At 47.7% G+C, this 63,560-nt stretch overlaps 2 protein-coding genes across 3 annotated transcripts; both read left to right on the top strand.

Annotated features, from left to right (window-relative positions):
• The first annotated feature begins 2,814 nt into the window (after nucleotides 1–2,814).
• COMMD7 (COMM domain containing 7) lies at nucleotides 2,815–38,834 on the top strand. 2 transcript variants are annotated; one of them, XM_053574432.1, is made up of 9 exons: nucleotides 2,815–3,041; nucleotides 19,721–19,774; nucleotides 19,870–19,972; nucleotides 34,937–34,993; nucleotides 35,077–35,114; nucleotides 35,683–35,773; nucleotides 36,112–36,161; nucleotides 37,446–37,494; nucleotides 38,042–38,834. In XM_053574432.1, exons 1-9 carry the CDS (start codon nucleotides 2,958–2,960, stop codon nucleotides 38,116–38,118), a joined length of 603 nt encoding a protein of 200 aa, XP_053430407.1. In that variant the 5' UTR covers nucleotides 2,815–2,957; the 3' UTR covers nucleotides 38,119–38,834. The 2 variants fall into 2 exon arrangements, with proteins under 2 accessions (XP_053430407.1, XP_053430408.1); XM_053574433.1 differs by lacking the exon at nucleotides 19,721–19,774 and having other exon boundaries at nucleotides 2,821–3,041.
• Nucleotides 28,181–29,346, top strand: LOC128573906 (proteasome subunit alpha type-6-like). Its single transcript, XM_053574431.1, has one exon. It carries the CDS (start codon nucleotides 28,457–28,459, stop codon nucleotides 29,174–29,176), a length of 720 nt encoding a protein of 239 aa, XP_053430406.1. The 5' UTR covers nucleotides 28,181–28,456; the 3' UTR covers nucleotides 29,177–29,346.
• Nucleotides 38,835–63,560: the final 24,726 nt, after the last annotated feature.

Here is a 63,560-nt window from a genome sequence, read left to right as displayed (position 1 = left end):
CTTTATGGCCCTCGGTAGAGTGCGTGGCCTCACACAGCTCACAGCAACCTCCAACTCCTGGGCTTAAGCGATTCTCTTGCCTCAGCCTCCCGAGTAGCTGGGACTACAGGCGCCCGCCACATTGCCTGGCTATTTTTTGGTTGCAGTTTGGCCGGGGCCGGGTTTGAACCCGCCACCCTCGGTATATGGGGCCGGCGCCTTACCAACTGAGCCACAGGCGCCGCCCCCATCAGTTAGTAATTTCACCCACACATGTCTGCCTCCCTGGGTGAACTCTGACTTCTTAGAGGCCAGGCACTGAATTGGAATTTTTCACTGTGGGGTCTCCATCACCTATCACAGTATCTGCCTCCCACAGCAGACACCCAATATTTGTTGAACGAATGCATGTATAATGAGCCAAGGAGAAGGGCTTGGTTCACTATAGAAGAAATGTGGTCCATACTCTTCTAGAAGGGATTTTTAGGCAAGGGTAGAGGAGAGGAAAAAGTCAGGTGGGGAAGCCAACCAACTCCTCCCATACCCCCTTCTTTATCCTCCAGCAGGTTGGACTTAGGGTTTTGTGAAGCTGCAGGTGTCCTCAAACTTTTTAAATAGGGGGCCAGTTCACTGTCCCTCAGACCATTGGAGGGCCGGACTATAGTTTAAAGAAAATAAAAACTATGAACAAATTCCTATGCACACCGCACATATCTTATTTTGAAATAAAAAAACAAAATGGGAACAAATACAGTCACCCTGCCTCATGTGGCCCCCAGGGCCGCAGTTTGAGGACCCCTGCAGGGGGTCAGTTCTGAGATTCTGGGGAACAGGGGAACCTCCCTCCATTTTCTCACCTGTTCAATGGGAATCAGGGTAATGCTCACCTGGTGACCGCAGTGGGGGGTGGTCCCTAAGAAAACAGAATATGGAGGCTGGGAGCTGTGGCTCATGCCTGTATTCCCAGCACTCTGGGAAGTGAGGCAGGCAGATCACCTAAGCTAGAGCGAGACCCCATCTCTAAAAATAGCCCGCCATTGTGAGAGTTGGGAGGCGCCTGTAGTCCCAGCTACTTGGGAGGCTGAGGCAAGAGAATCATCTGAGCCCAAGAGTCTGAGGTTGCTGTGAGCTATGATGCCAGGACATTCTGTACCAGGGATAACAAAGTGAGACTCTATCTCAAAAATAAATAAATAAATAAATACTGGGCGGCACCTGTGGCTCAGGGCGTAGGGCGTAGGGCGCAGGCCCCATATACCAAGGGTGGCGGGTTCGAACCTGCCCTGGCCAAACTGCAACAACAACAAAAAAAATAGCCAGGCCTTGTGGTGGCTGCCTGTAGTCCCAGCTACTCCAGAGGCTGAGGCAAGAGAATTGGAGTTGGAGGTTGCTGTGAGTTGTGATGCCACAGCACTCTACCGAGGGCGATAAAATGAGTCTGTGTCTCTAAAAAACAAACAAATAAATAAATAAATAAACCAATAAATAAGTAAATAAAAGAAAAATAGGCGGGGCCCATAGTCAGTGGTTACAGTGTTGGCCACCTACACCGAGGCTGGTGGGTTCAAAACTGGCCCGGGCCAGGTAAACAACAATGACAACTGCAACCAAAAAATAGCCCGGTGCCTGTAGTCCCAGCTACATGGGAGGCTGAGGCAAGAGAATTGCTTAAGCCCAAGAGTTTAAGGTTGCTGTGAGCTGTGATGCCACAGCACTCTACCGAGGGTGACATAGTAAGACTCAGTCTCAAAAAAAAAAAGCTGCTGATGATGATGACTGGGCGCCTGTGGTTCAAGTGGCTAAGGCGCCAGCCACATACACCTGAGCTGGCGGTTCGAATCCAGCAGGGCCTGCCAAACAACAATGATGGCTTAACCGAAAAGTAGCCAGGGGTTGTGGCAAGCGCTTGTAGTCCCAGCTACTTGGGAAGAAGAGGCAGAAGAATTGCTTGAGCCCAGGAGTTGGAGGTTGCTGTGAGCTGTGATCTCAGAGCACTCTACCCAGGGCAATGGCTTGAGGCTTTGTCTTAAAGAAGAAGAAGAAAAAAAAAGCTAGTGATGACAAGAAAAATCTTCAAATAGCCCAAGCCCAAGTGGTCAGCTGCTCCCCAAGGGGACTCTACCTGGGGGGACAGCTGGAGACTCTGTCTCAAAAAAAAAAAGACAAGAAAAAAGAGTGTGGGAGTTAAAGAGGTTAAGGGGCTGATCACTGTACCAATAACTTCCCTCACCACCGCCCTGCCCCACACAGTCACAACTTTGGCACTATTCTGAGTAACGTTTCACGGGTCAGTTTCCTCCACGCCAGAGGTTCGCAAAAAGTGGCGCCTGGAAACTTGTGGGGAATGCAAATTCTCAGGCTCCACCCCAGGTCTTTCTAATCAGATAGTCGGGGAGCTGGGCTCAGCAACTGGCATTATACCAGGTGATCTTGATGCCAGACAAATTTGGGACTTAGTGTCCTGTCCCGCTGTCAGCCCTCCAAGGGGCACTGTGGCTAGCCTTGCTCCTTCTTTTCTGTCCCCAGTGCCTAGCATCTAGTAGGCGTGTAATAAATATTTGCTGAATGCATAACAACGAAGATGACAATAATGGTAGCTAGTCATTGATTGATGACCTTCTGCGTGCCAGGCTCTGCTCTAAACGGTGTTGAAGGATTAACTCCTTTAAGCAGCAGGTATCATTTTTACAGCTGCGAAACTGAGGCTCAGGAGGCCAAGCGCCGAGCCCAGGGGTCACCCACAGGGAGATGGCACTGTCCCTCATTCCCCCCACGAAGCCCCGCGGCCGCGCGTGTCTGCGGCCCCGCGAGGGCGCCCCCACCCGGCACACCGGGCGGACGGGGACAACGCGGTGGCGGCGGCAGGGCGGCCGTTGGCGAAAGTGCGGCTGCGGACGCGCGGAGAGGCGGGCGGCGGCGGATGAGGAAGCAGAGACGGGCGGCAGCGCTCCTGGGATTGCGGGGCAGGGAAGGGCAACATGGGCCGCCTGCACTGCACTCAGGACCCGGTGCCCGAGGCCGTGGGTGGCGACATGCAGCAGCTGAACCAGCTGGGCGCGCAGGTGGGCCCGAGGGGCGCAAGGGCGCCGAGGCTCGGGTGATTGCGGGAGGTCGCGCGCGAGGGTAGGCCCGGGGTTGTCCTGGGGGCTGCGGAGAGTTGGGGGGACTAGACCAGGGGAAATCTGTTGTGCATTTGGGGTGTGGGGTATACGCGGGGACGGGCTGAGGGGAATTGGGGAGCTGAGGAATCTCAGGAGGCCTAAGGAGTTTGTGGGGACTTAGAAATGAGACTAGGGGATTTCTGGAGGAGGCCTGGGACCGAGGAGAGCTTCTGGGTCTTAGAAGAGTGAGTGCATGGGGTCGTTCCCAGGCGAAGGCGTTCGGGGGCGGGGGGGGGCGGACTTAAAGAATACACTAAAGGAGCTGGGAGCCTGAGGGAGTTTGGGGGAAGCGGCGCACTCCAAACGGAGGCGTTTGATAGGCCAAGGGAGCTTGGGGGGACCGAGAAAGGTCTGCACTTCGCGGCTCTAGTAAGGAGATCTGATGCGCGTGTCAGTTAGACCAGAGAGGGGCTCTATGGGCCTGAGGACCAAGTCTGGAGCAAGGCCCCAAGCTTAGGACAGTTCCTGGAAGTCCCCGTGGAGAAAAATCATATACATTGTGCACAGTGGAGGCCTCCATCCTTGATGGCAGTGCAGATGGCAGAGCCTTTTTCACCTACCCAGGCTGCAGGTGCCAGCCAAGTTAACCTGGGAGGTGTCTTGATCCTGTGCTACACTTGGAATGCCCCTTTCATACCTCCAAGGCAGGCTAAAAAAAAAAAAAAAAAAAAAATAGGTTAGGGCGGCGCCTTTGGCTCAGCAGGTAGGGTGCCGGCCCCATATGCTGAGGGTGGCGGGTTCAAACCCAGCCCTGGCCAAACTGCAACAAAAAAATAGCCGGGCGTTGTGGCGGGCGCCTGTAGTCCCAGCTACTTGGGAGGCTGAGTCAAGAGAATCGCCTTAGCCCAAGGATTTGGAGGTTGCTGTGAGCTGTGTGATGCCAGGGCACTCTACTGAGGGCAATAAGGTGAGACTCTGTCTCTACAAAAAAAAAAAAAAAAAGGAAAAAAAAAATAGGTTAATGTAACACTTCTCATAACCACTACAAAGATGCATGTTTCCCCCACTAGGTTGTGATAACTTCTCAGGAGATGGGGCTGCTCTCTTTCATCTCAGTATCCCCCACAACTTCCTGCACATGTAGTAGGCTTGTTTGTGGAATAAAAATCAAACTTATAACGGTGATTATGCTAGACGTATTCTAAGTTTGAGTTATCCAGTAGAAATAACCATGTCTGTGTCTTCTAGTAATCACGTTTAAAATTTTAAAAGATACATGTTATTGAACTGATTTTTTTTTTTGCAGTTTTTGACTGGGGCTGGGTTTGAACTCGCCACCTCTCGCAGATAGGGCCGGCACCCTTTCCTTTGAGCCACAGGCGCCACCCTGAACTGACTTTTTAAAAAAGAAAACAATAAGAAAATTTAAAAAGAAAAGAAAGAAATGGGAAATTAATTTTAATATATAGTATGTGATGCTTAATGACAGGGATATACTCTGAGAACTGCATTGTTAGATGATTTTGGTATATGCATCATAGATGGCACTTACAAAAACTTAGTACACACCTACTCCTAGGCTAGCCTGTACAGCATGTTAACTATACTGAATACTATAGGCCATTCTAACACAATGGTTAAGTATTTGTGGATTTAAACATACCAAAACATAGAAAAGGTACAGTAAAAATATAGTATAAAAGATTAAAAAATGAGGCCAGACCTGGTGGCTCATGCCTATAATCTCAGCACTTGGGACGCCTAGGTGGGTTGATTGCCTGAGTTCACAGGTTCAACACCAGCCTGAGCCAGAGCGAGACCCTGCCTCTGAAAATAGCCAGGCGTTGTGGCGGGTCCCTATAGTCCCAGCTACCTGGGAAGCTGAGGCAAGAGAATTGCTTGAACCCAAGAGTTTGAGGTTGCTCTGAGCTATGATGATATGGCACTCTACTGAGGGTAAAAAAAATAAAAAAGATTAAAACATGGGTACAGCTATATAGGGTACTTATTATGAATGGAGCTTGCAAGACTGGAAGTTGGTCTGGGAGAGTCAGTGAGTGTAAAAGGCCTAGGTAGGATATTGGATATTACTGCATGCTACTATAGACTTACATATAAGAACACTGCACACCTAGGCTACCCTAAATTTCTTTCTTTTTTTTTGGAGACCAAGTCTCACTATGTCACCCTCCATAGAGTGCTGTAGTGTCACAGCTCACAGCAGCCTCAAACTCTTGGACTTAAGTGATTCTCTTGCCTCAGCCTCCCAAGTAGTTGGGACTACAGGCGCCCGCCACAACACCTGGCTATTTTTTTGTTGCAGTTGTCATTGTTGTTTGGCAGGCCAGGGCTGGGTTCGAACCCGCTAGCCCCAGTGTATGTGACTGGTGCCCTAGCTGCTGAAAAAATATTTTTCTAGCCAGGGATGGTAGTGCATCCTATAGTCCCAGTTACTTGGGAGGATGAGACAGGAGGATTACTTTTTTTTTTTTGTAGAGACAGAGGCTCACTGTATGGCCCTCGGTAGAGTGCCATGGCCTCACACAGCTTACAGCAACCTCCAACTCCTGGGCTTAAGCGATTCTCTTGCCTCAGCCTCCCGAGTAGCTGGGACTACAGGCGCCTGCCATGACGCCCAGCTATTTTTTGGTTGCAGTTCAGCCGTGGCCGGGTTTGAACCCGCCACCCTCGGTATATGGGGCCGGCGCCTTACCGACTGAGCCACAGGCGCTGCCCTGAGACAGGAGGATTACTTGAACCTAGCCTAGGAGTTAGAGGCTGTACTGCACTATGATTTTGTCTATGAATAGTCCCTGCACTCCAGCCTGGAGAACATAGTGAGACTGTCTTCTATAAATAAATAAATAATATTTTTCTATCTTCAATAATACATTAACCTCAGCCTTACTGTAACTTTTTACTCCATACACTTTAATTTTTTTTTAACTTTTTGGGTCTTTTGCAATAACACTTAGCTTGAAACATTAACAAACAGAATGTACAGCTGCACAAAAACACTTTTCTCTATTTGTAAATGTTTTACTTTTTTTTGTTTGCTTCTTTGTTTTTTAAGACAGAATCTCACTTTGTTGCTCTCAGTAGAGTGCTGTGATGTCATAGCTCACAGCAACCTCAAACTCTTGGGCTCAAGCGATCCTCTTGTCTCAGCCTCCTGAGTAGCTGGGACTACAGTTGCCCACCACAACACCCAGCTGTTTTTTGTTTTTTTTTTTTTTTTTTTTTGCAGTTTTTGGCCAGGGCTGGGTTTGAACCCACCACCTCTGGCATATGGGGCCGGTGTCCTACTCCTTTGAGCCACAGGCACTGTCCCCAGCAGTTTTTTTTAGAGACGGGGTCTCACTCTTCCTCAGGCTAGTCTCGAACCTGTGAGTTCAGGGCAATGCTCCTGCCTTGGCTTCCCAGAGTGCTGGGATTACAGCCATGAGTCACCAAGCCCGACTTGTTTGCTTGTTAAATTTTTTTTTGGTTAAAAGCTAAGACAACAGGCTCGGCGCCTGTGGCTCAAGCGGCTAAGGCGCTAGCCACACACACCTGAGCTGGTGGGTACAAATCCAGCCAGGTCCGCCAAACAACAATGACAGCTACAACCAAAAAATAGCCAGGCGTTGTGGCGGGCACCTGTAGTCCCAGCTGCTTGGGAGGCTGAGGCAAGAGAATCACTTGAGCCCAGGAGTTGGAGGTTGCCGTGAGCTGTAATGCCACGGCACTCTACCCAGGGCGATAGCTTGAGGCTCTGTCTAAAAAAAAAAAAAAAAAAAAGAGGGCAGCGCCTGTGGCTCAGTGAATAGGGCGCCAGCCCCATATGCCAAGGGTGGCGGGTTCAGGCCCAGCCCCGGCCAAACTGCAACAAAAAAATAGCTGGGTGCTGTGGCGGGCACCTGTAGTCCCAGCTACTCGGGAGGCTGAGGCAAGAGAATCGCTTAAGCCCAGGAGCTGGAGGTTTCTGTGAGTTATGTGATGCCATGGCACTCTACCAAGGGCCATAAAGTGAGACTCTATCTCTACAAAAAAAAAGAAAAGAAAAAAACTAAGACAACACTGGGCAGCGCCTGTGGCTCAGTGAGTAGGGTGCGGGCCCCATATACCGAGGGTGGTGGGTTCAAACCCATCCCCAGCCAAACTGCAACAAAAAAATAGCCGGGTGTTATGGCAGGCACCTGTAGTCCCAGCTACTCGGGAGGCTGAGGCAAAAGAATCGCCTAAACCCAGGAGATGGAGGTTGGTGTGAGCTGTGATGTTATGGCACTCAACCGAAGGTGATAAAGTGAGACTCTGTCTCTTAAAAAAAAAAAAAAGAAACTAAGACAAGACAAGGGCGGCATCTGTAGCTCAAGGAGTAGGGTGCCGGCCCCATATATTGGGGGGAGGCAGGTTCAAGCCCGGCCCCAGCCAAAACTGCAAAAAAAGAAAAAGAAAAAAACAACACACACATTAGCCTAGGCCTACACAGGGTGAGAATCATTAATATCACGTGGTCTTCCACCTCAGCAAACTATCCTACTGGAAGGTCTTCAGGGGCAACCTAGTGCATGAAGCTGTCATCTCCTATAATAACAACACCTTCTCCTGGAATGCCTTCTGAAGGGCCAGCCTGAGGCTGTTTTTAACTTTTTTTTTTTTTTAAACAGTATGGGGCAGCGCCTGTGTAGAGCACTGGTCCCATATGCCGGAGGTGGTGGATTCAAACCCAGCCCTGGCTAAAAACTGCAAAAAAAAAAAAAAAAAGAAAGAAACAGTGTCACTATGTCACCCTTGGTAGAGTGCTGTGGCATCACAACTCAAGCAACCTCTAACCCTTGTGCTTAAGCAATTCTCTTGCCTCAGCCTCCCAAGTAGCTGAGACTACAGGTGCCTGCCACAACGCTGGCTATTTTTTGTTGCAGTTTGGCCGGGGCCAGGTTCGAACCCCCCACCCTCGGTATATGGGGCCAGTGCCCTACTCACTGAGCCACAGGTGCCGCCTTTGGCTATTTTTTGTTGTTGTTGTTGTTGCAGTTGTCATTGTTGTTCAGCAGGTCCAGGTTGGGTTCAAACCTACCTGCCTGCCTCGGATGGTGTTCCTGGCCGGCACCCTCCCCACTGAGCTATAGGCGCTGAGCCATTCACTTTTTTTTTTTTTTAATAGCTAGGAGTACATTCTAAAGTAATGATAAAAGTATGGTATTGTACTTTATATACATAAACCAGTAAGGTAGTTCTTTTATTATCATTATCAAGTATTATGTACTGTACATAATTGTATGTACTCTCTAACAGCTCAGTAGGTTTATTTACACAAGCATCACTATACACACAGCAATGCTTCTGGTGCAACATTTGGATGATAGGAATTTTTTAGCTCCATTATAATTTTTTTTTTTTTTTTTTGAGACAGTGTCTCTGTTGCCCTCAGTAGGGTGCCATGGCATCATAGTTCACAGCAATCTGAAACTCTTGGGCTCAAATGATCCTCTTGTCTCAGCCTCCTGAGTAGCTGGGACTACAGGTGCCCACCACAACACCTGGCTGTTTTTATTTATTTATTTATTTTTGTAGGGACAGAGTCTCACTTTATCACCCTTGGTAGAGTGCCATGGCATCACACAGCTCACAGCAACCTCCAACTCCTGGGCTTAGGCGATTCTCTTGCCTCAGCCTCCCAAGTAGCTGGGACTAAAGGCACCTGCTACAACACCCAGCTATTTTTTTGTTGCAGTTTGGCCTGGGCTGGACCCGAAGCCACTACCCTGGGCATATGGGGCTGTCATCCCACCCACTGAGCCACAGGTGCCACCCAACACCTGGCTGTTTTTAGAGGCAGGCTTTCACTGTGGCTCAGGTTGATCTTGAACCTGTGAGCTCAGGCAATCCACCTGCTTCGGCCTCCCAGAGTGCTGGGATTACAGGCCTGAGCCACTTTGCCTGGCCTGCTCCATTATAATCTAATGGAACTACTGTCTTATAATGTGGTCCATTGCTTACTGAAAAGTCACTATGCAACACGTGGTTGTAGTTTTCTGAATCCACAATATTTCAATATCTAATCCCTATAAAAATACTAATGAGGGGATCAGGTGGGGTAATTTATGGCAGTAATCCTAGTACTCTGGGAGGCGGAGACTGCTGGATTGCTTGAGGTCAGGAATTCCAAACCAGTCTGAGCAATAGTGAGACCCCATCTCTAAAAAGAGCCCAGCATTGTGGCAGGTGTCTATAGTCCCAGTTTCTCGGGAGGCTGAGGGAAGAGGATCACTTGAGCCTAGGAGTTTGAGTTTGCTGTGAGGTATGACACATGGCATTCCACCCAGGGTGACAGAGTGAAACACTGTCTCCAAAAACAAAAAATGAATGAGGGCCAGGTGTGGTCACTCATACCTGTAATCTTAGCACTTTGAGAGGCTGAAGCAGGAGGATCACTTGAGGCCAGTAATTTGAAACCAGCCTAGGCAACATTGCATGCATTGCATGACACTATCCTTTTTTTTTGAGACAGAGTCTCACTTTGTCACCCTCAATAGAGTGCCATGGCATCACAGTTTACAGCAACCTCAAACTCTTGAGCTCAAGTGATCCTCTTGTCTCAGCCTCCTCAGTAGCTGGGACTACAGGTGCCTACCACAACACACAGCTATTTTTAGACACAAGGTCTCGAGCTGGCTCAGGCTGGTCTCGAACTCATGGGCTCAGGCAATCCACCTAACTCCGTCTCCCAGAGTGCTAGAAGGAAGACCCTACCTTTTCAAAAAATAGAAAAATTAGCTAGATATGATAGTACCTGTAGTCCTACCTACTTGGGAGACTGAGGTGAGAAGATCATTTGAGCCCAAGAGTTTGAGGCTGCAGTGAGCTGTGACGATGCCACTGTACTCCAGCCTAGGCAATAGAGCAAGACCCTGTCTCTAAAAAGTAAAATCTTAAAATAACCATTTTTAGAATGAAAGCATAAATTAAGAAAAGTATATAGCCAGGCATTATGGTGGGTGCCTGAGCTGGATGCCGTTGCACGTACTTTTAGTCCCAGCTAATTGGGATGCTGAGACAGGAGGATTGCTTGAGTTCAAGAGTTCTGGGCTGTAGTGTGCTACGCTGATTGGGTGTCTGCACTAAGTTCAGCATTAATGTGGAGACCTCCCGGGAACCAGGGTGGGGGCACCAGGTTGCCTAAGGAGGAGTGAACCAGCCCAGGTTGGAAACAGAGCAGGTCAAAACTCCGGTGCTGATCACTTCACTGCAGCCTGGGCAACATAGTGAGACCCTGTCTCTAAAAATAAATAAATAAATAAAAGAAAACAAGAAAAGTATATATAAGAATATATCACCTTCCCCTTGACAGCTATCTAGAAATGAAAGCAACACACAGAGTTAGAGGTGGCTCGGGCCTATAATCCTAGGACTCTGGGAGGCCAAGGTGGGTAGTTTGCCTGAACTCAGGAGTTCAAGACCAGCCAGAGCAAACTGGGTGCCTATAGTTTCAGCTACTTGGGAGGCTAAGGCAAGAGGATCACTTGGGCCCAAGAGTTGGGTTCCTGTGAGGTATAACCCCATGGCACTCGTACCAAGGGTGACAATGTGAGACTCTGTCTCAAAAAAAAATCAAACAGTGTACAAAGGTATAATAGTAAAATAAAATGTTCTGTTATGGCCAGAAATGATTTTCATAGTTTGTCTATAGAGGAGGAAAAAAAAAAAAAAAGCTTTCCTTTCCCAGCATATATATGGATATCCTTCAACATTTTTTTATCATTTATTGTTTGCAGAATAAAAGGGAAGGGGCTCGGTGCCTGTAGCACAGTGATTATGGCACCAGTCACATATACCGAGGTGGCAGGTTCAAGCCCGACCCAGGCCAGCTAAACAACAAGGACAATTGCAACAACAAAAAAAATAGCCGGGTGTTGTGGTGGGTACCTATGGTCCCAGCTACTTAGGAGGCTGAGGCAAGAGAATAACTTGAACCCAAGAGTTGGAGGTTGCTGTGAACTGTAACGCCATGGCACGCTACCAAGTGAGACTCTGTCTCAAAAAAATAAAATTAAAATAAAAAAAAAAAGAATAAAAGAGAAGTTGTTTTTTTTTTTTTTTTTTAATTGAGACAGAGTCTCACTTTGTCGCCCTTGGTAGCGTGCTATGGTATCAGAGCTCACAGCAACCTCCAACTCTTGGGCTCAAGCGTTCTCTTGCCTCAGCCTCCTGAGTAGCTGGGACTACAGGTGCCTGCCACAATGCCTGGGTATTCTTTTTTGTCTTTTTTTTTGGAAGCAGGGTCTTGCCCTGTTGCCCAGGTTGTAGTGCAGTGGCATCATCATAACTCATTCAACCTCAAATTCCTGGGCTCAGTTGATCCTCCTGCCTCAGGCTTTGAAGTAGTTGACTACATGCATATATCACCACCCCTGATGTTAAAACATTTTTAGTTTTTTTTTTCCAAAACAGAATACTTCTGTAACTGTTTTCTTTTCTTTTTTTTTTTTTTTGTAGAGACAGAGTTTCACTTTATGGCCCTAGGTAGAGTACCATGGCATCATACAGCTCACAGCAACCTCCAACTCCTGGGCTTACGCAATTCTCTTGCCTCAGCCTCCCAAGTAGCTGGGACTACAGGCGCCCGCCACAATGCCCAGCTATTTTTTGATTGCAGTTCAGCCGGGGCCGGGTTTGAACCCGCCACCCTCGGTATATGGGGCCGGCACCTTACCAGCTGAGCCACAGGTGCCGCCCACTGTTTTCTTTTTTTTCCTTTTCAAGACAGAGCCTCAAGCTGTTGCCCTGGATAGAGTGCTGTAGCATCACAGTTCACAGCAACCTCCAGCTTCTGGGCTTAAGTGATTCTCTTGCCACAGCATCCCAAGCAGCTGGGAGGGACTACAGGCGCCTGCCACAATGCCCGGTCATTTTTTGGTTGTAGTTGTCGTTGTTGTTAGGCGGGCCTGAGCTGAATTCGAACCCACCAGCTCTGGTGTATGTGGCTGACGCCTTAGCTGCTTGAACTGCAGGCACCAAGCCTGTAACTGTTTTCTTGTTTTGTTTTGTTTTTAATTTTCAAAATTTTTTTTTTTTTTTTTTTTGTAGAGACAGAGTCTCACTTTATCACCCTTGGTAGAGTGCCGTGGCGTCACACAGCTCACAGCAACCTCCAACTCCTAGGCTTAGGCGATTCTCTTGCCTCAGCCTCCCAAGTAGCTGGGATTACAGGCGCCCGCCACAACGCCCGGCTATTTTTTTGTTGCAGTTTGGCCGGGGCCGGGTTTGAACCCACCACCCTCAGCATGTGGGGCCGGCGCCCTACCCGCTGAGCCACAGGCGCCGCCCTAATTTTCAAAATTTTTATAAGTTTTTAAAATTTTTGAATTATGGGGCTATAAGTATTTTTGGTTACATGGATTGCTTTTATGGTGCTTTTTTTTTAGAGACAAAGTCTCACTCTGTTACCCTCCAGCTCTTGGGCTTAGGTGATTCTCTTGCCTCAGCCTCCCAAGTAGCTGGGACTACAGGCACCTGCCACAATGCCCGGCTATTTTTGTTGTTGTTGTAGTTCCTCCAGAGGCCGGATTTAAACCTGCCACCCTCAGTATGTGAGGCTAGCGCCCTACTCACTGAGCTATAGGCGCTGCCCTGCTTTTATAATGCTTGAGTCATGCCTATAAGTGTGCCTACTACCCAGACAGTGTTCATTGTACACATTAAGTAGGGCTTTGCCTATAATTATTTTTTTCTTTTCTCTCTCCTCTCAATCTCTCTCATTCTCTCTCACTCTCCCTCCTGAGTCCTCTCTCTCTCTCTCTTACTCTTTTGCCTGGGCTAGAGTGCTGTCCCATAAACCTGGCTCACAGCAACTTCAAACCCCTGGGTTCAAGAGGTCTTCCTACTTCCTCAGCCTCCTGAGTAGCTGGGACTACAGGTGCCCGCCACAATGCCTGGCTATTTTTTTGTTGCAGTTCAGCTGGCGCCGGGTTTGAACCTGCCACCCTCAGTATATGGGGCTGGCGCCCTACTCACTGAGCCACAGGTGCCACCCCCTTCATTTGTTTTTAAACTTAATATATGGTGCATGTGTTCTGAATTCTGCACAAATAGATCTACTGCATCCTTTAATTAATTAATTTTTTTTTTTTTTGAGAGACAGAGTTTTACTTTGTCACCCTCGGTAGAGTGCTATGGTGTCACAGCTCACAGCAACCTCTAACTCTTGGGCTTAAGTGATTCCCTCCCAAGTAGCTGGGACTACAGGTACCCGCTACAACACCTGGCTATTTTATTGTTGTTGTTACAATTGTTATTGTTGTTTAGCAGGCCCCGGCCGGGTTCAAACCCTACTGTTTCCACAGCGCCTGTGGCTCAGTGAGTTGGATGCCAGCCCCATATACCGAGCGTGGTGGGTTCAAACCCCGCCCTGGCCAAACTGCAACAAAAAAATAGCCGGGCGTTGTGGGCGCCTGTGGTCCCAGCTATTCGGGAGGCTGAGGCAAGAGAATCACCTAAGCCCAAGAACTGGAGGTTGCAGTGAGCTGTGACACTACATCACTCTACTAAGGGCAATAAAGTGAGACTTTGTCTCTAAAAAAAACACACCTGCCTCTTGTATGTGGCTGGCGCCCTAACCACTGAGCTATGGCACCAAGCCTCTATTGCATTCTTTTTGATAGGTAGCTGCATGATATATTTTTACAAATGGATTTACTATAATTTGTTTATAAATTCAGCCAATTTCCTATTAATAGGGCAGCACTTGTGGCTCAGTGGGTAGGGCACTGGCCCCATATACTGAGGGTGTGGGGTTCGAACCCCGCCCCGGCCAAACTGCAACAAAAAAAAATAGCTGGGCGTTATGGCAGGCATCTATAGGCACTCTACCAAGGGTGATAAAGTGATACTCTGTCTCTTTAAAAAAGAAAAAAAATTTCCTATTAATAGACACTTAAATTGCTTTTAGCTTCTTGCTTTTATGAACAGGGCTTTCAAGGAACAGCTTTATATAAGTGTGTTGAAAAGTATACTTCTGGGCATCGCCTGTGGCTCAGTGAGTAGGGCGCCGGCCCCATATGCCGAGGGTGGCGGGTTCAAACCCAGCCCCGGCCAAACTGCAACAACAACAACAAAAAAATAGCCAGGCGTGTGGCGGGCGCCTGTAGTCCCAGCTGCTTGGGAGGCTGAGGCAAGAGAATTGCGTAAGCCCAGGAGTTGGAGGTTGCTGTGAGCCATGTGACGCCACGGCACTCTACCTGAGGGTGGTACAGTGAGACCCTGTCTCGAAAAAAAGAAAAGTATACTTCTGCAATGGGATTACTAGGTCAAGACCTAGGATCATTTCATCAGATGTGAATTGCAAAATTGCCCTTTAGAAAGGTCGCCCTAGTATGGCTGTTCATGGACTGTGTGGGAACCTATCTGCTTCCTGGTGCTTCTACCAAACTGGTGTCCTAATAAAATTTACATATTTGTAGATCTGATAAGTGAAAAAAGGTATCTTCTTATTTACTGATTTGCATTTCTCTAGTCCAGAATGACTTGACCATTTCTTCTTTTGTTTACTGGTGAGAATAGTTAGAATTTTTAATATGCATGGATAGATTGATAGTCTTGAGCATTCAGGGAGGAGCACCTATGCAGGTGCCTTCTGGTCTCTTGCTATGCACGTATAGTATTTTAAGTACTGTGAAGATACAAAGCCTGAGTGAAGAGCTTCTCTTTGGATGGTGCCTGTGGCTTGATGGGCAGGGCGCCAGCCCCATATACTGAGGGTGGCAGGTTCAAATCCGGCCCCGGCCAAACTGCAACAACAACAATAACAAAAAATAGCTGGGCCTTGTGGCAAGGGAATCGCCTAAGCCCAGGAGTTGGAGGTTGCTGTGTGACCCCAAGGCACTCTATGGAGGGCAATAAAGTGAGACTCTGTCTCTACAAAAAAAGAAAAAAAGAGAGAGAGCTTCTCTGCTAAAACAAGTTTGTATTCCTTATCAGGGTTGAAAACTCTAGGTACCTTCAGGCAAGGTTTCAAAACCTTTCTTTCTTTCTTTGGAGATAGGGTCTCACTCTGTTGCCCAGGCTGAATTATACTTGAATTATCCTCAGCCTCCCCAGTAGCTAGCATTATTATTGGGAGTGCCATGGTATCTTCAGCAGGGCTTTGAAAGATAAGGAGGGTTTGGAAAAGTGGAGATAGGGTTGAGGGGCAGTAACAGCCAACAGACCAGATTAGCTAGAGCGGGGCAGGGGCGAGACTGGACAAAAAAGTTAGAATTGTGTCAGAATGCTAGGCCGAGGCCTGGAAATGAAAAAGCAATTAGAGGTCTTTTCAGCTGCTGGGTGTTTTAGAAGGCCCAAGATGGCATAGGAAATACACTTGGCTAGATATCTGACAGTTCCACAGATCTGCAGGAAAGGAAAAGAATTAAATTTTTATTTATTTATTTTTCTTATTGAGACAGAGCCTTACATTGTCGCCCTTGGTAGAGTGCCATGGTGTCATAGCTCATAGCAATCTCCAACTCTTGGGCTCAAGTGATTCTCTTGCCTCAGCCTCCCTAGTAACTGGAACTACAGGCGCCCACCACAATACCTAGCTATTTTTTTTTTGTTTACCAGGCCCAGGCCAGGTTCGAATCCACCAGTCCCAGAGCATGTGGCCGGTGCCCTAACCACTGAGCTATGGGCGCGTAGCCAAAATTAAACAAATAAAGGAAAACTCAAAAACCATTTGGAAGGCCGGATATGATGGCTTACACCTATAATCCTAGCTCTCTGGGAGGTAGAGGCAGAAGGATTGCTTATGCTCAGGAGTTCAAGACCAGCCTGCGCAACAGCAAGACCCCATCTCTACTAAACAGAAAAACTGAGGCACAAGGCTCTCTCTTTTTTTTTCTTTTCAAGAGAGAGTCTCAAGCTGTTGCCATGGGTAGAATGCCATGATGTCATAGCTCACAGCAACCTCCAACTCTTGAGCTCAAATGAGCCTCTTGCCTCAGTTTTATCTTTTTTTTTTTTTTTTGTAGAGACAGAGATTCACTTTATGGCCCTCGGTAGAGTGCCATGGCATCACACAGCTCACAGCAACCTCCAACTCCTGTGCTTAAGTGATTCTCTTGCCTCAGCCTCCCAAGTAGCTGGGACTACAGGTGCCTACCACAACACCCGGCTATTTTTTTGTTGCAGTTCGGCCGCGGCCAGGTTTGAACCCGCCACTCTCAGTATATGGGGCCGGCACCTTACCGACTGAGCCACAGGTGCCGCCCTAGTTTTTTCTATTTTTAGTAGAGACAGGGTCTCACTTTTGCTCAGGGTGGTCTCGACCTCATGAGCTCAAGCTGTCCACCCACCTGAGCCTCCCAGAATGCTAGGATTAGAGGCACGAGCCACCGCGGTGGGCCCAGACTTTATTTCTTACAAATTCCTTTGTTTCATCTTCTTCTTTTTTTTTTTTTTTTTTTTGAGATAGAGTCTCAAGCTGTCACCCTGGGTAGAGTACCATGGCATCACAGCTCACAGCAACCGCCAACTCGTGGGCTCAAGCCATCCTCTTGCCTCAGTTTTTCTATTTTTACTAGAGACAGGGTCTCGCTTTTGCTCAGGCTGGTCTCAAACTTGTAAGCTCAAGCTATCCACCCGCCTCAGCCTCCCAGAGTGCTAGGATTACAGGCGTGAGCCACTGTGCCCAGCCTGTGTCATCTTCTTGTGGGGCACCAGCCTGGTGGGGCCCCACTCTTATGACCTCATTTACCCTTTATCACCTACTTGGCACTGTCTCCACATACTGTCACATTGGGAGTTAGGGCTTCTGTCTCAAAAACAGAAAGAAAGGAAGGAAGGAAGGAAAGGACATAGAAAATAATAAGAGCCTGTTCTAATATAGAGCATAATACAGGCTTTTTTTTTTTTAGAGACAGGGTCTCACTTTGTTGCCCTCAGTAGAGTGATGTGGAGTCACACCTCACAGCAACCTCCAGCTCTTGGGCTTAGGCGATTCTCTTGCCTCAGCCTCCCGAGTAGCTGGGACTATAGGCGCCTGCCACAACGCCCAGCTATTTTTTGTTGCAGTTTGGCCGGGTCTGGGTTTGAACCTGCCACCCTCGGTATATGGGGCCAGCGCCCTACTCACTGAGCCACAGGTGCCTCTCATAAAGTCTTAATATTTACTATTTTTTTGCCTGGGTGTGGTGTCTAATCCTAGCACTTTGGGAGACTGAGGTGGATAGATTGCCTGAGCTCAGGAGTTTGAGGCCAGCCTAAGTAAAGCAAGACCCTTGTCTCTACTAAAAATAGAGAAACTGGGCTCCACGCCTGTGGCTCAAACAGCTAAGGCGCCAGCCACATACAGGTTTGAATCCAGCCTGGACCCGCCAAACAACAATGATGGCTGCAACCAAAAATAGTCTGGCATTGTGATCGGCGCCTAAAGTCCCAGCTACTTGGGAGGCAGAGGCAGGAGAATCACTTGAGCCCGGGAGTTTGAGGTTGCTGTGACCTGTGATGCCATGGCACTCTATCCAGGGTGACAGCTTGAGGCTCCATCTCAAAAAAAAAAATAATAATAATAGTAGAGAAACTAGCCGGGTGTTGTGGCTAGATATTCAAGAGGCTGAGGCAAGAGGATTGCTTGACCTCAAGAGTTTGAGGTTGCTATGAACTATGATGCTATAACGCTCAACCTCAGAGTGACCAAATGAGATTCTGTCTCAAAAAAAAGGTGAGGGGGGAGCCACCGGCCCCATATACCGAGGGTGGCGGGTTCAAACCCAGCCCTGGCCAAATTGCAACAAAAAAATAGCCAGGCGTTGTGGTGGGCGCCTGTAGTCCCAGCTAATTGGGAGGCTGAGGCAAGAGAACGCCTAAGCCCAGGAGTTGGAGGTTACTATGAGCGGTGTGATGCCACGGCACTCTACCGAGGGTGATAAAATGAGACTCTGCCTCTACCAAAAAAATAGGTTCAGGCAGCGCCTGTGGCTCAAAGGGGTAGGGCGCTGGCCCCATATGCCAGAGGTGGTGGGTTCAAACCCAGCCCCGGCCAAAAACTGAAAAAAAAAAAAATAGGCTCAGTGCCCATAGCGCAGTGGTTAGGATGCCAGCCACATATACCAAGGCAGGTAGGTTCGAACCTGGCCTGGGACTGCTAAACAGCAATGACAACTGCAACAAAAAAATAGCTGGGCATAGTGGAGTCTGAGGCAACAGAATTGCTTAGGCCCAAGAGTTTGAGCTTGCTGTGAGCTGTGATGCCATGGCACTCTACCAAGTGCGACATAGTGAGACTCTGTCTCAAAAATAAAAACAACTTTTTTTTTTGAATACAAGTAGCATAATTTTTTATTGCGAGCATGGGAGGTTGGTGACCAGAATATATGGATATGTAAAATAAAAGAAAATAAAAATCATCCACAGTTTCACCAGACAGAAGTAACTTCTCTGAATGTTCTGGTGATTTCCTCTTTCAGACCTTTTTTCTGTGTGTGTGTGTATTTATATCGTAAAGATATATGTGTGTATCTGCTTGGATTTGCTCACAATCTCACAATGTATGTCTCCCAACTATCCTGATAAAATATTTGTGTTTTTCAGGCAATATAGTCACACAGGCCTGGGTACCTAGTAGCTCACACCTGTAGTCCTAGCACTCTGGGAGGCCGGGGCAAGTGAATTTTTTGGGGTCAGGAGCTCGATACAAGCAAGAGGGAGACCCCATCTCTACTAAAAATAGAAAAACCAGCCGGGTATTGTAGTGGTACCTGTAGTCCCAGCTACTCAGAAGCAGAGGCAAGAGGATTGCTTAAGCCCAAGAGTTTGAGGTTGCTGTGAGCTATGACACCATGGAACTCAACCCAGGATGACAGAATCAGACTCTGTCAAAAAATATATATATAGGGTGGCGCCTGTGGCTCAGTGAGTAGGGCGCCAGCCCCATATGCCGAGGGTGGCGGGTTCAAACCCAGCCCCGGCCAAATTGCAACCAAAAAATAGCCGGGCGTTGTGGCGGGTGCCTGTAGTCCCAGCTGCTCGGGAGGCTGAGGCAAGAGAATCGCGTAAGCCCAAGAGTTAGAGGTTGCTGTGAGCCGTGTGACGCCACGGCACTCTACCCAAGGGCGGTACAGTGAGACTCTGTCTCTACAAAAAAAAAAAAAAAAAAAAATATATATATATATATAGGCTAGGTGCCTGCAGCTTAAGCAACTAAAGTGCCAGCTACATACACCAGAGATGGTGGGTTCGAATCTAGCTGGGGGATGCCAAACAACAATGACAATTACAATCAAAAAATACCCAGGCGTTGTGGCGGACGCCTGTAGTCCCAGCTACTTGGGAGGCTAAGGCAAGAAAATCGCTTCAGCCCAGGAGTTGGAGGTTGCTGTGAGCTGTGATGCCATAGTATTCTACCCAGGGTGACAGCTTGAGGCTCTGTCTCAAAAAAAAAAAAAGATATATATATATATATATATATACACACATATACATACACACATACACTTATAGTAGTAACACAGATATATTGATCCTGGAGATGAGTATTGTGAACATTGTAACTTTCAGATGGTCAGCACATGCCAACACCTGTCTATTGCTATTTTCTCTCAAGGGTCTGCACTGGGGTGGGAGGTGGCACACTGACCCAGGAGTAGACATTTTACTGATATTCTGTGTTATTTTCTTAACAGCAATTCTCAGCTCTGACAGAAGTACTTTTCCACTTCCTAACTGAGCCAAAAGAGGTAAAGCATTTCATGATGAGAGTTCTGTAGCATGAGTCTGTTGTCCTGAGATGCTTACAAAGTGAAGGCTGGTTTGTGCTGTTCCCTCTCGGCAGGTAGAAAGGTTTCTGGCTCGGCTCTCTGAATTTGCCACCACCAATCAGATCAGTCTTGGCCCTCTCAGAAGCATTGTGAAGAGCCTCCTCCTCGTTCCAAATGGTAAGTAACCTCTCTTGGCAACTATGGCCAGAGACATTGACTGGAGCATTTTTTTTTTTTTTTTATTGTTAGGGTGGAGCATTTTTATTTTTTGAGACAGAGTTTCACTATGTTGCCCTCGGTAGAGTCAGCCTCCCAAGTAGCTGGGACTACAGGTGCCCGTCACAACACCCAGCTATTTTTGTTGCAGTTGTCATTGTTATTTAGCTGGCCCGGGCCAGGTTCAAACCTGCCACTGTCAGTGTATATGGCTGGTGCCATAAGCACTGTGCTTATGGGCACCGAGCCGACTGGAGCATTTTTTAGTCCATAGAAGCAGCACAGGGCACTGAGCCAGAGCATCCAGTAATCAGCCAGATGTGGGTGAGACTCACAGTCTAAGGAGGGAATGCAGGAAAACTCAGTATAGTGAAATAGAGGTGTCTTGTGGAGCAACATAACTCAAAGTTGAGTCCGTGTCTTGGGTTCAGTCCTCATACTGTTCTCTTGTCTTCTCTGCTATGAGTACAGAAATTGAGAGCAGGCTGGGCTTGGCGATCATGCCTGTAATCCCAGCATATGGGAGGCCAAGGCAGGTAGATTGCCTGAGCTCACAGGTTCATGACTAGCCTGAGCAAGAGCAAGACCTCATTTCTAAAAAAGGTGGCGTCGTGGTGAGCATCTATAGTCCCAGCTACTTGGGAGGCTGAGGCAAGAGAATCGCTTAAGCCCAAGAGTTTGAGATTCCTGTGAGCTGTGATACCACAGCACTCTACTGAGGGTGACAGAGTGAGACTATGTCTCAAGAGAAAAAAAAAGGCTGGGCACAGTGGCTCATGTCTGTAATGCTAGTACTTTGGGAGGCCGAAGTGGATGGATTGCTTCAACTCAGGAGTTTGAGACCAGCCTGAGCAAAAGCAAGATCCTGTCTTTACTAAAAATAGAAAAACTGAAGCAAGAGGATCACTTGAGCCCAAGAGTTGGAGGTTGCTGTGAGCTATAATGACAAAGCACTCTACCCATGGTAACAGCTTGATAAAAGGAAGGAAGGAAGAAGGGAGGGAGGGACGCATGACTTGGGGCCCAAGGCAGGTAGATTACCTGAGCTCACAGGTTCTAGAGGGAGCTAGCCAGACCAAGACCCTGTTTCTAAAAATAGCCAGGCATTGTGGCAGGTGCCTATAGTCCCAGCTACTTGGGAGGCTGAGGCAAGAGAATCACTTAAGCCTGAGAGTTTGAGGTTGCTGTGAGCTATGATGCCATGGCACTCTACCAAGGATGACAAAGTGAGGCTCTGTCTCAAAAATAAATAAATAATAAAAAAAAGTGTTGCTCTTCTTTCCTAAGCCACAGTTACAAGTAAAGGAATTGACATAGAACAGTTATTCAGTACATGCTGAGTGAGTTGAACTGAATTTGGAAGATGCTGTGACCCTTCCAGGGGATACTGAGTTTATGTAAGTTCATATATATACATATTGTTGTTTTTAACTTTTCTTTTTTGGGGGGGGTGGCCGTTTTTGGTTGGGGCCGGGTTTGAACCCACTACCTCTGGTATATGGGGGCCAGTGCCCTACTCCTTGAGCCACAGGCGTCGCCTTTTTTTTTTTTTTTTGAGACAGAGTCTCACTATAGTCCCCTGAGAAGAGTGCATGGCGTCACAGCTCATAGAAACTCTAAACTCTTGGGCTCAAGCGATCCTCCTGGCTCAGCCTCCTGAGTAGCTGGGACTATAGGCACCTGCCACAATGCTCAGCTAGTTTTTTTCCTATTTCAGTAGAGACAGCATCTTGCTCTTGCTTAGGCTGGTCTTGAACTCCTTAGCTCAAGCAATCCACTCAGCTTAGCCTCCTAGAGTGCTAGGATTATAGTCATGAACCGCTGCACCCAGCCAATATAGCAGGTCATTTTCTGTAGATGCTGAGAACATTCAGGAACTCATAGCATACCTATCAAGAGATGGGCTTCACACGCTCATTCAGATTTGATTCTTGGTCACATTGCTTAATGTAACTGTTTGGCTCTGGACTAATCAGCCTTTTGAAGCCTCAGTTTTCTTTTTTTCTGTAGAGACAGAGTCTCACTGTACCGCCCTCAGTAGAGTGCCATGGCGTCACACGGCTCACAGCAACCTCTAACTCTTGGGCTTACGCGATTCTCTTGCCTCAGCCTCCCGAGCAGCTAGGACTACAGGCGCCCGCCACAACGCCCGGCTATTTTTTTTGTTTGCAGTTTGGCTGGGGCTGGGTTTGAACCCGCCACCCTTGGCATATGGGGCCAGCGCCCTACTCACTGAGCCACAGGTGCTGCCAGCCTCAGTTTTCTTATCTTAATATACGTAGAGTACTTGATACAGTGTTTATCAAATTGTAGCCTTTAGTTACTGAGTTGGTTTAGTTATTAGCTAGCATTTAGTCCTGTGCCTTGATATAAAATTATGAGATAAAACTTTACTTCATCGAAGGGTGAGAGTCTGATTGCTTCCCTGGATTAGTCAATATCCCAGAGCTTTTCAGGCTCTAGAACAAAGCTCTCTGATTTGTTGCGCCCCCCAACTTGCTCTCAAGCACCTCTGCTGATTTTGCTCTTTTTTGTTCTCATGGCTGTCTGACTTTGCCTTTCCTGCAGGGCTTTCCTTCCTCCATTCTCCTTTCTTCTAGAGTCTCTCCTAAGCATCTGAGATTGTAGTTTGGAAGTCTTTTGGCCCCTTCGCACCCCTTGGGTCATGTGTCCTTTCTAGTCACAAAGCCTGCCATCCCAGAACAATTTCTTAGCCCTTCACACCTAGTTAGGGCAGTAATATCTCTACCCCATTCTCCCATCCAGACCCTAGCTTGCCCTGGAGCACATTTCCTACAGCACAACTGGGATTTGCTGCTCCTCCCGACTATTTACTGTGCATAATGCAGTCTGTAGGCTTAGTTTGGCCTCCCAGGCCTTTCTCAATCTAGTCTGCGGTGTAATAGCCTTTGGGCCTCACCCCCTTTTTCTTTCCTTATCCTGGTCATGCCCAGGCAGCAAACCTCATTGTGCAACTGCAGCTTGTTAGAGCTAAAGGGGCCTCAAGAACCCAGCAGATCAGTCTTTCCCAAGTTGGTGCACCCATCGATAATAGGACAGAGGTCAGAGTCAGAAAATACTGTCTTCCTACCCCTAGCCTTAGAGCCTTGGAGATTCACTTTGATTAATCTCAGGCTGTGAAAAGTCCTGCAATAAAGAAACCTGCTTGTCTAGGCACAGTGGCTCACACCTGTGATCCTAGTACTCTGGGAGGCTGAGGCGAGAGGGTAGCTTGAGCTGAGGAGTCCAAGACCAGTCTGAGCAAGAGCAAGAGACTTGTCTCTATTAGAAATAGAAAAATTAGCCACGGGCGGCGCCTGTGGCTCAGTGAGTAGGGCGCCGGCCCCATATGCCGAGGGTGGCAGGTTCAAACCCAGCCCCAGTCAAACTGCAACAAAAAAGTAGCCGGGCGTTGTGGCAGGCGCCTGTAGTCCCAGCTACTCGGGAGGCTGAGGCAAGAGAATCGCTTAAGCCCAGGAGTTGGAGGTTGCTGTGAGCTGTGTGAGGCCACGGCACTCTACCGAGGGCCATAAAGTGAGACTCTGTCTCTACAAAAAATAAAAATAAATAAATAAATAAAAACAAAAACCTGCTTAACCAGTGTCTGTGAAACACTGGAACCGTTCCCTTTCATTTTTCTGACAGGGGAAGAGCAAGTAAAAGCTTTGTAAAGTGCTGATTGTTTTTTTGTCTTTATTATTTTTTTAATGTTATTTTTTCACTATTTAGTAATTTTGTATGTAATTCTTTTTTTTGTTTGTTTAGGCAGAGTCTCAATCTTCCACCTAGGCTAAAGTGCTATGGCTTCAGCCTAGCTCACAGCAACCTCAAACTCCTGGGTTCAAGCCATCCTTCTGCCTTAGCCTCCCAAGTAGCTGGGACTACAAGTACCCATTTATTTTGGGTACCCAAGTACCCATTCTATTTTGGATTTTTTGTTTATTTATTTATTTATTTATTTTTTGTGGTTTTGGCCAGGGCTAGGGTTGAACCCGCCACCTCCGGCATATGGGACCGGCGCCCTACTCCTTGAGCCACAGGCGCCACCCTATTTATTTTTTATTTATCTATTTTTTGAGACAGAGTCTTACTTTGTCACCCTCGGTAGAATACCATGACAACACAGCTCATAGAAACCTCAAACTCCTGGGCTTAACCTCAAACTCTAGCCTCAGCCTCCAAAGTAGCTGGGACTACAGGCACCTACCACAATGCCTGGCTATTTTTATAGACAGGGTCTCACTCTAGCTCAGGCTGGTCTCGAACTTGTGAGGTCAGGCAATCCATCTGCCTTGGAGTACAAGATTACAGGTGTGAGCCACCGTATCCTGCCTTAATTTTTCTTTTTTTTTTTTTTTTTGTAGAGACAGAGTCTCACTTTATGGCCCTCGGTAGAGTGCCATGGCATCACACAGCTCACAGCAACCTCCAACTCCTGGGCTTAAGCGATTCTCTTGCCTCAGCCTCCCGAGTAGCTGGGACTACAGGCGCCCGCCACAACGCCCAGCTATTTTTTTTTTTTGGTTGCAGTTCAGCCGGGGCCGGGTTTGAACCCGCCACCCTCGGTATATGGGGCCGGCGCCTTACCGACTGAGCCACAGGCGCCGCCCTGCCTTAATTTTTCTATTTTTAGTAGAGATGGTCTCACTTTGCTTGGGCTGGTCCCAAACTCATGACCCCAACCCATCCTCCCCCCTCGGGCTCCCAGAATGTTAAGGTCACAGGTGTGAACCACTGGTCCTAGTCTAGTATGTAATCTTAAAAATGCCCCACTTGACCAGGCGCCGTGGCACACGTCTGTAATCCTAGTACTCGGGGAGGCCAAGATGGGTGGATCGTCTGAGCTCATGAGTTCAAGACCAGCCTGAGCAAAGCGAGACCTCATCACTAAAAATAGCCAGGCATTGTTGCTGGCACCTATAGTCCCAGCTGTTTGGAAGGCTGACTCAAGCATTTGAGCTCAAGAATTTGAGGTTGCTGTGAACTGTGACACTACGGCACTCTACCGAGGGCAACAAAATGAGACTGCGTCTCAAAAAAATAAATAGGGCAGCACCTGTGGCTCAAGGAGTAGGGCGCTGGCCCCATATATGGGAGCTGGTGGGTCCAAACCCGGCCCTGGCCAAAAACTGCAAAAAAAAAAAAATAATAAAAAATAAATAAATAATAATAATAAAAATAAACAAATAGGGCGGCGCCTGTGGCTCAAGGAGTAGGGTGCCGGTCCCATATGCCGGAGGTGGCGGGTTCAAACCCAGCCCCGGCCAAAGAAAAAAAAAAACCACACAAAAAAAAAAAAAACAATAAAATAAATAAATAAATAAACAAATAAATAAAAATGCCCTTCTTCAACAATTATCAACCCATGGCCAAATAATTTATTTCATCTGAACATTACCCTTGTCTCCTCACTGCTGTCCAAAATGGGAGTGGAGAAGAAACTGGTTGTGATCAATTAGTTGTAAAAACCACTGTACTTAGACCAGCCGAAACTGGATTATTTAAAACCCCATTTCAGACATAGCATTTCATTCCTAAATACCTACTTTTGTATCTCTAGAAGATAAAGGATTTTCCCCCTTATCAAACTGTAAAGCCATTATCATATCTACAAGGAAAATATGCAATCAGTGTTCATATTTCCCATTGTCTTATAAATTCTGTTTGTTTGCAGTTGATTGTTCTCATCAGGAACTGGCTAGATAGGGGCCCCAGACAGCATTTGATTGACCCATTGCCCTTCTGGGCTTATTTGCTGACTGACTCATCTGAGACCTGAGACCTAACAGTACCTGAGAGCTAAAAGTAGCTCATCCTTTCTTACAAGAGCAGAGGAAGAGAGTCCAGGTAGAGTGCTCACTTCACTAGGTGGCAGCTGCACTGCCACCAAAGTTACGATTGTTGTCGTCATTACGTGTTACCTCCTGGAGAAGGGTACACATAGTGGCAGCACAGCCACTGTTTAAGCCTGTTTTTATTTTATTTAATTTTTTATTTTATTTATACATCTATTTTTTAGAGACAGAATTTCACTTTGTCGCCCTTGGTGTCACAGCTCACAGCAACCTCCAACTGCTGGGCTTAGGCAATTCTCTTGCCTCAGCCTCTCGAGTAGCTGGGACACAGGCTCCAGCCACAATGCCCGGATATTTTTTGTTGCAGTTTGGCCGGGACTGGGTTTGAACCCGCCACCCTCGGTATATGGGGTTGGCACCCTACTCACTGAGCTACAGACGCCACCTCTGTTTTTATTTTAATATTTAGCAAGATATTTGGTCCTTCTGGTAAAAATACTGATTTTTCTGTGGCTCATGCCTGTAATCCTAGCACACTGGGAGGCCAAGGCAGGTGGATTGCCTGAGCTCACAGGTTCGACACCAACCTGAGCAAGTTGAGACCCTGCCTCTAAAAACACCCTGCCTCTTGCCTGTATTCCTAGCACTCTGGGAGGCTAAGGTGGATGGATTGCCTGAGCTCACGGGTTTGAGACCAGCCTGAGCAGGAGCGAGACCCCTGTCTCTAAAAATAGCTGGGTGTTGTGGTGGGCGCCTATAGTCCTAGCTACTTGGGAGGCTGAGGCAAGAAAATCATTTGAGCCCAAGAGTTAGAGGTTGCTATGAGCTGTGATACCACGGCACTCTACCAAGGGTGACAATTTGAGACTCTGTATAAAAAAGAAAAAAAAATTACTGTGGTGCCTGTGGCTCAGTGAGTAGGGCACCAGCTTCATATACTGAGGGTGATGGGTACGAACATAGCCATGGCCAAACTGCAACAACAACAAAAAAAAATACCTGGGCGTTGTGGCGGGCATCTGTGGTCCCAGCTACTCGAGAGACTGAGGCAAGAGAATCGCCTAAGCCCAAGAGCTGGAGGTTGCTGTGAGCTGTGATGCCACAACACTCTACCAAGGGCAGTAAAGTGAGACTCTGTCTCTAAAAAAAAAAAGAAAAAAATAATAAAAAATCAAATAGCCGGGCGTTGTGTCGGGCACCTGTAGTCCCAGCTACTCGGGAGGCTGAGGCAAGAGAATCCCTTGAGCCCAGGAGTTGGAGGTTGCTGTGAGCTATGTGAGGCCACGGCACTCTACCGAGGGCCATAAAGTGAAACTCTGTCTCTACAAAAATAAAAAATAAAAAGTTTCTTAGGCTCGGTGCCTGTAGCTCAGCAGCTAAGGGTGCCAGCCACATACACAGGAGCTGGCAGGTTCTAACCAGCCCGGGCCTGCCAAACAGTAATGACAACTGCAACCAAAAAGTAGCCGGGCATTGTGACACCACGGTACTCTACTGAGGGCAACAAAGTGAGACTCTGTTTCAAAAAAAGGCTTTTTAGTGTAATTGAAATATAGCAAACTTTGAAAGAATTAAAAAAAAAAGTAAAGGAGCTTGAGGAGTAGAGTGGGCTCTGTGGTTCATACCCATGATCCTAGCACTGCGGGAAGCTGAGGCTGAAGGATCTTTTGAGTACTCTAGCCTGGGAAGCAGATACAGAGTCTGCCTCAAAAAAAGAAAAATGAGCTTAAGACAAGCATGACATCAGCACTCTGAGAAGCCGACATGCGCAGATTGCCTGAGCTCAGAGGTTGGAGACCAGCCTGAGCAAGAGCAAGACCCCCATCTCTAAAAAATAGCCTGACATTGTGGTGGGTCTCAGCAACTGGGAGGTGGAGACAAGAGAATCACAGGAGTTTGAGGTTGCTGTGAGCTATGACACTATGGCTCTCCAGTGACACTCCAGGGCAACTGAGTGAGAGACTGTCTCCTGGGCGGCGACTGTAGCTCAAGGAGTAGGGCCCTGGCCCCATATACTGGAGGTGGTGGGATCAAACCCGGCCCCGGCCAAAAACTGCAACCAAAAAAAAGAAAAAAAAGAGAGAGAGACCGTCTCCAAAAAAGTAAATAAGTAAAAGAAAATCATGATGCAAATATATTTTCTAATTCTTGTTCTTTGGCCCCTGCAACTTGGTAACCTTCATTGTCGGTAGCCTTTGAGGCATTGTCTGGTCTTGTTTCACCAGATAGCCTATCAGAATGACTGGGAGTAGAAAGAAGTCAGGTTGGGAGCCCTCTGTCCTTTTTTTGTTGGTTTTTGTTTTTTGAACAGAGTCTCAAGCTGTCGCCCTGGGTAGAATGTCATGGCATCACAGCTCACAGCAATCTCAAGTAATTCACCAACTCAGCCTCTCAGAGTGCTAGGATTACAGGTGTAAGCCACCGCACCCAGCTTATAAACAACTTGGCTTCTGCCATTTGCTGACTGTTGTGGCCCTGGTAAATTCAATTCAACAGTTTTTAGGTTGTTTTTAGTGACCTTTTGCTTTTTTGTTATTGGATACAGTCTCGCTGTATTGTCCAGGCTAGAGTGCAGTGGCATCAACCTAGCTCACAGCAACCTTAAACTTCTGGGCTAAGATACTGTGCTTGAAGTAGGAGGTGCACCAAAATGTCCCATGGTTCCAGCGCCGGTTTTGACCGCCATATTACCATTTTTTCACCCAAAGGTCAGCTCTACCAAGTAGAATATGCTTTTAAAGCTATTAACCAAAGTGGCCTTACATCAGTAGCTGTCAGAGGGAAAGATTGTGCAGTAATTGTCACAGAGAAGAAAGTACCTGCTAAATTATTGGATTCCAGCACAGTGACTCACTTATTCAAGATAACCGAAAACATTGGCTGTGTGATGACAGGAATGACAGCTGACAGCAGATCCCAGGTACAGAGGGCACACTATGAGGCAGCTAATTGGAAATACAAGTATGGCTATGAGATTCCCATGGACATGCTGTGTAAAAGAATTGCTGACACTTCTCAGGTCTACACACAGAATGCTGAAATGAGGCCTCTTGGTTGTTGTATGATTTTAATTGGTATAGATGAAGAACAAGGCCCTCAGGTGTACAAGTGTGATCCTGCGGGTTACTACTGTGGGTTTAAAGCCACTGCAGCAGGAGTTAAACAAACTGAGTCAACCAACTTCCTTGAAAAAAAAGTGAACAAGAAATTTGATTGGACATTTGAACAGACAGTGGAAACTGCGATTACATGCCTGTCTACTATTCTGTCAATTGATTTCAAACCTTCAGAAATAGAAGTTGGAGTAGTTACAGTTGAAAATCCTAAATTCAGGATTCTTACAGAAGCAGAGATTGATGCTCACCTCTAGCAGAGAGAGACTAAGCATTATTAGTTTACCAAATCTGTGATGCCACCTGTCTACGTGTTTGGAACCAATAGACCAACATTGTGGAGGCCCTTGGACTGAGAAAGGAACCTCTCCCAATCCTCCTCCTGCTAGGAAGTGGTTAGGGGTCACTATCACTTGCTGGATAAATAAAAGCAATCCTTTTGGGGGGAGGAAAAAAAAAACTCCTGGGCTAAAGCAATCCTTCTGCCTCAGCCTCCCAAGTAGCTGATACTACAAGCACCTGCCACAACGCCCAGCTAATCTTTGTATTTTTAGTAGAAATGGGGTCTTGCTGTTGCTCAGCCTGCTCTTGAACTCCTGAGGGATCCTCCCACCTCAGCCTACCAGAGGCACGAGGCACTCCACCTGGCCTAATAACATTTATTTATATATTTATTTATTTAATTAATTTTTTTAGAGACAGAGTCTCACTTTATCAGCCTCGGTATAGTGCCGTAACATCACAGCTCACAGCAACCTCCAGCTCCTGGGCTTAGGTGATTCTCTTCCCTCAGCCTCCAGAGTAGCTGGGACTACAGGTGCCCGCCGCAACACTCGGCTATTTTTTATTGCAGTTTGGCCAGGGCCGGGTTTGAACCCACCACCTTCAGTATATGGGGCCAGCGCCCTACTCACTGAGCCACAGGCACCGCCCAACATTTATTTTTTAATTATGGAAAAGTACAAGAAAGGAAACAAAAATAGCCCACAATTCTATCATCTTTGTATTAAAAGAAAAGAAATAAAAAAAACTCTACATGCACGTGGTGAGAACATTTCAAAGCAGTGAAAGGAGAAAAAAGGTGGGGGGAAAGTCCCACCTAGTCCCTTTCCCCAAAAATATCCATTTTTTTAATTTCACTTTTTTATTTTTTATAATGCCTGGCTATTTTTTGTTGCAGTTGTCAACAAATCAACAATATCGTTGTTGTTTAGCTAGCCCAGGCCAGTTTAAACCCACCATCCTCAGTGTATGTGGCTGGCACTATAACCCAGTGTACCACGGGCGCCGAGCCCAAAAATGTCCATTCTTAATTTTTTTATTATTTTTTAAACTTTTATTTTTATTTATTTATTTTTGAGACAAAGCCTCAAGCTGTCACCCTGGGTAGAGAGTGCTGTGGCATCACAGCTCACAGCAACCTCCAACTCCTGGGTTCAAGGTGATTCTCCTGCCTCTGCCTCCCAAGTAGCTGGGAATATAGGTGCCTGCCACAACGCCCGGCTATTTTTTAGTCGCAGCCGTCATTGTTTGGTGGGCCCAGGCTGGATTTGAACGCACCAGCTCAGGGGTGTATATGGCTGGCACCTTAACCACTTGAGCCATAGGTGAAGAGCCAATTTTTTTTTTTTTTTTTTGAGGCAGAGTCTTACTTTTTCACCTTCAGAGTGCATTGGCGTCATAGCTCACAGCAACCTCAAACTCCTGGGCTCAAGCGATTCTCTTGCCTCAGCCTCCTAAGTAGCTGGGACTATAGGCGCCCGCCACAACGCCAGGCTACAAGAGATGAGGTCTTGCTCTTGCCCAGACTGGTCTTGGACAGCACTTGGAAGGCTGAGGCAAGAGAATCGCTTAAGCCTCAGGAGTTGGAGGTTGCTGTGAGCTGTGATGCCAAAGCACTCTACCAAGAGCGACAGCTTGAGGCTCTGTCTCAAAAAAAGAAAAAATGTGTTTTCAGCTGGGTGTGGTGGCTCTTGCCTGTAGTCCAGCTGCTTGAGAGGCTAAGGTAGGAGAGCAGTTGAGTTGATGAGTTAGAGGCTGCAGAGAGCTGGGATGTGCCACTTCTGCACTCCAACCCTGGGTAAGAGAGCAAGCCCCTGTTTCCTAATAAAAAAGAGAGAGAGGAAAAAAGAAAAAATGTGTTCTGTAGCTGCCAGCTTAGCTATTGGAAAAGGATATAATTAGAGATATAAATAAGGGCTCGGCGCCTGTAGCTCAAGCGGCTAAGGTGCCAGCCACATACACCATAGCCAGCCCGGGTCTGCCAAACAACAATGACAATTACAACCAAAAAATAGCCAGGCATTGTGGCAGGAGCCTGTAGTCCCAGCTACGTGGGGGGCTGAGGCAAGAGAATCGCTTCAGCCTGGGAGTTGGAGGTTTCTGTGAGCTGTGATAACACAGTACTCTACCCAGGGTGACAGCTTGAGGCTCTGTCTCAAAAAAAAAAAAAAAAAAGAGAGATATAAATAAGGATATATTCTAAACCTTTTTACTTACACAAAAGTCATACTGTACAGACTGTTCAGTACCTTTTCTTTTTTTTTCATTATATTTTGCAAATTGGCACATTAAAAGCCGTCTCATTTATTTATTTATTTTTTGAGGCAGGGTCTCACTGTGTCACCCCAGGCTTGAGTGCCATGGCATCACCATACCTCACAGCAACCTCAAACTCTTGGGCTCAATGATCCTCATGGCTCAGCCTCCTGAGTAGCTGGGACTGCTAACGGGTGCCTACCACAATACTTGGCTAATTTTTCTATTTTAAGTAGAGACAGAGTGTAGCTCTTGCTCAGGTTGGTCTGGAATTCCTGAGCTCAAGCGATCCACTTCATCAGCCTCTAAGAGTGCTGGGATTACAGTGTGAGCCTCCATGCCAGGCCTACCTTGTTTTTTAAGGGCTGCATAGTATTCCAGTCTTTCACTAAGCATGTTTTATTGAGTGCCAGTCAATAAATAATGCCAGGCACTTTCCTACAAGCTTAAGAAACAGCAGGGGTCAAAATGAGCCACGTTCTTTTCCTTACCAAACTGATGTTTTACTGAGAAAACTGATAATATATAACATAAATCAGGTAGTTATAAATGCCTTGTAAAAAAACACAGCACTATTAGGGTATATGTGAAGTACATTGATAATTCAGGTGGAATGGTCAAGGATGCTCTGCATCCCCCAGTGGAACCAGGGGACGAGCTATGTGCAGATTCCAGGAAGAGATTTCTCAGCCGGGAGAACGGCAAGGGCAAATGCAAATGCCTAGAGATAAGGACTGCCTGGCACAGTACAGGAAAAGCAGAGTACGCAAGGGAAAGAGCTCAGGGTTCTAGAGGAGGCCAGACCCTTCAGCGGATTGCAAGGGTTTTATTGAAAATCACCATGGCTATTCATGACTTTTCTCTGCTACTTACTCACATTGCTACAGAGCCCCTGTGTACCTCAGTGTGCCTAGCGGGGCATGTCTCTGAGTAAATTCTTAGCTATATAACTAATGACTGTATGCATCTGCCAAATTTTCTCCCGCCAAAACTTTAATCTTTCTGGTCTTCAGTTTTCTGGTAAATTAAAAGTTATAATAATAAACCTCACTTCTGGCAGGGCACATGGGCTCACACCTATAATCCTAACACTCTGGGAGGCCGAGGCAGGAGGATTCTTTGAGCCAGGAGAGAGGAGTTCCAGACCAGCCTGAGCAAGAGGAAGAGTGAGACCCTGTCTCTACTAAAAATGAAAAAAATTAGCTGGGCATTGTGGTGGGTGCCTGTAGATGCCAGAAGATGACTAATTAAAGAATAGGCATGGCGGCCCATGCGTGTAGTCTCAGGAGGCTGAGGGAGGAGGATGGCTTGAACCCAGGATGTCAGAGCACTCTAGCCTGGGCAGTAGAGTAAGGTTCTGTCTCAAAAAATGTATAATAAACCCCACTTCACAGTGTTTGAAATCATCAAATAAAATACTGGATTTGAATTGGACGTGAACTAGGGGAGTGTACACATGCTAGTTATGAGTTAATTTTATTGGCTAGGAAATAGCCCCCTCTGGGAGGGCCTTGATGGCCAGGGTTTCCTGGGGTCTTGCCTTTTTTATTTTCCTGTGGCTTCCTTGCTCAATCTGATTTTGGAGATAAAAGATTTCCTCCCTTTGTTTACGTGGTGGGGGTGGGAACTTGGTTGAGGGTATAGTTTTAGGGCCTTCCCTGGATGGTGCTGGATGTCTTCTCATTCTTTAATTAGTCATCTGGCAGACAAAGAAGTGGAAATTTTTAAAGTTGTTGCCAACTTGTGATTCTAGGCTGCAGCCCGCATGTGAAGCATTGAGAAACGGAGCTGGCTGGCTTTGTTTTCAGGAATTGGAGCCTTGCAGAACAAAGTGGCCCCAACAGGGGGGGTATTCCCAGGCCTTCCAAGAGGAAGTTTTGACCACTCCTCTAGCAGTGACTTTAGTCCGTCTTGGTGTACTGCATGGAAGCTGATTTCCCAGGACAGCACGTCCAATGGTACTTTCACTGCAAATGGCAATGGTCTACAATCTGTACCGTCCAGTACAGCAGTCCCTGTACTGCTGCTGAGCACTTGAAATAGCTAGTGTGACTAAGGAAAGGAATTTTAAATTCTTTTTCTTTCTTTCTTTCTTCTTTTTTTTTTTTTAGAGACCGTTTCAATTCCTTACCCTGGGTAAAGTGCGGTGGCATCATCTTAGCTCACAGCAACCTCAAACTCTTCGGCTCCAGTGATCCTCTTGCCTCAGCCTCCAGAGTAGCTAGGACAACAGGCGCCCAGCACAATGCCAAGCTAGTTTAGGCATCTCACTCTTGCTCAGGCTGGTCTCAAACTCCTGATCTCAAGCAATCCACCTGCCTCGGCCTCCCAGAGTATTGGGATTATAGGCATGAGCCACCTCACCCAACTTAATTCTATTTGATTTTAATGATTTTATTTTTTTTCTGGAGAGAGTCTCACTTTGTCACCCTTGGTAGAGTGCTGTGGTATCATAACTCACAGCAACCTCAAACTCTTATACTTATGCAATTCTCTTGCCTCAGACCCCCAAGTAGCTGGGACTAAAGGCACTCACCACAAGGCCTGGCTATTTTTAGAGGCGGTGTCTTTTCTGGCTCAGGCTGAGCTTGAACCTATGAGCTCAGGCAATCTACACGCCTTGGCCTCCCAGAGTGCTAGGATTACAAGTGTGAGCCATCGTGCCTAGCCTAAAAGATTTCTTTTTGAAACAGAGTCTCACTCTGTTGCCCAGGCTAGAGAGCTGTGGAGTTAGCCCAACTCACAGCAACCTCAAATTCCTAGGTTTAAGCCATCTTCCTGCCTCAGCCTCCTGAATAACTGAGACTTACAAGCATGTGCCACCATACCCAGCTAATTTTTTCTATTTCTTTTCTTTTCTTTCTTTTTTTTTTTTTTTTAATTTGGCCGGGGCTGGGTTTGAACCCGCCACCTCCGGCATATGGGACCGGCGCCCTACCCGCTGAGCCACAGGCGCCGCCCTCTATTTCTTGTAAGACAGAGTCTTCCTCTTGCTTTTGCTCTGACTGGTCTCAAACTCTGAATTCGAAGAATCTTCCCACCTTGGGCTCCCAAAGAGCTAGAATTATGGGTGTGAGCCACCAGGCTGGACCTTAATGAGAATATAAGTAACCACTTGTGACTATTGGCCACATGGGGCATGTTGCAGCTCTAGACTGTTGCCCTTCTGCCTGGCCTGACATTGAGCTCCCCTGCCTTGTACACAGGATCTGCAGCCTTCCTCGGTCCTCAGATCAGTTACTCTGTCTCTAAATCCATGAAGTCTGTTCTGTTTTCCCTTGTCTTCTTCCACACTTGCTGGAAGGGTGTTGTGCAGTAGGCAAAACACACTCCTATTCTCTCCTAGCTGGCAAGAGACTGTGGAGTCTTTGGGTCTTCCTTTTGTCCTCTGTATCACATGAGTTGTGCCCATTAAATACTTACTGCCCAACTAATTCATTCACCTGCTCTTTTTAACCAATTTCTTCCTTGCTTCCCAGGTGCATTGAAGAAGAGTCTCACAGCAGAGCAGGTTCAGGCCGATCTTATAACCCTGGGTAGGTCACTGGCAAAGGTTTCTCAGGGTGACCAGGCTCTGTGGCTTTTTATTATGCTAACATCTCCTTCTGTTCTCTTGTAGGTCTTAGTGAGGAAAAAGCCACTTACTTTTCTCAAAAGGTATAATTCTTCTTAATGAAGGTTAATGAAGATCCTTTGCTTTTATTTTGTGATGTGAAAAAGGAGAGAAATGCCAACTAAGGCAAAACTATCAATCACAGGTGTCATTTCCCTTGCTTAAAGTTTTTATTCGGCTTCATACCAATAACATACATACAGCTTTTTTGTTGTTGTTGTTGTTGCAGTTTTTAGCCAGGGCTGGGTTTGAACCCTCTACCTCCGGCATATGGGGCCAGTGCCCTACTCCTTTGAGCCACAGGCGCTGCCCCCATACATACAGCTTTCAACCAGCACTATTTAGTGCATTTCTAATTTTTTTACCCTATTTGACTGAATTAAATATCATTGAATTTTCTTCCAACCTAGATTAACTCTTATAATAAAATAAAACATTTATATTGTCATCTGCTGCTCTGTACCCCCCCATCCTTAGATATGTGTGTGTAGGCTGAGCCCTTCTTCCCACAGTCCGTATCAATATTAACTAACCATGGGTGTGTTTGGGGCAGAATGGGGAGGGGAAGAATTTTCCCATTATTATGACTTTGCCTTTTTGCTTTTGTTCCAGTGGAAACAGAATGCCCCCACCCTTGCCCGATGGGCCATAGGTCAGACTCTGATGATTAACCAGCTCATAGACATGGAGTGGAAATTTGGAGGTAACTGGATAGAGCCAGTTCCCAGGCCTTTGCATGAGGTGGGTTGGGTTGCAGAGGCTTTAGCCTGTCTAGTCTCACTGGGGAGGACATGTCCATAGTGCTTGAGCACTGTTGGGCCAGCTGCTGCCTTTGTTTGTTGTCTATGTGGACAGCTGTTTGTTTGTTGTCTATGTGGACAGCTGTTTCCAGCTGTGACTCACTAGGTTGACTTCCTGAGGAGCACACCTTGCTGCCTCAAACGTACCCCCACACAGCTTCTGCTGGACACCCTGAAAAACTGGGGTCTTCAAGGTTAGTCCTCAACCAGACACTTGTTATTTTTCTCTTTTGTATCACAGTGACATCTGGGAGCAGCGAACTGGAGAAAGTGGGAAGTATATTTTTACAAGTAAGTCTTCTACTGATCCTTGAAAATGACTAGATTTTTGACTTGGTTAAAAATGATTATTATCATTATTTTTGAGACAGAGTCTCAAGCTGTCACCTTATGTAGAGTGCCCTGGTGTCACAGCTCACAGCAACCTCAAACTCTTGGGCTTAAGGGATTCTCTTAGTCTCCCAAGTAGCTGGGGCTACACGCGCCTGCCACAACACCCAGCTCTTTTTTGGTTGTAGTTGCCATTGTTGTTTGGCAGGCCTAGGCTGGATTCGAACCCACCCGCTCCAGTGTACGTGGCTGGCACCCTAGCCACTTAAGCCACAGCCGCTGAGCCTAAAAATTATTAAATATAGGGCCAGCGTGGTGGCTCACACCTGTAATCCCAGCACTCTGGGAGATCAAGGTGGGTAGATTGCCTGAGCTCACAGGTTCCAGACCAGCCTGAGCCAGAGCAAGTCCCTGCCTCTAAAAATAACTGGGCATTGTGGTGGGCACCTATAATCCCAGCCACTCAGCGGGGTGGAGGGGGTAGGCTGAAGTTAGAGAATCGCTTGAGCCCAAGAGTTAGAGGTTGCTATGAGGTATGATGTCACGACCCTCTACCAAAGGCGACAAAGTGAGACTCTGTCTCAAAAAAAAAAAAAATAAAATAAACACGGGCATTGTGGTGGGCGCCTGTAGTCCCAGCTATTTAGGAGGCTGAGGCAAGAGAATCGCTTAAGCCCAAGAGTTTAACATAGCACTCTACTAAAGGCGACATAATGAGACTCTGTCTCAAAAAGAAAGAAAATTATTAAATATATAATATTAAATTGAAACTAATCAGTTAACACTTACATTATGTACATATGGAAATCAAGCAGGTGGAAGGGGGAGGAGGAGATAGGTGGATTCATACCTAATAAGTTCAATGCACATTATATGGACAAAGGGCACCCTTACAACTTTGACTCAAATGACACAAAAGGATTATTAACTCTACATTGGGTTTCTTTAAATATTCATTTAAGCAGATGCTTTTACTGAAGTGTCTTGTGTATCTCAGAGCAATATGGTCAGCCAGAGATGTGGTCACTGACATGCCTACTTCCGGAATAATAGAGTCTAATATTATTCATTAAAGTTTGTTCCTGTAATCATGGGAATTGTTAGAACTTTGATGGTGGATGATCCAGATGCTCACATATAACTCTTAAGTAAGAAGCTAGATGCGTTGAGGTTTAGATGAAAGACTTTCGAGAATTTTTTGCCCAATTGTCATCACTTTAAATTATTTATTTCTTTTTTTATCAGTTAAAGTTGGTGGTTAAGAAAGGAAATCAAACTGAAAATTTATATATAGGTGAGTCTGAATTCCCAGTTGAGCCTTTTCACTTTCCCATATCCTCTTCAGTCGGTGGGCTTGGGGAGCTTGCCACAAATCATCTCTTCCAGAAAAACAGTCATAAGCAAGCTGTGGAGCATCATTCCACTGCCTTTCCTCTAGTAACAGATGGTACAAGGAGCATTAACAAGCCATTGGCAGGTTAGAGACTCCACAGTTGAGCCTCATTGCAAAAGGGAGAGGGGAGGGAATGGCTGGGATTGAAGGTGGAAGACCAAGGAGCCCTTGCTGTAGTAGTAACACTGAATATCCTGAGTGATGTCCTTTCTTCTCTCCGTGCTGTGGAGTTAGGCCATTTTAACATCACTCCCACTTTTTTTTTCCCCCGTGGAGCTGAGAACCTTCTGTGTTCAAAGGCTCACAGTTCTTTAAATTACCCGTGAAGAGCTGCTTAGATGTGCTAAGGCTAAAAAAGAAGAAAAAAATCTCTAGGTCAAAATTAATTTTCTTGGATGATTTTGTGGAGTTGGAAACATTTCCCTGAAGCTGAATTTTTTCTCCCCAGAATTAACCTTGCCTCAGTTCTACAGCTTCCTGCACGAGATGGAGAGAGTCAGAACCAGCATGGAGTGTTTCAGCTGATTTCTGTGCCCCGCGTCTCCCACTGCCCACTTCGCCTTCCTCCTGCCCTCCAAGGGAGGGCTGCTCTGGGAGACATCTCACTCAGGGGTCTGTGGGGCTCGCCTTTAGGCCCTGCTTGCTTCTTGAGAGCCCAGGTTTATGAACAACAAGAGGATTAAATACGTACAGAGTCCTATTACACGGTTACCCTGTGAACTTTTTATTAAGGCAATCCCACCTACCTGTCTTTTTAGATAGGCTATTGCATCTGACAGGCTATTGCATCTCAGATTCAGCAGAGAAAATAAGCTGTCACCTCCCCATCAAAGTTCCAGAGTAAACAAATGGTGCCATCACTCAAGATAACACACAGATCGCCTTCCCCCATAAAAAGCAAGAGCTCATTTATGACTGAGGAAGAGGCGGGTTGTATGAACGCCACATGTAAAGAGCCCCCAGGGATTCCCACACTGGCAGATTTGTGCGGGGGCTGCGTTGCCAGTGAGTTTGTAATGACCATGATGCACCTGTGTGCAAATACATGATGGCTTTTCTCAGAAAAGAACTCAGGCGAAACTCTGTCCCCACTTTTGTCAGTAACACGCGCTAACCAATTGTGGCACTGGAGCACTTGTCCCCACTTCTGGTTTCGCCCTGATGTGTTGTAGTGACATGGGCCTTTTGGCTTCAAACTGACCACCTCTGCTGGTTAGATGATGAATAAAAAGGATTGCAAATAGCCGGGCGTTGTGGCGGGCGCCTGTAGTCCCAGCTGCTCGGGAGGCTGAGGCAAGAGAATCGCGTAAGCCCAAGAGTTAAGAGGTTGCTGTGAGCCGTGTGACGCCACGGCACTCTACCCGAGGGCGGTACAGTGAGACTCTGTCTCTACAAAAAAAAAAAAAAAAGGATTGCAAAGGAAGGTCTGATTCTGGTTGTCTTTCTGCATGGATTAGAGAGTCATGTGCCTTGCAGAGAGCTAGTACACTTACCTTCAAAAATTGTCTTCCTGGGCTCAGCGCCGGTAGCACAGTGGTTACAGTGCCAGCTACATACATCAAGGCTGGTGGGTTCAAACCCATCCCAGGCCAACTAAACAACAATGACAATTACAACAAAAAAATACCTGGGCTTTGTGGCAAGCGCCTGTAGTCCCAGCTACTTGGGAAGATGAGGCAAGAGAATCACTTAAGCCCAAGAGTTAGAGGTTGCTGTGAGCTGTGATGCCACAGCACTCTTATCAAGGGCAACATAGTGAGACTGTTTCAAAAAAAAAAAAAAAATTGTCTTCCTGATTTTGGTGAAGGCCCTGGGTCTCCAGTGTGATTAGCAGTGGTCCAAATTTGGAATTCGTTTCTGTTTTTTTTTTTTTTTTGAGACAGTCTCAAGCTGTCGCCCTGGGTAGAGTGCTGTGACATCACAGCTCACAGCAACCTCCAACTCCTGGGCTTAAGAGATTCTCTTGCCTTAGCCCCTTAAGTAGCTGAGACTACAGGCGACCACCACAATGTCCAGCTATTTTTTTTTTTTTTTTTGGTAGTTGTCATTGTTGTTTGGCAGGCCGGGGCTGGATTTGAACCCACCAGCTCTGGTATATATGGCTGGCGCCTTAGCCACTTGAGCTACAGGTGCTGAACCAGTTTTTCTATTTTAGTGGAGACAGGGTCTCACTTTTGCTCAGGCTGGTCTTGAACTCCTGAGCTCAAGCAATCCACCCGCCTCAGCCTCCAGAAAGCTAGGATTACAGGCATGAGCCACTGTACCTGGCCCAAACTTGGAATTTGTAAGAGCAGTTCAGGGGAAACTCAGGTTAAAAGCATGGGGGGGAAAGCATATAAAGTTTTGAATAGATAATCTGTGACCATGATTCAAAATACAGTGGAAAAAGACCAGGTGTGGTGGCTCACGCCTGTAATCCCAGTACTTTGGGAGACCGAGGTGGACAGATCGCTTGAGCTCACAAGTGCAAGACCAACCTGAGTTAGAGTAAGACCCCATCTCTGAAAATAACCAGGTGTTGTGGCGGGTGCTTATAGTCCCAGCTACTCAGGAGGCTGCGGCAAGAGAATCACTTAAGCCCAAGAGTTAGAGGTTGCTGTGAGCTATGACACTATAGCACTCTACTGGGAGCGACAAAGTGAGACTGTCTCAAAAAAAAAAAAAATATATATATATATATACTGGAAAGTAATTTCCCCTACCCGCCCCCGTTACCAGTTCTCCCCAGTGGCAACTGTTACATGTTAGTTTATTCTGTGTTCTAGAGATATTTCCTGTATCTGTAAATATATGTGCATGTAGTTCAACTTTTCTTCCCTCACAAATGGTAGTATACTGTACAACCATCTTGTACTCTGCATTTATGCACTTAACTAATACTGAAATCTGTCCATACCAGAGCATAGAGAGCTATCTCATTCGTGGTAACAAAAGCACTACATTTCTTCAAATGGATGTTTTTTTAAGTGATGGGATTTAACTCGTTTCTATTATTTTTCTTTTCTGAACAACCTTGTATCTATGTCATTTTTGCTTATGGAAGTGTATTTATAAGGTAAATATACAGAATTACTGGTTCATAGAGTATGTGCATTTATCAGAGTACCCTTCTACTTTGTCTCCTGTATTCTTTTTTTTTCTTTTTCTTTCTTTTTTTTTTTGAGTCAGAGTTTCACTATGTCACCCTCAGTAGAGTGTTACGTCGTTACAGCTCACAGCAACCTCAAACACTTGGGTTTAAGCAATTCTCTGGCCTCAGCCTCCCAAGTAGCTGGGACTACAGACACCCGCCACAATGCCCGGCTATTTTTTTTGTTGTTGATGTAGTTGTCACTGTTATTGTTTAGCAGACCCTGGCCGGCTTCAAACCCACCTGCCCCAGTATATGTGACCAGTGCCCTAACCACTGAGCTACGGGCTCCAAGCCTCCTGTTTTCTTTTTTTTTTTTTTTTTTGTAGAGACAGAGTCTCACTTTATGGCCCTCGGTAGAGTGCCGTGGCCTCACACAGCTCACGGCAACCTCCAACTCCTGGGCTTAAGCGATTCTCTTGCCTCAGCCTCCCGAGTAGCTGGGACTACAGGCGCCCGCCACAACGCCCGGCTATTTTTTGGTTGCAGTTTGGCCGGGGCCCGGGTTTGAACCCGCCACCCTCGGTATATGGGGCCGGCGCCCTACCGACTGAGCCACAGGCGCCGCCCAAGCCTCCTGTTTTCTTAATTTCCCTACTGCCCTTCTCCAATAAGTAACCTCTGTTATTAGTTTCCTTTTTTGTTTCTTTCTTTTCTTTATTTCTTTTGAGACAGAGTCTCACTGTGTTACCCTGGGTAGAGTGCTGTGGCATCATAGCTCACAGCAACCTCAAACTCCTGGAGTTGAGTAATCCTCTTGCCTCAGCCTCCTGAGTAGTTGGGACTACAGGTGTCCACCACAATGCCCTGCTAGTTTTTCTATTTTTTAGTAGAAATGGGAGTCTCACTCTTGCTCAGACTGGTCACTCCTGAGCTCAGGTAATCCACATGCCTCTCTGCCTCCCGGAGTGCTGCGATTATAGGCGTGAGCCACCCTGCCCGGCCTGTTATTAGTTTCTTACGTGTCCTTCCAAAAGGTTTCCCCCCCCCCATGTAAACAATAGGAATTTTTATTTTATTTTTATACCCTTTTTTTGTTTACACAGATAATTATACATTGTACATACTTTTTTTTTTGTAGAGACAGAGTCTCACTTTATCGCCCTCGGTAGAGTGTCGTGCCATCACACAGCTCACAGCAACCTCCAACTCCTGGGCTTAGGCGATTCTCTTACCTCAACCTCCTGAGTAGCTGGGACTACAGGCACCCGCCACAACGCCTGGCTATTTTTGTTGTTGTTGCAGTTTGGCGGGGTTTGAACCTGCCACCCTCAGTATATGGGGCCAGCACCCTACTCACTGAGCCACAGGCGCTGCCCTATAGTTTTCTTGATATATGATATCAGTGCCTAAAGATATCACTGTGGCTGTAGCATGATTTTGGGGTGTGGATAGATTATAACCATTTTAATAAACAGTGCTAGGGTTCTCCCAGAGAACAGAATCAATAGCCTGTGTATATGTGTGTGTGTGTGTGTATAGTTTTTTTTGAAGGATTGGCTCACACAATTATAGAAGCTTCGTTAGTCTGCAGGGTAGACTGGCAGGCTGGAGACCCAGGGAAGAGTTGCAGTTCAGAGGCCCTGGCCACTGGCAGAACTCCTTTTGGGGAGAGAGGGCAGGAAGAAGTAGGGTGTCAGGCTTTTTCTATGGAGGTCTTTAACTGATTAAATAAGACCCATCCGCATTATGAAGGGTAATCTGCTGTACAGTAGGTTTCCCCTTGTTCAGTGTTTTATTTTTCATGGTTTTAGTTACTCATCATCTGAAATTTTATTTATTTATTTTTGAGACAGACCTCCAGCTGTCGCCCTGGGTAGAGTGCTGTGGCATCACAGTTCACAGCAACCTCCAACTCCTGGTCTTAAGCGATTCTCCTGCCTCTGCCTCCCAAGTAGCTGGGACCATAGGCGCCCGCCACAATGCCCGGCTATTTTTTGGTTGCAGCCGTCATTGTTGTTTGGCGGGCCTGGGCTGGATTCGAACCTGCCAGCTCAGGTGTATGTGGCTGGCGCCTTAGCTACTTGAGCCACAGGCGCCGAGCCTGAAAATTTTATTTTTATTTCTTTATTTTTTGAGACAGAGTCTTAAGGTGTCACCCTGGGTAGAGTGCTGTGGCATCATAGCTCACAGCTACCTCAAAGTCTTGGGCTTATGCGATTCTCTTGCTTAAGCCTCCCAAATAGTTAGGACAACAGGCACCTGCTACAATGCCCAGCTATTTTATTTTTTGTTGCAGTTGTTGTTTGGCAGGCCCTGGTTGGATTCAGACCCACCAGCCTCAGTGCATGTGGCTGATGCCCTACCCACTGAGCTATAGGCACCACCCCATCTGAAAATTTTATTTTTATTATTATTTTTTGAGACAGAGTCTCAAATATGTCACCCTCAGTAGAATGTTGTGGCATCACAGCTCACAGCAACCTCAAACTCTTGGGTTTAAATGATTCTCTTGCCTCCGCCTCCCAAGTAGCTGGGATTACAGGCGCCTGCCACAATGCCTGGCTATTTTTTGTTTGAAGCCATCATTGTTGTTTGGCGGGCCTGGGCTGGATTCGAACCCGCCAGCTCAGGTGTATGTGGTTGGCACCTTAGCCACTTGAGCCACAGATGCCGAGCCTGGAAATCATATTTTAAATTGCACGGCCTGGCTTGGCACCTGTAGCACAGTTATAACACTGGCCACATGCATCGAGGCTGGCGCGTTCGAACCCAGCACCAGCCAGCTAAACAACAATGACAACTGCAACCAAAAAACAGCCAGGCATTGTGGTGGGTACCTGTAGTCCAAGCTACTTGGGAGGCTGAGGCAAGAGAATCACTTAAGCCCAAGAGTTGGAGGTTGCTGTGAGCTGTGATGCTGTAGCACTTTACTGAAGGCAACATAGTGAGACTCTGTCTCAAAAAAAAAAATTCTTTTTTTAAATAAATAAACAAATAAATTGCACAGCCTTCTGAGTAGCGTGATTCATCACAGACTGTCTCACTCCATTCCTTTGACCAACAACACATCCATGCTGAATACACTATCCACGAGTTAGTCACTTAGTACCCAGCTCTGTTATCACCTTGAAAAAACATGGTACATCAGGTCAGCACCTCAAGCAGCTAAGGCGCCAGCCACATACACCAGAGCTGGTGAGTTCAAATCCAGCCTGGGCCTGCCAAACGACAACTACAACCAAAAAATAGCTGGGCGTTGTGGCGGGCGCCTGTAGTCACAGCTACTAAAGAGAATCGCTTAAGCCGAGGAGTTGGGAGGTTGCTGTAAGCTGTGATGTCACAGCACTCTACCTAGAGTGACAGCTTGAGGCTCTGTCTTAAAAAAAAAAAAATAACATGGTATGTCTAGGGTCCAGTACTCTTTGTGGTCTCAGATATCCTCTAATAGTCATATCCCCATCAACGGGGGGCGCGAGTACACTACTCAAAAGTTACCAATTTAGGGTGGTGCCTGTGGCTCGGTGAGTAGGCCGTGGGCCCCATATACCGAGGGTGGCGGGTTCAAACCCAACCCTGGCCAAACTGCAACAAAAAAATAGCCCGGCGTTGTAGCGGGCACCTGTAGTCCAGCTACTCGGGAGGCTGAGGCAAGAGAATTGCCTAAGCCCAGGAGTTGGAGGTTGCCGTGAGCTGTGACGCCACCGCACTTTACCAAGGGCAACAAAGTGAGACTCTATCTCTAAAAAACAAACAAAAAATAGTCCACCAATTTAAGTGTTAGTCTCATACAAAAATATCTTCACAAAAGCATCCAGAATAATATTTGACCAAATACCTGAGCACTATGGTCCAGACAAGTTAACACAGAATTAACCATCACAATGCTAAATTGACCTCTGCAGAAATTTTGAATTTGTGCTTCTACCAATAAAATTACTGTTCACAAGTGCCAAAGAAGAGCAATTCAGTGCCTTTGAACATTGTCCAAATGTGTTCTTGAGGTTTCTGAGAGCCTGGTGTGCCTAAGACCAGGAGAAGTTAAAAGAGAATTCATACCACTAAAATATAATAAAAGTAAAAAAAATTTTTTTTTTTGCAGTTTTTGGCCGGGGCTGGGTTTGCACCTGCCACCTCCGGCATATGGGGCCGGCACCCTACTCCATTGAGCCACAGGTGCTGCCCCCCCAAATTTTTTTTTAATTCACAGAATGAGGCGGGACCTGTGGCTCAGGGAGTAGGGCACCAGCCCCATATATCAAGGGTGGCAGATTCGAACCCGGCCCCAGCCAAACTGCAACAAAAAATAGCCGGGTGTTGTGGCAGGCGCCGGTAGTCCCAGCTACCAGGGAGGCTAAAGCAAGAGAATCGCCTTAGCCAAATAGCCGGAGGTTGCTATGAGCTGTGACACACGGCACTCTGCCGAGGGTGACAAAGTGAGACTCCGTCTCTAAAAAAGAAAAAATTCACAGAATGTCCGAACAGAAAGGGACATAAATATAATCTAGTTAAACCCATGCATATTACAGGTGGGAAAACTGACCTAGAGACTCAAACTGTAGTCACTTTCTCGTGGCCATACAGTGTGGGCCTGTCATCCAATCCGTTGGGTCCTGCATGACTCAGACTGGGGGGATCTGAAATCCCAAACCACGTGGTGCTCTTCCCTGTCAGGGTGCTCCAGGAGTTGCACCCAGCTGCTCACTGGGCAGATTCTGACCAGAGAGCTTGCCCTGCTCAGTTAGGCTTGCTGCTGGGTCACTACAGGCATCCCTTCACTGCCCCAGCCATTCTTTTTTTTTTCTAGACAGAGCCTGAAGCTGTCACCCTGGGTAGAGTGCTGTGGCATCACAGCTCACAGCAACCTCCAACTCCTGGGCTTAAGTGATTCTCTTGCTGCAGCCTCCCAAGTAGCTGGGACTGCAGGCGCCCACCACAATGCCCGGCTAATTTTTGATTGTAGTTGTCATTGTTGTTTGGTGGGCCCAGGCTGGATTCGAACCCGCCATCTCAGATGTATGTGGCTGGCTCCTTAGCCGCTTGAGCTACAGGCGCTGATCCCGCCCTGTCACTCTTATGTGCGGGTCTCTTGTCAGCCAACAAATCCACATGCTCATGGCTCTGCATGGTGTCCAGGGTGAAATCCAAACTCCTCAGCCAACACACCAAACCCCAATAGTCTGGCCCTGCCTGCCCCTTCCAGCACTCTGTCTCCACTGCTTCCTGGCAGCATCCTCTAGTGGAGTGTCTGGACTTCCAGACTGCGTACAGACACACACCGTGACACCATCTGTCTCTCCTCCCCTTGGGCCTAGGATGCGTCCCCACACTTCTGTGCTCCCTCTCCCCACAATTCTAGGCCATAATAAATACTCCTTCGGCCTCCTTCCCCTGCTTCAGGGACCAAGAGTATGGCCTCTCTCGTGGGACTGCATGGGTTTCAACTGCATGACTCTGGGCAAACTCCTCAACCTCTCAGAACCTTAGTTTCCCCATTTGTAAAACGGGTGTAATTCTCACATTGCCTGGTAATTAGGTAGATAAATTAGCACAATTCCTGCTACTATTCTGTGAACTACTCATTATCAAATAATTGTAATTATTTGTTTCCTGTGGAGTACTATTTTTTTGTTTGAGACAGAGTCTCACTCTGTTGCCCAGTCTAGCATGCTGTGGTGTTAGCCTAGCTCACAGCAACCTCAAACTGCTGGGTTCAAGTGATCCTCCTGCCTGAGTCTCCTGAGTAGCTGGGACTACAGGCACCCACCACAAGGCCCAGCTAATTTTTTTTTTTTTTTTTGTAGAGACAGAATCTAACTTTATCACCCTCAGTAGAGTGCTGTGCCATCACAGCTCACAGCAACCTCCAACTCCTGGGCTTAAGTGATTCTCTTGCCTCAGCCTCTCGAGTAGCTGGGATTACAGGCGCTCGCCACAATGCCCGGCTATTTTTCATTTTTTATTTATTTATTTATTTATTTATTTTTGTAGAGACAGAGTCTCACTGTACTGCCCTTGGGTAGAGTGCCGTGGCGTCACACGGCTCACAGCAACCTCTAACTCTTGGGCCTACGCGATTCTCTTGCCTCAGCCTCCCGAGCAGCTGGGACTACAGGCGCCCGCCACAACGCCCGGCTATTTTTTGTTGTTGTTGTTGTTGTTGCAGTTTGGCCGGGGCTGGGTTTGAACCCGCCACCCTCGGCATATGGGGCCGGCGCCCTACTCACTGAGCCACAGGCGCCATCCTCATTTTTTATTTTTTAAAGTATGTTTGTCTTCTTACTTTTTATTTATTTATTGCGGTTTTTGACCGGGGCTGGGTTTGAACCTGCCACTCTCGGTATATGGGGCCGGCGCCTTACCGACTGAGCCACAGGTACCGCCCCCAGCTAATTTTTCTATTTTTATTTTTTATTTTATGTATGTATGTATTTATTTATTTATTTATTCATTTATTTTTGTAGAGACAGAGTCTCGCTTATCGCCCTTGGTAGAGTGCTCTGGCGTCACAGTTCACAGCAACCTCCCACTCCTGGGCTTAGGCGATTCTCTTGTCTTAGCCTCCCTAGTAGCTGGGACTACAGGCATCCACCACAACACGCAGCTATTTTTTTGTTGCAGTTTAGGTGGGGCCAGGTTTGAACCCGCCACCCTCAGTATATGGGACTGGCACCTTACCCACTGAGCCACAGGTGCCGCCTAATTTTTCTATTTTTAGTAGAGACAGAATCTCCCTCTTGCTCAGGCTGGTCTAGAACTCCCGAGATCCAGGGGTCATCTTGCCTTGGCCTCCCAGAGGCCAAGAAGCTGGGAGGCAGCTTCTTGATAAAAGACCTGCTTTTCAGCTCAGTAAGGCCCACACTTAACATTACTCAGCCCCACTCTTCTTCCCCACCAGGCTTTGTCATAGGTCCCATCCTTTGCTGAAGTGAAATGAGACTGAGTGTAGAGTTTCCCCGGCACGGCTGTTAACTAATCTGCCTGGCTTTAGAAGAATAAATCTGGAGAAGTTGTTTTGGCCATGGGTCAGTTTTTTGTTTGTTTGTTTTTTTTTTAGAGACAAGAGTCTCACTTTGTCACCCTCAGTAGGGTGCCGTGGCATCACAACTCACAGCAACCTCTAGCTCTTGGGCTCAAGCAATTCTCTTGCCTCAGCCTCCCAAGCAACCAGGACTACAGATGCCCACCTCAACACCTGGCTATTTTTTTGTTGCAGTTTGGCCAGAGCCAGGATCAAACCCGCCACCGTTGGTATAAGGGGCCGGCGCCCTACTCACTGAGCCACAAGCGCCACACACGCCATGGGTCAGTTTTAACATAGGTTGCAGGTGGATCTGCAGAGTAAGGGGCCAGGCCAGGTGCCCATCTCCCAGGGGCCTTCTTCCAAGAGCAGTCAAACACCTGGCTCCCTGATTCCACAAACATTCCTAGCGTGCCTCCTATGGGTGAAAGCTCTGCTGGGCCCTGTGGGAGTAAGTGATAAACTGTGTGCACAGATAATTGACAATTTGTCTTTTCTATGCAGAAGTAGATTATATCCTGACTCCCATTTGCCATAGTTCAGAGCCTATCATGAACTCTACAACTACTCCAGTGTCTGTCTTGTATCGGAATTTTGTCACGAATATAATCTATTGAATAAGGGGCATTGATCAGGGCCTGCAGACCGTAGGCAGGGATTTTGCTGCAGTGCTGGGGGATTTGAGCAGGAGCTTTCTTACAGTTAGCTCTTCATCTTCAAATCGATTCACTCTTGTTCCTGTTCTGTTTAGAAAGCTGCCATCTGGTAACCTCGCCTTCGGCTACACGTTACTCTTATTTTCTTTTGGAGTATAGTGTTCATTAAGATGGTAATGGTCAGGCCAAGAGAAAATGAACCAGAAATATCTGTATTGTTTCCCTGGAGGAAAGAGGATTCTTTTGCTGGATGGGGGAGGCAGTCCAGGAGAGGCGAGGGTGGGATTCACCAGTCAGTTCTGACACAGTTATTTGTATTTACTCCTGTGACTTTAGAAAAAGCTGGTGATGGCTTGGCGTCCATAGTTCAGTGAGTGGGGCACTGGCCACATACACCAAAGGTGGCGGGTTAAAGCCTGGCCCAGGCCTGCTAAACAACAATAACAACTGCAACCAAAAAATAGCTGGGTGTTATGGTGGGTGCCTGTACTCCCAGTTACTCAGGAGGCTAAGGCAAGAGAATTGCTTAAACCCAAGAATTTGAAGTTTCTGTGAGCTGTGATGCCATAGCACTCTACTAAGGGCAACACAGTGAGACTGTCTCAAAAAAAAAACCTGGTGGGCGGCGCCTGTGGCTCAGTGAGTAGGGCGCCAGCCCCATATGCCGAGGGTGGCGGGTTCAAACCCAGCCCCGGCCAAACTGCAACCAAAAAATAGCCGGGCGTTGTGGCGGGCGCCTGTAGTCCCAGCTGCTCGGGAGGCTGAGGCAAGAGAATCGCATAAGCCCAAGAGTTAAGAGGTTGCTGTGAGCCGTGTGACGCCACGGCACTCTACCTGAGGGCGGTACAGTGAGACTCTGTCTCTACCAAAAAAAAAAAACTGGTGATGATGGCTCGGCGCCTATGGCTCAAGCAGGTAAGGTGCAAGCCACATACAACCTGAGCTGGGTTCGAATCCAGCCCAGGCCTGTCAAACAACAATGATGGCTAGGGGTGGCGCCTGTGGCTCAAGGAGTAGGGCGCCGGTCCCATATGCCGGAGGTGGCGGGTTCAAACCCAGCCCCGGCCAAAAAAGAAAAAAAAAACAATGATGGCTGCAACCAAAAAGTAGCTGGGTATTGTGGCGGGAGCGTGTAGTACTGGCTACTCAGGAGGCGGAGGCAGGAGAATCACTTGAGCCCAGGAGTTGGAGGTTGTGGTGAGCTGTGATGCCACAGCACTCTACCCAGTGTGACGGCTTGAGGCTCTATTTCGAAAAAAAAAAAGGAAAGAAAGAAAAAGGGCGGCGCCTGTGGCTCAGAGTAGGGCACCGGCCCATATACCGAGGGTGGCGGGTTCAAACCCAGCCCTGGGCAAACTGCGATAAAAAGAAATAGCCGGGTATTGTGGTGGGTGCCTATGGTCCCAGCTACTTGGGAGGCTGAGGCCGGAGAATCGCCTGATCTCCAGAGCTGGAGGTTGCTATGAGCTGTTACGCCACGGCACTCTACCGAGGGTGACAAAATGAGACTGTCTCTAAAAAAAAAAAAAAAGAAAAGAAAGAAAAAGAAAAAGCTGGTGATGACAAGAAAAATCTTCAAATAGCCCAAGTGGTCAGCTGCTCCCCAGTGGGACCAGCTGCCTCACACAGAAGCATTTGCTGGAGTGAAGAAATGGCCTTTCCAAAAGGCAGAAAACTCAGAAACAGAGTTGTTCTCAAGGATATTTAGTCTGGGTTTTTTCTTTCTCCCTTTTTTTTTTTAACATTTGTCACATTTCAAAAAAATATTTTAGAATTTCCATGAAAAGTGCCAGGGTAATGTCTAATGATACCTTATATTTGGATAGCATGATTTTTTTTTTTTGAGAAATGTCAAGTTTGGGGCGGCGCCTGTGGCTCAAGGAGTAGGGCGCCGGTCCCATATGCCGGAGGTGGCGGGTTCAAACCCAGCCCCGGCCAAGAAAAAAAAAAAAAGAGAGAAATGTCAAGTTTTGTTTTGTTTTGTTTTGTTTTGTTGCAGTTTGGCTGGGGCCGGACTTTGGCTGGGGCCAGGTATGATCCCGCCACCCTTGGTATATGGGGCCGGTGCCCTACCCACTGAACGACAGGTACTGCCCTTTAAATTCTTTTTTATTGGGCAGTGCCTGTGGCTCAGTGAATAGGGCGCCGGCCCCATATGCCAAGGGTGGCGGATTCAAACCCAGCCCCGGCCAAACTGCAACAACAGCCGGCCATTGTGGCGGGCGCCTGTAGTCCCAGCTGCTCGGGAGGCTGAGGCAAGAGAATTGCCTAAGCCCAAGAGTTAGAGGTTGCTGTGAGCTGTGTGACACCATGGCACTCTACCCGAGGGCGGTACAGTGAGACTCCATCTCTACAAAAAAAAAATAAATAAAAATAAATTCTTTTTTATTTTATTTATTTATTTTAATTTTTTTTGTTGTTGTTGTTGCAGTTTTTGGCCAGGGCTGTGTTTGAACCTGCCACCTCTGGTATATGGGGCTGGTGCCCTACTCCTTGAGCCACAGGCGCCACCCTAAATTCTTTTTTATTTATCATAGCTTTTATTTTAAATTATTATCTTGGGGTTTTTTTTATTTTTGTCAATCCACTCCCCATAGTTTATATGTCATTTTATTTATTTAATTTTTTTAAATATCTTTTTTATTTATCATAGCTTTTATTTATTTATTTATTTATTTTGAAACAATCTCATTTTTTCACTCTCAGTCGAGTGCCCTAGCATCATAAGCTCACAGGAACCTCAAACTTTTGGGCTCAAGTTATTCTTTTGCCTCAGTCTCCCAAGTAGCTGGGACTACAGGTGCCTGCCACAACACCTGGCTATTTTTAGAGATGGGTTCTTGCTCTTGCTCAGGCTGATCTCAAACCAGTGAGCTGAGACAATCCACTCACCTCAGCCTCCCAGAGTGCTAGGGTTACAGACATGAGCCATCATGTCTGGCCCTTTTATTTTTGTTTTCCAGACAGGGTCTTGTTCTGTCACCTTGGCTGGAGTATAGTAGTGTTGTCATAGCTTATAGCAACCTCAACCTCTTGGGTTCTAGTGATCCTCCTGCCTCAACCTCTCAAGTAGCTGGGACTACAGGCATGAGCCACCACACCCACCTAATTCTTTCTTATTTTTATGGAGGCAGCATCTTTCCAGGCTGGTCACAAACTCTTGGCCTCAAGCAGTCCACCCACTTCAGCCTCCCAAAGTGGTAGGGTTGCAGGTGTGAGCATTGTGCTCAGCTAGATTCTTACCTTTATACAAGATTACTATACCTTTTATTTTTTGGTGTAGCCGTCTACCTCCTTGTTTTATTAATTATCAGATATATGCCTAAGATTCATCATCTCGGTTGCTTAGACCTCTTAGATACTGGAAACATCTATTATTTTTGTAAACAAGTTTTTTCAACAAAAACAACTTCCACACCACTGACTAAATTATTTCTAGATGTCTTGACCCTGTGGAGGCCACAGTGATTGATTCCCCTGAACTGCTCTGGGCTGGAAACCTGGGAGTTCTTAGTTCCCCCAACATGTGGTCCCGCTGGCCCCTGTGGAACTAGCTCTTCACCATCTGTTCATTGCTGCTTCCTAAGTCTGACCCTGTGTATCTTGAGATTCAGAAAAGATTTAATTGTTTCACTACTTTCATAAAATCAAATGAGAGGGAGGGAGGAAAGGGAGGGCCTCTCCCTCCGGGAGTCTGCATTACCTCATTTAATACTAATGTGGTAGAGCGAGTTTGAGCTTCAGAGTCAGACTTCGGTTTAAACCCAACCCTTACCACCAGTATTCATAGATACACTTGTTCAGTGACACTTACGTTGGCCACCCACTGTGCACCTGCTTCTGTGCTGAGCACTGTGTAACCTCTCCTTGCCTTTGAGGTCCATCTGCAAAGGGATTGTGTTTGCCTCCAAGGTGATGTGAGGGTAGAAGGAAGCAGTTTCTACAGGCCAAGCCCAGTGCCCAGGTCAGATGGCTGCACAGACACTTCCATCATTCATCTCTGGGTTCTTACTTCTTTTTTTTTTTTTGGTTTTTGGCTGGGGCTGGATTTGAACCCACCACCTCTGGCATGTGGGACCGGCGCCCTACTCCTTGAGCCACAGGCGCCGCCCTGGGTTCTTACTTCTAAACCACAGTATTTGGAGAAAAAGGTAAACCAAGCAAATTCACTGGTGGTAGGTAGTTATCCCAACCTCCTGCACGTTTCATCCCAGGACTAAACGAATGGCTAGACCAGTGGCTTCAAAGTGTGATCTCTCAATTAACAGCATCACCATCACCTAGAAACTTGCTAGAAATGCACATTTTGGGACCCCTCAGTAGACCTACTAAGTAAGAAACTTTGGGGTGAGACCCAGTGATCTATTTTAGCCAGCCCTTGGAGGAGGATGATTTCTTTCTTTCTTTCTTTCTTTCTTTCTTTCTTTCTTTCTTTCTTTCTTTCTTTCTTGCTTGCTTTCTTCTGATTTTATTTTATTTTATTTTATTTTATTTTTGCAGTTTTTGGCCAGGGCTGGGTTTGAACCCTCCACCTCCAGCATATGGGGCCGGCACCCTACTCCATTGAGCCACAGGTGCCACCCGGAGGATGATTTCTGATACGCATTAAGTTTAAACCCATTGGGCAATGCCATCCTCTGCCTTTGAGAGACCCCCTAAATGCATCTCTGATAAACAATATGGCCAGCCAAACACAAACCCTGACAGCAGAATGCCTTTGGTGGGTTATGGTGCATTGAAATCACCTCCAAATTAGAGACAGTCCCTAAAACACCCTGGCTTCTCATATGACTGAATCACCCTAGACTTCAGTGAAGAGTTTTCTCCATTCCCTTGGATTAGAGAGTTCTTTAGTTTTTTTCCCCCTGCTGTATGAAACAGGTTTGAGACATCATGGAGTACTTTGGGCTGGGCATCACAGGGAAAAGATTCTTCCCTCCATATCCTGGTAAATTCAATTCAGTCAACAGTTCTTTGAGCTGCTCACTATGTATACAGCATCCCCAATGTCAAAGCTTCGCCCCCTTGCTCCTTTGGGAACCTTTATACTTGTTAGATCTTTTCTATAGGTTTTTGGTTTGGAAGTAATGGTCCCTGTAATTGTGTATAAGGAAAGCTGCGGGGGAGGTAAGGGTGCAATGAATTAAGAGACCCAGCCTGTCATCCTCAGGGGACTTGAAATCAAGTGTAAGAAATTCAGGCAAGGAGGTGCCTATGGCTCAGTGGGTAGGGCACCAGTCCCATATATCGAGGATGGCGGGTTCGAACACAGCCCCAGACAAACTGCAACAAAAAATAGCCGGGCGTTGTGGCGGGCATCTCAGTCACAACTACTCGTGAGGCTACTCACAAGTCCCAGCTACTTGTGAGGCTGAGGCAAGAGAATCACCCACATAAGCCTGGGCGTTCGAGGTTGCTGTGAGCTGTGACACCAGAGCACTCTACCGAGGGCAATAAAATGAGACTCTGTCTCTAAAAAAAAAAGAGAGAGAGAGAAATTTGGGTAAGATCCAGGAAATCTTAAATCTATGTGGATAGGCTGTGGGTGCTAAGGAGGAGGACACTGGAGTTGCAGCGCCCAGGGAGAAGAGGCAGTGGGCCCACGGGTGGCTGAGCCCCACAGGCAGAGTCGGAGTTCGGGGTGGTCTGCCCTGCCCTCACAGGCTCAAGGAGGGTGAGTCTCAGGGCCACAGGCATTTAGGCCACACTTTCTCTTCCTGTGGCCTTTGTGTAGCAGGAGATCAAGAAGCTGCCTCTGGCCTCTTTGGAGAGCCCCATTTACCTACTGTTGACTAAATAAAGGCTTAGAGAGGCTTATGGAATAAGGCGGCTTTCACATCAAAGGACTCTTACAAAACAGCTTGGTGATGAGTTAAGTACAACTGAATCAGAAACAGATGGACTCAATTTCCTAGAAAATACCCCTGGGCTTCAACAAGAAGAGGGAAAGTGCTTAGCCAAAGGCATTGTGGGTTTTTGCTGATCCTAAAATATGCTGGAAGATTTTGCCTGAAATGAGCTGAGATGTTGGGAATACGTCAGGCTCCAAGTCAGGAGAAACTCCAGGCTGGGAATCTGCCAGCGCATCAGCTGATTCCCAGCCACTCTCCAGAGCTCCTCGGTGGCCCTGAAGGAGACCCACTGACTCTGTTCCACTGGGTTTGCAAGGCCTGGACAGAAGGTGCTGGCGAGACTTTCCTCTTTCCTGTGTCAGTTTCCTGATTGTAAAACATGGGAATTGATTCAGATGATCTCAAAAGGCCCTTTCAGCACAGTGGTCTGTGAGTAATAATAATAATAAACGCCAACAATTACTGAGTGATTCCTCATGCTAGGCACCGGGTTAGTGCTTTATATACATTAACTTATTTTGCTGCTCTTAGCAACCCCCAGTTAGGACTATAATCATCTCCATGGTACAGATGAGGACTGAGGCCCAGAGAGGTTACATAGCTTGTCCAAAGGCCCACAGAGGGCATACGGTAGAGCCTGGAAGGCAACCAAGTGGTAAGGTACCTCCTTAGGATTTCCAGCCTGCCAACTCCTGGATTTCCACTCCTGTGGTGGCCTTCTAGTCCTAGGGTTGTTACTACATAGTCCCCTTGCAGGGCCCCGCTTGATGCACTTCATCCACTAGGAAATCTTCCGAACCTGGCCAAAGTAACCTGGAAATACAACTTGGCCTTGCTCACCCTCTGCTACCCACCCCTGCGTGCCTTTGCTGGGAGTAGGAGGAGCATCGTCCAACCGCAGCCAGGGTGAGTACTGGGCAAGAAAGGAGGCCACGGGGCCAGAGCCTCAGCCTCAGGGAGTCACAGCTAGATGTGGGGGCGGGGTAAGAGAGTGGCAGGAGCACCTATGCCCTTCCTCTCCTACCTGTCCAACTTGGGGGAGGAAGTGACAGCCTAGGGGCCAGGGCAGGCATGTGTCCAGCACTTCCCATAGGAAGTACTGGGTTAGGGTTAACCAGTGGGACTGGTGATAAGAGTTGGATGGTGTTGACCCTAAATATTCACCTCTTATAAGACGATCCAGGTCCTCTGACTTGGGTCAGCTAGAATAGTCTAGAAAGCACACATGTGGTTGGGCGGCGCCTGTGGCTCAAAGGAGTAGGGCACCAGCCCCATATGCTGGAGGTGGCAGGTTCAAACCCAGCCCTGGCCAAAAAAAACTGCAAAAAAAAAAAAGAAAGCACACATGTGGGCCAGTGGTTTTTAAATCGGACTACACAATAGAAGCACCTGGGGAATGTTTGAAAAATGCCACTGTCAGGCGGTGCCTGTGGTTCAAAGAGTTTACTCTTTGGGACATAGAGTAAAATAGAAATGATGGCTTGGTGCCAGTAGCTCAAGCAGCTAAGGCGCCAGCCACATACACCTGGCGGGTTCGAATCCAGCCCTGGCCTGCCAAACAACAATGACGGCTGCAACCAAAAAATAGCCTGGCGTTGTGGCAGGCTATTTTTTGGTTGAAGCCGTCATTGTGGCAGGCACCTGTGTCCCAGCTACTTGGGAGGTGGAGGCAGGACACTCGCTTGAGCCCAGGAGTTGGAGGTTGCTGTGAGCTGTAATGCCACGGCACTCTACCCAAGGCGACAGCTTGAGGCTCTGTCTCAAAAAAAAAAAAGAAATGATGGCAAAATGGCTGAGCCAATGGCTCACACCTGTAATCCCCAGTATTTTGAGATCCTGATACAGAAGGATCACTTATAGCAGGAGTTTGAGACCAGCCAGGGCAGCATAATGAGACCCCTATCTCTAAACTAAAAAAAAAAAAAAAAAATTAGCGAAGTGTGATAGTGCACATCCATAGTTCCAGCTACTCTGGAGGCTAAGGCCAGAGTGTCACTTGAGCCCAGGAGTTCGAGACTGCAGTGAGCCACCACATTCCAGCCTGGGTGACAGAGGAAGACTCTGTCTCTAAAAAAAAAAAAATAACAGAAAGAAGAGAAAGAAATGACGGCAGTTTGTGCAGAGTTTCACGGTGTTTAACAGAGTGTTCCTATCCACCTTTAAGGCTCTGCTCTCGGGGGACCTCACCTGAGTAGGTGGGGTGAATAGCTCTGCACCTGGGCTCCAAAGTCCTAGGCGCCCCCTCCACGCTCTTCTATAGCCTCTGGCCGTCCACACACAAACTGAGGATAAAAAAGTGCCCACTGCGTGTGGCTGTGGCTGAGAGAGCCTTTTGGAAGCAATGCCACTGACATTTATTCAGAATTGAGTGAAGCCACTGCTCTTCTTGACTCTGCTGTTGTCCCGTACTGTTTTACTGAGGCTGAGCTGGCCTTATTTCACATTCGTCCCATTCTTCTTCATCCCAGGAGAAACACAAAGAGGTCTGCTCTGTGAAGGGGCTGGGGGAGGCAGGGGGGAGGTAGTATGGCCACGTGTGGCTGGGGACAGTGGCTGGGCGCTGGGCGCTGGGCAGGTGTCATTTTTTATGAATGATTTCCTGCCAGGTAGAGAAGCTGACTCAGCCCACTGCCTCCCATGGGCTGGCGTGGGCCTACTTTTCCGGAGCTGAATACTAATCTGCCCTGGGCAGCTGGCTCAAGGGAAGGAAGGGCCCCCCAGTTTTGAGGGGAGGGCAACTGTGCCTCTTGGCAGTTTTTCTCCCCCAGAGCTTTTCTTAGCTTGTCCGGGGTGTGCTGTGGGGGAGGGGAGCAGGGCTCACCCAGCCTTTTCCCCTCCTCCTCTCCCTCTCTCCCTCCTCCTCCCAGGTTGCTGTCAGCAGCTTTCAGCTCCACTGCCTGCCTCACGCCTGCCTGCACGGCCTTAAGCAGATGTGTCTGTGGGAGGGAGTGAAGGTTGCTCTCTGAGAACCCCTCCACCCAGCAGGCCTCTGCAGCCAGTCCTGGAACCCAGAAGGCTCCTGGAGGGTGGGCATGGACTGAGCTCTTAGGAGACCAGGGAGGCAGAGCTGGGAAAGGATTCTGCCTCCTCCACCCGGGCACCAGCCCAGGGGCACTCTCCCCAGACAATTCCAGCACTGGCTCTGTCATCTCCTTGGGGTCAGAAAAATCATTTCAGAGAGACACCCTTCTTTGCTTGTGGCCAGTGTGGAAGAGTTTTCAGGCCTATCTCAAAGACCAGGCAGAAGGCATATGTCCCTGAGCGTGGCTATATGTACCATGAGGAAGGGAAAGAGGGAAAGGAATTTGCGGAATGTCTAACCACCTATTAGGCCCCAGGAGTGCCTGTAGTCAATCCGCCTTCTTCCAGAGGCCCATGCAGAGCTCTTTAGCCTGCAGACACCTAATTTCACTGAATTCTTACCTTAAGAAGTAGTTATCATTGCCCCATTTTACAGAATAGGAGACAAGCTCAGGGAGGGAAAATAATCTGCCCAAAGTCACACAGCAACTAAGTGGGTGAGTATGACTTCAAATCATATGCCCAGCCCTAAAGCCATTCCCTACTCCTCACTCTCTGTCTCATGGAGGGAAAACCCATGAAAGAATGTGAATTTGACTCGGTGCCAGTAGCTCAGTGTTGGGGCGTTGGCCACATACACAGGGGCTGGTGGGTTCGAATCCAGCCCAGGCCAGCTAAACAACAATGACAACTACAACAACAAAAAAAAATAGCCGGGCGTTGTGGCGGGTGCCTGTAGTCCCAGCTAATGAGGAGGGTGAGGCAAGAGAATCACGTAAGCCCAAGAGTTTGAGGTTGCTGTGAGCTGTGATGCTACAGCAGTCTACTGAGGGCGATATAGTGAGACTCTGTCTTAACAACAACAACAAAAAAGAATGTGAATTTGGAGGAGATGCTGTCTTGTTGGGCACCAGAAGAGAAGTGGGCGATGAGAGTCAGGGGCTAGGGTCTAACCTGCTACACAACCTGGGATGGTCTCCACTATCTCTCTGCTCCTGTTACCCTGTCTGTACCCAGAGGGCCTCGGGAGTTACCTCACTGAGGCCCAGACACTGGCTTACTGGGAAATTTTTACTTGCCACAGCACCTTCCTATGGTTCTTCTTTCCTTTTTTTTTTTTTTGTTGTTGTTGTTGCAGTTTTGACCAGGGCCGAGTTCAACCCCACCACCCTCGGTATATGGGGCCGGTGCCCTACCCACTGAGCCACAGGCACTACCCCTCCTTTTTTTTTTTTTTTTTTTTTGAGAGAGAGTCTCACTTTGTCATCCTCGGTGGAGTGCCATAGCATCATAGCTCACAGCAACCTGAAACTCTTGGGTTCAAGTGATTTTCTTGCCTCAGCCAAGTAGTTGGGACTACAAACGCCCACCACAACACCCAGCTATTTTTAGAGACGAGGTCTTGCTCTGGCTCGGGCTGATCTTAAACCTGTGAGCTCAGGCAATCCAACCATCTCAGCCTCCCAGAATCCTAGGATTACAGGCATACGCCATTGCGCCTAGCAGAGACAGGGCCTCACTTTTGCTCAGGCTGGTCTTAAACTCCTGAGCTCAAACAATCCACCTGCCTCTGCCTTCCAGAGTGCTAGGACTACAGGCATGAGCCACCACACCCAGCCCTGTGGTTCTTTTTTCACTCTTTCACTTGCCCTCTCAGGCTCTCCCAGCTCAGAAGAAGAAAGGCTCTTCTGGTAAACGGTGCTGAGCCCTACTCCCAGCTCTGCCTGCCAGGGACTCTGAGAACCTGGGCAAGTCACTAGCCTGCCCACGCCTCAGAGAACAGGGACCATGAGCCTCATCCTGCCTCCATCTGTCCTAAGGGATCAGGGGAGAAGGTGGATGTCTAGGGCTCTGGGACAGCTTCTCTCTCTAGCAGTAGCAGCAGCAGCATTGATCAGCTTGCTGTAATTATCAACACACACTTGGAGGCAGTTTGCAGACGGCCACAGGCAGTGGGAACAGAGGGGAGGATGTAGCCTCTGGAAGGCCTGCAAAATCTAGTTGCTGGATTTATTTTATTTTATTTTGAGACAGTCTCACTATGTCGCCCTCAGTAGAATGTGTGGCATTACAGCTTACAGCAAACTCAAACTCTTTGGGCTTAAGAGATTCTCTTGCCTCAGCCTCACAAGTAGCTGGGACTATAGGTGCCTACAACAACGCCTGGATATTTTTTTTGGAGTCTTTTTTTTTTGAGACAGAGCCTCAAACTGTTGCCCTGGGTAGACTGCTGTGGCATCACAGCTCACAGCAACCTCCAACTCCTGGTCTTAAGCGATTCTCTTGCCTCCACTCCCAAGTAGCTGGGACCACAGGTGCCCGCCACAACGCCGGGCTATTTTTTGGTTGCAGCCATCATTGTTGTTTGGCGGGCCAGGGCTGGATTCAAACCCGCCAGCTCAGGTATATGTGGCTGGCGCCTTAACCACTTGAGCCACAGGTGCCAAGCCTTTTTTTGTTTTTTTTAGACAGAGTCTCACTGTGTTGCCCTCAGTGGAATGCTGTGGTGTCACAGCTCACAGCAACCTTCAGCTCTTGGGCTTAGGCGATTCTCTTGCCTCAGCCTCTTGAGTAGCTGGAACCACAGGTGCCCACCACAACACCTGGCTATTTTTTGTTACAGTTTGGCTGGGGCCGTGTTTGAACTTGCCACTCTGGGTATATGGGGCCAGCACCCTACTCACTGAGCCACAGGTGCTGCCCAACTCTTGGCCTTAAGTGATTCTCTTGCCTCAGCCTCCCAAGTAGTTGGGACTACAGGCACCCGCCCCAATGGCTGGCAATTTTTTTTGTTGTTGCAGTTGTCACTATTGTTTAGCTGGCCCAGGCCAGGTTCGAACCCACCACCCTTGGTGCATGTGGCCGGCACCATAACCGCTGTGCTACGGACTCCGAGCCCTGGCTATTTTTTTGTTATAGTTGTCATGGTTGTTTAGCAGAATTGGGCCGGGTTCAAACCCACCAGCCCCAGTGTATGGGGTTCAAACCCACCAGCACCCTAACCACTGAGCCATGGGCGCTGAGCCATAGTTGCTGGATTTAGAGCAACTGGGTTCAGGTCTTCTTCTGCTGTCACGTCTGCAGGCCAAGCCATGCTTGCTTCTTTGTCCTGGTCTTTGTGCCAAGTCTCTGAGAAGTGCTCCTATCCTGCTAGCCAGCAGAGGAGAGAGAACAGGAAGCGTGGCTGGTGATGCTGGAAATAAGATCAGAGGTCCTAATATGACAGCAGTTTGAACAAGCTGGCCAGTCCAAACACAGCAGGTACCTGGAAGTCCCCCTCTCTGCAACCAGCGTGCTGGCTTCCTCCTTGCAGCCCTATCCTTATTGCCTGCATGCAGGTCCATGGGCAAGTTGCTGCCTCTCCATGCCTCAGTTTCATCATCTCCAAAATGGGAGCAGTGCCTCCTCGGGCTGGTGGAGGAGTAAATGCTGTCGGGTGTGTGCCTGACACCTGTGGTGAGCTGTCAGTGACAGCCTCGCTCAGCCCATCTCTTGTATTATGCTGCATGCTGTCCCCCACATGGAAGTGACTACACGGTGCCCTGGAGGAACCTCCCTGGAGCACCGGATGCCTGCATTGTACTTCTTCAGCTGTCTGTCTCCCCACTGGACAGTGGGCTGGGGTTGCTGGAAGAATTTTTTTTTTTTTTTTTTTGAGACAGAGTCTCACTTGATTGCCCTCGGTAGAGTGCCATGGCATCACAGCTCACAGCAACCTCAAACTCTTGGGCTCAAGTGATTCTCTTGCCTTAGCCTCCTGAGTACCTGGGACTACAGGCGCCCGCCACAACGCCTGGCTATTTTTAGAGATGGGGTCTCGCTCTAGCTCAAGCTGGTCTGGAACTCCTGAGCTCAGGCAATCCACCCGCCTTGGCCTCTCAGGTGCTAGTATCACAGGTGTGAGCAACTGCACCCAGCCCTGGAAGGATGTTTTGACAGTCCTTGGAGAGTGGGGGTGCTGTGGCCATTTCAGAAGCCCCATGACATCAGGAGATGCGATGTCACCCACACTGCCCAGGAGAAGCGTGGCTGTGGACCTGGCACTTCCTCTTCGTGCACACCTGCTGCTTCCTGCGCTGGTGGCTTCTGCTCCTCTGTGAGACCTGATAAGCCGGCCCATGGGGAGGCCCAGAGCCGCTGCCCACCGCACCTCCCCCAGCCTGGCTTTCTAGAAGGCCTCTAACTTAAGAGGTACTTGATATGTGATCGCTGGATATATGCCTCTCCCGGGCACGGAGAAGGTGGACAGGAGAGCTGACTAAGGAATGTCCTCTGACTTGCCAAAGACATCTTGAGGGCAGCTTTGCAACTCCCACCACTGGGGTTTGAGCTACTGTTGGAGAGAATGATAAAAAGTGGAGGTGGAACTGCCATAAGCAGCTGGGTTCAGGGATCTGTGGACACTTGACCCTAGAGACCCCATGTGTCTGCGACAGATCTTAGTCAGTAGCAAGTGAGATCCAGAAAAGGCAGTGAGTACAAATGACATGCAGGGGCTAGGCGCCTGTAGCTCAGCGGCTAGGGCACCAGCCACATACACCGGAGCTGGAGGGTTCGAATCCAGCCCGGGCCTGGCAAACAACAATGACAACTACAACCTAAAAAAAAAAAAAAGTAGCCAGGGCGTTGTGGCGGGCTCCTGTAGTCCCAGCTACTTGGGAGGGTGAGGCAAGAGAATCACTTAAGCCCAAGAGTTGGAGGTTGCTGTGAGCTGTGACGTCACGGCACTCTACCCAGGGCAACATAATGATACTCCGTTTCAAAAAAAAAAACAAAAAACAGGGCTGCGCCTGTGGCTCAGTCGGTAAGGCGCCGGCCCCATATACCAAGGGTGGCGGGTTCAAACCCGGCCCCGGCCAAACTGCAACCAAAAAATAGCCGGGCGTTGTGGCAGGTGCCTGTAGTCCCAGCTACTCGGGAGGCTGAGGCAAGAGAATCGCCTAAGCCCAGGAGTTGGAGGTTGCTGTGAGCTGTGTGAGGCCACAGCACTCTACAAAGGGCCATAAAGTGAGACTCTGTCTCTACAAAAACAAACAAACAAACAAAAACCCAAATGATACGTAGAGGCTGCTAGGCAGTCTGCCCGTTCAGCTGGCACTCGGGGGCCATGTGGTCTAGGACAGTGTCTGAGCTGCCACTATTTCCTAGACACTGGCCTATATGCTGGAGATACCAAGATCCAATTCAGTAAGCATTTTCTTTTTTTTTTTTTTTGACACAGTCTCACTCTGTCACCCTGGGTAGAGTGCTACAGGATCACAGCTCACAGCAACTTCAAACTCTACTACTCTACCGAGGGCAACAAAGTAAGACTCTGTCTCAAAAGAAGAACCATTTGAACAAAGGGTTAGGTACCTTGGGTAGACAGCAGTTAGGAGGAGTAGCTACATGAGTACGTCATCTGATTCTGTGCCTCAGTTTCCCCATCTGTCAGGCGGTCCTGCATGATCCAGCCCCCTGCTGATTCTCTTGCCTCGTGTCTGGTCAGGCTCTCTGTGACTTCCCTCTGCTGATCTGGGCTCCCATGGCCCTCCTCCTTAGCCAGGCTTCGGCTCAATTGTCATCTCTTCAAGGAGCCTTCCATGCCCACTTGCCTCTGCATCCTCTCATGCCCTATTATGCTTTTTGACACCAGACATTACCTGCAACAATGTATTTGTAGTCCTTTTCCTAGTTTTTCTCCCCCTAGCCCAGAGCCTGGCACTGAATAAATATTTGTTGGGTGAATGAATGAATGAGCTCCTGTGCTGTGGGGTCACAGGTGTGACTCAGAATGCTGGCTGGATGCAATTCATTCCTAAGCTGGTGGACCTGAGTTAGGGGATTGTACAGAGAAGCTGGCTCCCTGAGACTTTGCAGCACTGGCAGGGAGCACACTGCAGCCTAGAAGAGGGACGATGGGCCTTCTGAAACATCATGGTGGTCAATATTGTTGGAGTTCTTGCTGCCCTTGCAGCCCCGCCTCCCAGAAATGCCCAGGTGGCCGTGTGTGAGGTGGGGTAGGGGTGGACTTGGCATGGGAGAAACTTGGAGCCCTGGCCCTGAAGCCAGGATTGGGCAGGAGGCTCCTTAGAAGATGTGGCATCTCGCCTGAGTCTCTGCAGCCAGAAGAGGATTAGGCTGGTGGGGGAGGTGAGAGATTGAAGGTTCGGGCGTCCCAGTGCTGTGAGTGTCAGCTACAGTGGGAGGGGTGGCCATCCAGACCACCTTGCTCACCTCACCATGTGCTGCTCCTGGAAGGTGGCAGAAGGTGGAGGAACTCTGAATGAGGCAAAAATATCAGAACCAGGATATGTTGTTAAAACACCCTCCTTAGCCGGGCGTTGTGGCGGGCGCCTGTAGTCCCA

Source organism: Nycticebus coucang, chromosome 21, assembly GCF_027406575.1.
Source record: "Nycticebus coucang isolate mNycCou1 chromosome 21, mNycCou1.pri, whole genome shotgun sequence".
Lineage (NCBI taxonomy): Eukaryota > Metazoa > Chordata > Mammalia > Primates > Lorisidae > Nycticebus > Nycticebus coucang.
This window is presented reverse-complemented; position numbering and strand designations above follow the sequence as displayed.

What these genes read in the sequence shown, in the direction of transcription:
- COMMD7 (XM_053574432.1), top strand. Translation starts at nt 2,958, where the DNA reads ATGGGCCGCCTGCACTGCACTCAGGACCCGGTGCCCGAGGCCGTGGGT. An exon ending in CCTCCTCCTCGTTCCAAATG is followed by an intron (nt 19,973 to 34,936) that starts GTAAGTAACCTC and finishes CTTGCTTCCCAG; the next exon opens with GTGCATTGAAGAAGAGTCTC. An exon ending in TGGGAAGTATATTTTTACAA is followed by an intron (nt 36,162 to 37,445) that starts GTAAGTCTTCTA and finishes TTTTTTTATCAG; the next exon opens with TTAAAGTTGGTGGTTAAGAA.
- LOC128573906 (XM_053574431.1), top strand. Translation starts at nt 28,457, where the DNA reads ATGTCCCATGGTTCCAGCGCCGGTTTTGACCGCCATATTACCATTTTT.